Source organism: Nicotiana tabacum, chromosome 3, assembly GCF_000715075.1.
Source record: "Nicotiana tabacum cultivar K326 chromosome 3, ASM71507v2, whole genome shotgun sequence".
In the NCBI taxonomy this organism is placed as follows: domain Eukaryota; kingdom Viridiplantae; phylum Streptophyta; class Magnoliopsida; order Solanales; family Solanaceae; genus Nicotiana; species Nicotiana tabacum.
The window spans coordinates 126081784-126153501 of NC_134082.1; the positions used below are offsets into that span (position 1 = coordinate 126081784).

The window sequence follows — 71718 nt, forward strand, 5'->3', positions numbered from 1 at the left end:
GAATTGCATTAAATTGCAATGCGTGTTCTCTTTGTTAGAGGCTTAGGGCCACTTCATTTCTATTTTCTACTAACTGTAATATAATCTTGAATGAACAAATTTATGGGTGTGACTCATATTGAGGACAAGATGCGGGAAGCACGTCTTAGATGGTTTAGACATGTGAGGAGGAGAAGCACAGACGCTCAGGTAAGGAGGTGTGAGAGGTTGACATTGGAGAGCCTTAAGAGAGGTAGAGGTAGGCAGAAGAAGAGTTGGATATTTTTCCTTCTTACATGGGTTAATGACTTTGAATTGTCATCGTCTACCACGTACGTGTGACTCCATGACCACTTTTTTCTTCACATATCTTTTTCAGTTTAAGTGACACTTTTTTGCTTATGGGATTCAAATCTTTTAATTTTGACCGTTTATTTAGGCCTAGAATCTTTATGTTTTTCAGAATAAAAAAAATATTATAAGTTATAATAATTAAATTTAAAATATTTAAAAGGTGTATGAAAGAATTAGTGTCAAAGAATACTTCGTTTAAAATTCTAACACCATCACATAAGTTGGAACGGTCAAACTCATAACCCTATGATTTGAATTATATAGGGGCGGCTCAATAATATATGTGACCTAAAGCTAAACTTTTGTTATTGAACAAATTATTAATTATGTTATCTTTGTTGCTAGATGCTTTCCCTCGGGGATGACTTTGTGACTGACAGTGTTGAACTCTGAGTTTTCTTTATCTGCCGCGTAGTGGGCTGGCAATGGCCCTGCGGACACACTACTACTAGGATAGTACATTGTATAATGTAGATAAATTAAATCCAAAAGGTAAAGAGAAAAGTACACCATTTTGAAGAGGAAAATTGTTCAGGTTTAGCTGGAGGAATCTAGGAGGGGAACTTGGTGCGCGCGTTTGTGGTGCTTATATAGGCAATTGTTTTGACAATGCAGATATTACTCGGATAATTAGAAACTGATATACCCAACAAAAGAAATTTCCATAAATTTGATTGGATCGAATTCAAAAACGTACGTTGAATAGAAAGAAGGCAAAAAACAGTTTCTCCAGGGAGAAACCTAAGAAGAATTCAAACAAACATCCCCTAAAGAAATAGGGCAAGTTGCATCAAAAATGATGGTTTTAGTAGCCTTCGGGCTTGTAGGCGATGAAACTGATGCATTGCACTTGACACATGTTGTCGAATCCAATGATTCTGATCCAAGCTTGTGGGTAAGCCTTCTTTACCTCCTCTACCTCAGCAACACTAGTTAGAGTCACTGCATGAATTCTTCTATCTTCATTTTGAAATAAATAGTCATGTATATAAATTATTATCCAAAAGGGAAAATGAAAAGCACAAGACTCCTAGACGGAAAGAGTAGTTGGTAAAATTGACCGGATGTTGACTTATGCCAGAGAACATGTTTCAAATTAGTAAAGAAACAAATGATTATTATTAATTCTCATAAACTTGAGTGGAATTCAAAAATATACACCGAATAGAAAGAAGGAATTAAAACAAAGGAAAACCAAAACAGTTTTTCTGGGGAAAAACTCAAGGAGAATGCAAACAAACTTTCCCTGAATACATACAGTAAGTTGTCTTAAAAATGGAGATTTTAGTAGCCTTCGGGCTTGTAGGCGATGAAACTAATGCACTGCACTTGACGGACATTGTCGAATCCAATTATTCTGATCCAGGCTTGTGGGTAAGCCTTCTTTGCCTCCTCTACCTCAGCCAATACCTGAGTGGCATCAGTGCACCCGAACATGGGCAACTTCCACATGGTCCAGTATCTGCCATCATAGTACCCCGGTGATTTATTGTTCTCGCGGTAGACGAATCCGTGCTGCACATATCCACAAGATAAACAAAACATTAACACGATATAAATACCATTAATCAACTCGTTTGATCACAAATTAGTTAGGATTGATTAATCATGTTAGTTATGCTTGATAATAGTAGCAAGATTTAGAATAGATGTTGACCTCAGTCTCGAATTCCAAGCAAGGAACCCATCCATTTTTCAAAAGGTACTCAACTTCCCTAAGCAATTGCTCCTCGCTCAAATCAGGAAGGTATGAGAGTGTCTCGTACTTCTTCTTGTTAATTGGTGGCCACACCTACATATATCCCACATAAAAATTTTAAACAAGCTCCATAAACGTTACTCCACGTAGTAACATATACTGATAGTGTAAAAGTTCTTTATAGTACTATCAGTATATTGCAAGTTAAATCCATATACAAATTAAACCTGCATGCATTGAACTCTTCCACCATTGCTAGCAATGGAAGTAATGTCAAGGTTTTGTTTCCTGGAAACAGGGAAGGAGGTTGCGGACTTGAGACCAGTGAAGGGTGCAATCATGCTGGCTTGAGCAGCATTGGTGCCGGTCGCAACAGCAGCTGCTGAGGACATAATTAAGAAAGCCATTTCTGAAAATAACTGCTTAGCTTTCAGGAGGGTGAGTGCTCTGTAGCTCCCCTTATATATATAATGATAAGGCTTCATATAACTTCTCATCAACGGACACAAATCAAGCAAACCTCATCTTAGTCTAATGGTAACCATTGGATTATGTGGTTCTTGACATTTCAAAATTGATGGTCACATGAATTTTGGCCCCTGACATTACACTCAGTCCTTATCTCAAAGTTCCTAAAACTAATGAACGGGAGTTTTTTTTCAATTTATAATAACAATTGCTGCTATTCTTTAAAAAACGGACAAGTTTCATTTTTAAAAAATCAAGTTTTCAACCCTTGCTTCTTCTTTTTTACTATTTTTTATTTTAGAAATGTATATTTTTAGCTGCTCCTAAAAGTAAAATATGACAAAATGTATATCTTTTGTATATATGTGTATACATACATATAACATACATATTTATACACTAACTAGCAAATACAATTAACTTCTGCCGACGGGTCAATTTTTACTCTTATGTTATTCTCGTTTTGTTTGGGCAGCGGGCTGTGGCGACTCTTGCGGCATTTTAGCTGCTCACTCTTTATAACGTATAAACTTGGTAAGATTTTGGGCCCCAATGTTTACGAATCGCCTCACACTTCACCTTAACTTAGAGCTGGTTTGGCTAAGATTCGAAAATCGTTTTTTTTTTAGAAACTTTCATAAGCTATTATGTTTTAGTGCTTATTAGCTAGTTGTAGCTAGCATTTACTATATTACTTTATATAGTTATGTTTTCAGGGGTTTTAGAGTGTATTCGATGTATTTAAGCTACTGTATTCATGAATACAGTAGCATTTTTAGGCGTAAAACAGGGGATTACAACTAGACGAATTTTTGTATTCGATTGTATTCACGATATTTATTTGTGAATACAGTAACGTAAATAGCGCAATTAATGGTCTATTAAGCTGTTTTTTAAATGGAAAGTGAATCAATTAACATAATAGACTCCTAATATAACTCAAGAAACTCAATTATAACACACAAAATTTGTATTTCCAGTTATAAAAAAGATTCTCAACCGAAAAATACCCCAAAAATATCATCTTCAGATATGCTGAATATTTTTCTCAACCGATAAATACAACAAAAATAGAGCAATTTGAATACATATATACATCTGAATACATAAATTATATTAATTAAAAAAATATATGAATATATTCATGGAATACAACGAGACAGTGAATATAATGAAATATATAGAATACAACGAGATACATTGAAATACAATGAAAAAAATGACAATGAATACAATAAAATACATGGAAGTACAGCAAGAACCATTGAAATATATTAATAGAAAATTGAAATTGCTCAGCCCCAAACTCTGTCGTCTTTGTTCAAGAACAACCCTAATATCGTCTCAGCGGATGAAAATAACAATTCCCTCGGAATAGGAACCTCAATTTTCACTTTCTTCTTATCTACCACATCGTCCTCACCGCCAACGATTTTCCTCGGAACAGGAACCTGAATTTTCAGTTTGTTTCCATCTGTAATTAACGGTGCTGCCATCCAGAAATCCATTAGAATCCACCATTACCAAACAAATTATTAAGAAAGATTTTCATCTACTTAAGCCTGAAGAGAAGTCTTGGATTGATTCTTTCTCCAAAAATTAGGTTGAATAATATATGGTTTTCTTCAAATTGATGAGGTACAGACCAATCCTACCGCATACGTCAAGATACAACAGGAGCAGATTCGCTAACAGGAATTAGCTGGAGTTTTCATCATCATAAACTTCAAAACTTTGCCGTTCAAATCCATGGAAAGGAGATGAGATTCGAAACTATACAAACAAAATATCTTTGAGAAGCTCTGTAAAAGTAAGATGAATATGGAAGATGAGAGGGCGGGGGAGAATAGATATGAGGTAGGGGATACGAGAAATTTGAGGGGATAGGAGAAATTTGAGTGGAGAGAGAAAAATAATACAAAACTTATTTTATGGCTTAAGGGTAGGAGATGACCATAAATAGATATTTGGCTATAAAAAAAAGATAGCTATGGAATATAATTTTTTAAAAGGGTATTTATTAAGGTATCAACTTTGGCTATAGGAGGTAACTAATCCTTTTTTGGGGGATTTTTTCATTCATATACACTATTTGAAACTTTATTACCCTTAATGTCCATGTTTAGCTAATTACCCGGCATAAACAAGTTTTGTTTACAAAATATATACAGTCCACCTTAAAAGGTTCCTAAATTCATTATTTGTGCCTTCAATCAAGGGATTTAGTCACACCCTTTTTTTTCCCTTTTCTTCTCTTTTCTTATTTTTCTCCAATCATCTGCCGTGCCTTCGATCATCCACATTGATTTGGAACAAATTAAAAAGTAGCAGTTATCAGCAAGCACTAACAAAGTCAACCGAGAAAAGATACAAAAAAGAAATAAAAAATATGTGTTAAAATCAAAAGATAAATGGAAAAGTATGTTAAAAGTATCATGTGTTTTGGATGATTATTTCATACTTTTGCATTACTTAAAAACAACCAGATGATGTCAGTGACTATTTAAGTTTACGTAATTTCTTGTCAACTTTTCATGGACCTTATGTGCTTCAATTAGTTTGTGCTAGACTTAGGTTGGTGTTCTTTTTTATGACGTAGTAGCAACTGATTAGGGGTGGTAAACGGGTATGGGGGCTCGATAGTAGCAGTGGGGGATGCGGGTTTCAGAGGCTTATGTAATATTCTACTGATGTGTTCAACTGAACCCATAATTTTCGACGCTTAATAAAAATTTGCATGTAAAAATTCATTAAAATTACAAAAATAATAAATATGAACTCATAACTTTAAAAATATAATGAGTCATACAACTAATTATATATTATACAACTTATCTACACTTTCATACATTATTTCTACTCAGTTATATACAACTACAATAACATACAACTTAAATACAAATTTTATACAATATGTCTTTTATATATCTTGTATCTGATTTATACATAGTAAAAATAAATTTCATACAACTATATATTATACAATTTATCTACAATTTTCATACATTATTTCTACTCATTTATATACAACTACAATATCATACAACTTAAATACATATACATATATACACACACACACACACACACACACACAACAGGATACAATTTTTCTACAATTTTTTTTACAATTTTACTACAATTTCGTAAATATAATGTATATCATGTCTTCTCTTTCTTCTACTTTTTCTTCTTCTTCTTCTTCTTCTTCTTCTTCTTCTTCTTCTTCTTCTTCTTCTTCTTCTTTCAATCTGAAATTCAGCCAAAATTAAGTCTAATCTTCACCAAAACACCCTCAAAATTGATATATAAACTCCAAACCATATTCTCAATTATTTGCAACAACACCCAATCTAAACAAATAATGATTTTTGAAAATTCAAATTTGAATTCAAAGCTTCAAAGCTTTTTAATGGCTGTCAATGGTGGAATTGCTCCTCTCTTTTCTTTTACTTTACATTACTGAAATTAAGGATTGAGAGATAGAGAGATACGTCGAGAGAATTCTCAATTCTTTGCAACAACATCCAATTCAAACAAATAATGTTTTTTGAAAACCCAAATTCGAATTCAAAGCTTCAAAGCTTTTTAATGATTGTCAATAGTGGAATTGTTGCTCTCTTGTGCAAGATACGTGAGGGAGAGGGGGCGGGATGTGGAGAGAGAAACGTGGGAGGAGTAAAAAATATGTTATAGTGATTTAGGATGCTAATTATTATCATTAATTCTCTTAAAATGTACATAAATAATAACTGGGTAGATAAAATATAATTATAGTAAAACTTGAATAGAAAGGGTAATATAGTTTCATATAATATATAGGAATGTAAAAATTCCTTTTTGTTTTTTATCAAAAATCTTTCTAAAAAATGTATTTTGCAGTTGAGAAGGCTTTTGTTAGTATTAACGCAGCAGTTTCTGTTAGAACATCTTTTCAAAAAGTGCCTTTATTAAACGTCAAGTTACGAAAAGGACACATACATAGTCACTTTGCAGTTTATATTATTTAAGAAGGAGCAAAAGTTTTACTTATTTTTTGTTAGAGACTTTAATTAAGTTTGTAATTAAATAAAAACATTTCTTCCTTTGTTAGAGATTTGGTAGGATTTCGGGGAATAAAGAGTTCCGAAGACAGTGGATAAAAAGTCATGCTAAAAAAGGAGTGGAAACTACATAAACAGTCCATTTAGTTTGTACTCAACGATCAAATTGTGCCCTTACCATTTTAACATTTGATGTGACTATTAAGTGTGTCTTATAAACACCCGACCTAGTCCGTCCACTTCCTGTCTGATACACTTCCTGTTGGCATGTCAAATGACCCAATCAAATAACAACACATGTAATTTTAAACAAAAATATTGTCACATGTAATAAAAAATTTAGAATAAAAATAATTTTCCCCTTCCATGGAAAGTTCATCTTCTTCTATGGAAAAGAAAGTTCATCCTCTTCTCTGCTCCTATTCATAGTCTTCGTCCTGATAATCGAGCCACATTCCTTCTCTCAGTTTTTTCTTCTACATGTTCCCTTAAAGAGCTTTGCTTTTATCTTTAACATAAAGACTAAAAATTACCCGCGGGATTCTCCAAAAATTGTCACATGTGTTTTATCTCTAACGTTGGTTCTTAATAGAGTTGCTATAAGAAGAAAATTTTTTATCCAGGAATCGAATAAAAAGATAATGAATAAGCTTCAATAGCTTGAGAAAACTCCTAGACGATAACGACGAACTGGGTTAAAAATCACTTGTTTCGGAGGTGGTGGAGGACTATGACTTTGTTGGGGGTGGTGGTGGTGATGATAAAGGAGCAGCTGGCGATGGAGGTGGTGGTGGAGATTGCTGAGAGACGGTGGAGGAGGAGAAGGAGGTAGAGGACTTGATTAAACTGAAAGAATAAGGAAACAAAAGTGAAACCCCAAAGTTAAGATCAATAATGATGGTCCATATCCTTTCAAAGCTCTAACTCGGATCAACTAAATGGATCTTATATATCTATTTTGCTTCAGCTGAACCCGTTTCATTTGGATTAGTTCATCAATTAAGCAAAATCTTCTCCAACTTCAATAAAAATTAGTTTTAACAATTGGGTATGATGAACTCGGATAAAAATCATTTGTTTTTACAATAGTTATTATTGGTCAACTTTGGGCTTAGCTAAACAGTTATGATTGCCGGTACTAAAGGAAGATTTGTTGGCGGAGGTTAAATTTTTGGGGGAGAAGGTGGAAATAATTCGGAGGAAAAAAAAGAAAATTGTTGTGTGGGCCATGCATAAAAATAATTTAAACAGAAAAGAAAAGAAAAGTAATTGAAGTCCTTGAGCGCTTAATTTTTAACGAGACACAACTAATTTGCCATGTCAATGAGGTGTTTACAAGACACACTTAATAGACACTTGAAATGTTAAAATGGTAAATGAGTCAGTTAAGGTATTTCTCTGATTGTTAAAGACAACGTAAAAGAGATGTTTATGTATTTCGCCATTATTCTAACGGCCATTACAAAAAAAATAGTGTAATTGTGCCAGTTAATAAACGATTGTTTTAAGGAACCACCACAATAACATACGAAATATGGCCTTTTTCATATTTTACGGCACTTTGAACGAACCATACATTTATCTAAATGTTTATTTAAAAGTTTTCCCTCGTCTCCCACCCATATTAATTCCCTCGTTTGTTTTGGTATTTCCCATATTAATTCCACCGATTTAGGCGAGCCTTCGTCATTTTTTCCTCATCTCCCTTTCATCTCTCTATTCTCTTTTCTCTCTTATCTCTCTACTCTCTTTGCTAAATCATAATAATTAGGCCTCATCTCTCTACTCGCAGAAGGTAAATCAATCTCTATAAATCTTAAGAAATTATTTCTCTTTTGAAATTAAAAGAGTAGTTTTATAAATAAAAATTAGTGGGAAAGGTATAATTGTCTTGAATTTTTTTTTCCTTTTGCTTATTGTTTTAACAGAAAAAAATGCTTCCTGATGGATTTTCAATGTCTTAGCCTTATGTTTTGATGATCTAACAAACTTACTATCAAGAACCAGATAGGGAACCTAACACACTTGGTATACATTGCTAATCAACGGACTCCAGCTAGGACTAACTGCTGCAACTATAGAAGACAGAGAACCAACTCAAGGACCTAGTCCCTTGTATGTCCCTGACCGCAGTACGAAAGTCAACTGTGTACAGCTGAAAAGTGACTGCCACAGAAACTGTGCACACAATGCAACACAGTTCTGTAGTCACTTGTCTTTTGACCAACCAAGTGCTTACATCATTCAAGCGATGTCATCAAAGGTGTACTAACAAGAGTATTGCAATAAAACATCACTTGAACACTTTAGAATTCACTTCAAGCATTCAAGCCTTCAGAGACAACGATTTAATTCTCAAGTGCCTCAAGAACAAAGTTTAACACTACTACGGACCAGTTCCTAGATCTAGTATTTTGTTGTCCTTAGTTGAGTTGTTTGTAATTGTTCTTCATTGTAATTCCTAAATTGCTTAGCTAGAAGCGTTGCTTAGGAACCCTTTTGTAAAACCATGTCGTGACTAGAGTTAGTCATGAGTTGAAGTCTTTATAATAGGTGTATTGCAAAGTGGCTTGTAATAAGTGTATTACGAGTTAGTGAGGCATTAAGAGTTTAATTCCTATATTGCATAGGTTGTAATCTAAAAGTTGCTCATAGTGAAATTGAAATCCTACCAGTGTAGATCGTGGTTTTTTATCCCCTTGAGTAGGGATTTTTCTACGTAAAACTCCTTATTTTATTTACTTACTGTTCTATTAGTATTCTCAGTGGAAACTCATAGAGGACCTGGTACTCTATAGTTTGGTGGACTCATATAAACTATCGATTAGTATCAGAACGGGTTCCTCCTATTAGGCTAACACCTAGGAAGGATCCTTATGGCTGCTCCACCAAATTTTAAAGAAGGTCAATCTACGTATATATCACCCAGGTTCAATGGGCAATACTACGGGTGGTAGAAGACAAGAATGCATGATTTTATCATGGCTGAAGATTCTGAGTTGTGGGATGTCATATGTGATGGTCCTTATATCCCAATGAAAAACATTGGAGATCTTCCATTGACGATGCCAAAGACCAGAAAAGAATACACTAACACAGACAGAAAAGCTGTGGAGAAAAATTTTCGTGCCAAGAAAATTTTGGTGTGTGGAATAGGACCTGATGAATACAATAGAATCTCTGCTTGTGAAACTGCCTAGGAGATATGGGAAGCTTTGCAAATAGCACATGAGGGAACCACTCAAGTAAAGCAATCTAAGATTGATATGCTCACTACTGAGTATGAACTCTTTAGGATGAAGGACAATGAATCTATTCAAGATACGTACACAAGATTCACGTCCATCATAAATGAGTTATACTCACTTGGTGAAATCATTCCCAGGATCAAGCTAGTGAGGAAGATTCTTAGTATCCTGCCCAGTTCTTGGGAAAGCAAGGTGAATGCTATTACTGAAGCAAAGGACCTGCAGGAGCTGACCATAGACGAGCTGGTTGAAAATCTGAAGACCTACGAGATGAAGAGGAAGATAGACATTGAAAGAAGAGAACCAAAGAAAAAAAAGAACCTGGTACTCAAAGCTGAAAGCAATGACTCAAGTGAGGAGGACAATGACATTGCTTACTTAACCAAAAGGTTTCAGAAGATGGTTAGAAGAAATGGAGGAATACCAAAAAGGGGCAACTCCAGCAAACCAAAGAACTATGATTTCTGCCACAAGTGTGGAAAGCCAGGGCACTTCATCAAAGATTATCCTTTCCTGAACCAAGAACACTCCAAATACAACCTTGAGAAAGCAGCAAAGAGGAACCCGGTTCCTGACAAGCACTTCAAAAGGAAGAGATCTGCTGATAATATGGTGAAACGGGCTCTTGCATCATGGGGAGACTCCTCTAGTGAGTCTGAAGATGAAACTGATGCATGTGACAGTTCCATGATGGCAGTTGAAAGTGATGAAAATGAATATAATTCTATATTTGCTTTGATGGCCCAATCAGATGATGATGAGGATGATGACAACAGTGAGGTAAACTTCAGGGATGTTCAGAGAAATCTGAAATCCTATTCACCTAAGAAACTTATGTCTTTAGCTAGTGTATTGATTGATGTCTATCATAGTCTTGTGGAGGATAAAAATGTTTTGACCTTAGAGCTAGGAGAAGCTGAACAAACTAGAGATGATCTGGTAGTGTGTGTAGTTGATCTGAAGGAAACCATAAGTGATTTGGAGAAAGAAAAAATTATTTTAACTAAAAAAATTGCTAGAATAGAACATGAAAGAGATGACTTAGTGGTTGTAGTTGTTGACTATAAAGAAACCATTGAGAATTTCAGTAAAGAAAAAGAGGCCTTAGTAAAGAGAGTAACTGAAATTGAGTAGGAGAGAGATGATCTCTTGATAGTGATTGTAGACCTGAGGGAAACTATAGAGGGACTAAGAACTAAGTCTACACCTGGAAATTCTGGAAAAGGAAAAGAGGTATCCAGTGAGGCACACATTAGGCCTGAAAACGAGTTGAAAGCTTTGAAAACTAGCATGTGTGTTGAAACTGAGAAAAACAAGCATCTCCAAACTAAACTGGAAAGAGTAAAAAGTGATCTTGAAAAGTCCCTCAAATGGACCTGGTCCTCGGAAGCTATTACTGCCATGTATGTTAATAATGGTGGAAACAGGCAGAGAATAAGGTTCCAAAGGGAGAAAACCCCTTACAACCCCCATATCAAGTATGTTACTATACTGCATAACTGGCTATGTACCCACTGTGGGAACAATGGGCATTTCAAGGAAAATTGCCAAGCCATGGTCCAGTATATTCAGAAAAACAAAGTGTTTGCTAAAAATGTAACTACTAAAAAGGGACCAGGTGCCAACCATAAAAAATGCATATTACCTACATGGACTAAGAGAGCGCTTATTCATCCTCTTTCCTACTACAAGGGACCCAAACTTGTTTGGGTTCCTAAAACTAACTCTTGATTTCCTTGCGCAGGGAACAATGAAAGGAAGCAATCAGCAATGGTTCATGGATAGTGGATGTTCAAAGCACATGACTGGGAACACCATGGACTTTCTTTCAGTGAAAGCCCTGCAAGGAGGGAGTGTATCCTTTGGCAATGGAAAAAAGGGGTACATTCTCGGTGTTGGAAAAGTCGAGAAATCACTCAGTCACTCTATTAAGAATGTGTACTGTGTCAATGGTCTTAAGTACAGTTTCTTGAGTGTTTCTCAGATCTATGATAAAGGAAATAAGGTGGAGTTTTTGTCCAACATATGTACAGTTACTAATCTGTTAACTGGTGAAGTGGTACTTGTGGCCAAGAGATACAAGAACATCTATATTGCTGATTTCAAGTCTATACAAAGTGGTGATCTGAGTTGTCTAAAAGCTATTGATGATGATGTTGAACTCTGGCACAGAAGACAGGGGCATGCAAGCTTCTCTCTTCTGAATAAACTAATTTAGAAGGACCTGGTCCGTGGTCTGTCCATGTCAAAGTTCAAAGTACAGAAAGTGTGTAATGCATGTGCTAGAGGAAAGCATGTGAAGTCCTCTTTTAAGTCTAAAAAGGATGTCAACACCTCAAAGCCATTCGATCTTCTTCATATGGATTTGTGTAGCCCTATGAGAGTGTAAAGCAGGAGAGGAAAAAGATACATCTTTGTGATAGTGAATGACTACTCCAGATTCACATGGACTCTGTTTCTTAGAACAAAAGATGAAACCTTTGAGGTATTTGTGGCCTTTGTGAAGAAAATCCAGGTGAAGATGGGGTCTAGAGTAGCATGTATTAGATCAGATCATGGAATAAAATTTGACAATGCCAAATTTGATGAGTTCTGTAATGAAAATGGCATTACCCAGGACTTCTCAGCCCCAAGAACTCCCAGCAAAATGGAGTTGTGGAAAGGAAGAATCGAACTCTTGAAGAAATGGCAAGAACAATGCTGATCGACAGTGGGATTGCAAAGAACTTCTGGGTTGAAGCTGTCAACACTGCCTGCTACTTGGTAAACAGGTGCATGATCAGATCTCTCCTGAACAAAACCCCCTATGAGTTGCTGAATGGAAGGAAACCCAAGTTGACTCACCTAAGAACATTTGGGTACAAATTCTATGTTCTCAACAATGGAAAGGACCAGCTTGGTAAAGTTGATGCCAAGAGTGATGAAGGAATCTTTTTGGGGTATTCTTCTCAAAGCAAAGCCTACAAGATATACAACAAGTGGACTCAATGTGTTGAGGAAAGTGTTCATGTAATCTTTGACGAGTCATATCCCTCATGTAAGAAAAACAACAAGGATGATCAAGATGGGGAGCCCTTACTGGTTCCAGGTGAAGTCATCGACATGACAAATGGAAAGGTAAATATGATGAGCCAAATGGAGATAATGCTGACTCTTCCTCAAGGGAACCAGGTACCTCAATTACAACCACTAAAGTTGAAGAAAAAGTGGCTGATATATTGTAGTGTACTCCACAAGTACCTGAGAGAAGAACACAAGGGAACTAATTAGATATACGCATCTCCTCCACAAATGAGGCTCATATACCAAATCAGAAACACAAAAGCTCTCATCCTCTTGACAACATAATTACGCCTCTAGACTCTGGAGTGCAAACCAGATCAAAAGCCAAAAATTCACTTGCCTTCTCAGCCTTTCTTTCCCAAATAGAACCCAAAAATATCAAGGAAACCTTAAAGGATGCAGACTAGATTACAACCATGCAAGATGAGTTGCATCAGTTCGAAAGGAATAATGTATGGCACCTGGTACCCAGACCCTCAGATCGAACCATTATAGAAACCAGGTGGGTATTTAGGAATAAGCTTGACGAACATGGAAACACTACAAGGAACAATGCTAGGCTAGTGGTTCAAGGTTACAATGAGGAAGAAGGAATCGATTATGATGAGACATTTGTTGCGGTTGCTCGCATGGAAGCTATTAGAATCCTAATTACTTTTGCATCTCATATGGAATTCACTCTGTTCCAATTGGATGTCAAAAGTGCATTTCTGAATGGACTTCTTAAGGAAGAAGTCTATGTAAAGAAACCTCCAGGATTTGAATGCCATAAACATCCTAAATATGTGTTTAAACTGGACAAAGCATTGTATGAGTTGAAGCAGGTTCCTCGAGCTTGTTGGTATGAAAGGTTGTCAAAGTTCCTCTTAGAAAACGGTTTTACAAGAGGGGAAATTGACAACACCTTGTTCATGAAGAAAAGGGGAAGGAACCTGCTCATTGTTCAGTTCTATGTCGATGATATCATTTTTGGGGAAATAGCTGATTCACTGTGTGAGAATTTGCAAAACTCATGGGAAGTGAGTTTGGAATGAGCATGATGGGGGAGCTGAATTTCTTTTTGGGTCTTTAAATGAAGCAGTCCACAAAGGGTACATTCATTTGTCAGTAAAAGTACATCAAGGAGCTACTGAAGAGGTTTGATATGGAAGCATCAAAAGTGATAAACACTCACATTGCAACGGCCACTCGACTGGATATGGATGAGGTTGGATCTCCTGTGAATCAAACTATGTATAAAGGCATTGTTGGGTCTCTTCTCTATCTCCCTGCCAGTAGACCTGATATTGTCTTCAGTGTAGGGCTATGTGAAGGTTTCAGTCAAATTCCAAAGAATCTCATCTGAAGGCTGGCAAAAGAATTTTGAGATATCTTAAGGGAACACGAGACCTAGTCCTGTATTACCCTTCAGGTGATAGTTTTAATTTTATTAGGTATGTTGATGCTGATTATGCAGGTTATCTTGTGGACAGGAAAAGTACTTCTGGAATGACTCACTTTCTAGGATCATGTCTCAACTCTTGGGGAACAAGGAAGCAAAATTCAGTGGCTCTTTCAACAGCTGAAGCAGAATATGTAGCTGCAGCCTCCTGATGTGCTCAGCTCCTATGGATTAAACAGCAATTAGAGGATTTTGGGGTATTTACTAATTGTGTGCCTCTTCTATGTAATAACACCAATGCACTCAACATGTCCAAGAATCCAATTCAACACAAAAGAACCAAGCACATTGATGTGAGACATCACTTTCTAAGGGACAATATGGAGAAAGGGCTTATATATATGAAGTTCTACAATACAGAAGACCAAATTGCAGATATCTTCACCAAAGCATTGAGTATGGAACATTTTATTGAGTAGGGAACATTTTGAAAGAAATAAGGTGAAGTTGGGGTTATTGAAGCCTAATTGAGAACCCGATTCTCATCAGTCGGCTATGAAAATCACCTTCAGGTAAAGTTAGCTAAAGTGTTTTCTGGCCAAGTCTAACTCACTTCAATACCGTTACAGGTAAACACGCATGATGATTATAGAAGCTGTAGATGCATTGTATGGATAATGAAAGAGGATTGAAATTTTCAAAGACAGATCAAGAACCTGGTTCTTGTACTAAAGATTAGTAGTCCTGTGCATTCTTTAATACACGTCTTGAAAAGGTACAAATAAAAACTACCATGTCATCCACCTTTTCAGACTCTACTTTCACATCTTTTCATTTCAAATCCTTTTCATCTCCCTCTGAAACATTGCATCTCCCCAAGCACTATCGCCATTTCAGAACCGGTTCCTATCTCTCTCTTCATAATTATCTTCTTCCTCATTAAAACCCTCTCTTCTCTTCACTAACCATATTCCCTCATTAGAACTTCTCCAGAGAATTTTGTACTATATGTCACGTCCTTAGTTGTTAACTAAGTACACGTGCGGCACTTGACAATTCGCTCACGATCTTGCACAACTTGCTCACGTTCTTGCTATGTCAAGTCAGCCTTACTACACTCAAGATCTCTAAGAGAATGGAAGAAAGAACACAAGAGAATTGTTAAAGGAAGCTTTGTATTAGAGAGAACTTGAATTGTTTGCTTGATGAATTACAAATGAATGACCCCCTTTATATACTAGTCTCCTAGGGGCTAGTGTGTAAATATTAATTATTACACAAGTTCTTGATATTTACAAGATAAGGGCTTTTTCTAGAATTCTCTACAAGCCTAGAAGATTCCAAGGACTTTTCCAACAAATCCATAAGGATCTATGTTCTTCCTAAGGAAATGTCCATACCTCTCTAGAATCTTCTCACAAATGCTAGCCTTCTTCTTATGTAAGCTTCCACATGGCATTAATATATTCCAAATGGCACCTATGTGGCATGATGACATGGCGGGTCATCACACTCTTCCCCACCTAATATTGTGATAACCACAGCGTAATGCTGCTGCATAAACTCTCGAATCTTATCTTTGAATTGCCACAAGTCTTCATATCGTTCCCACGTGGCCTCCTTCGGTGATTTACCTTTCTAATGGACGAGGAACATAGTGGTGGCTTTTTGCCCTTGTTTTCGCCTGGCCTGGTAATCTATGATAGCCTCAATCTCCCAATCATGCGACCTGGTGATAGTCATTGGTGCCCGACTTGATTGGCCCTTACTCGGATCATCCTTATCTTCATGATATAGCTTAGGCATGCTAGCATGGAAGACATGGTAGATCTTGAGATATGATGGCATGTCAAGCTTGTATGATATCTTGCCTACCTTGGCGACGATCTTAAATGGCCCCTCATACTTGCGAATCAGATTCTGATGCATGCCCCGTAGTGCCTTGAACTGTGTTGGGTTAAACGTCACCATGACCATATCCCCGACTCTATAGTATGTGGGATGCTTCTTATGGTCCACAAACTTCTTCATCTTCTTAGCTGCTTTATCCAAGTAGGATTTAGCAGTGTCGAGCTGCTTCTCCCATCCTTTGTCCATATGATAAGCCCCCAAACTCTTTCCCTCGAACGCGGCTGGTAATGAATGTGGAGTTTGTGGTTGTTGGCCTGTGGCTAGCTCAAATGATGTTCACCTAGTGGACTCACTCCACTGCAAGTTATAAGAGAATTGGGCGATGTCTAGGAGCTTTGCCCAATCTTTCTGATGCGCGCTTGCATAATTCCTCAAGTAGCATTCTAGTAAGGCATTAACTCGTTCCGTTTGTCTATCCGTCTGTGGGTGGAAACTAGTAGAAAAGTGCAGCTCCGTACCAAGTATGTCAAACAACTCTCTCCAAAAGTTTCAAGTAAAGCGGCGGTCTCGATCATTGATTATATGCCTTGGTAAGCCCCAATACTTCACCACGTTCTTAAAGAACAGCTTGGAGGCTTCCTTGGTTGTGCAACCTAGTGAGGCGTGCATAAAGGTGGCATATTTGGAAAATCTATCTACGACCACCATAATAGTACCATAACCGTCGGACTTCGGTAGGCAATTAATAAAGTCCATAGTTACGCTCTCCCGTGGACGCTCTACAACTGGTAGTGGCTCCAAAAGTCCTCTGGGTTGTTGTTGTTCAACCTTATCCTGGTGACAAACAAGACAAGTCTACACATAGCACTCTATGTCATCATGCATACGTGGTCAATAGTAGACTAACTCAACCAGGGCCCTAGTGCAACGTTGACCTAGATGACCAGCCCATATTGTGTCATGACTCTCCCTTATGATCTATTGTCTAATGTCTCCAAATTTAGGCACATAGACCCGCCGACCTGTGGTAAGTAGTAGGCCGTCTTCTATCCAAAACCGTCTCGTCTTGCCTTTGTTGGCTAACTTGATAAGTTGTTTAGCTGGTAGATCATGCAGCATGCCTTCTTTTATAGCCTCCCTAATGTCCCATCTCGCTGAAGTAATTGCAGCAAGCTCGGCTTTCCGGCTCAAGGCATCGGCTACAACATTACCTTTTTCCGGCTTATACTCCGGCGCATAATCAAACTCGGCCAAGAAATCCTGCCACCTAGCCTGCTTTGGTGTGAGCCTCTTCTGTGTCTGAAAGTAGCTAGTAGCCACATTATCAGTCTTGACCACGAACCTCGACCCGAGCAGATAATGTCTCCATGTACAAAGGCAATGCACAATGGCAGTCATTTCCTTCTCTTGTACCCTGTAACGCCACTCCGTCTTATTTAAATTGCGGTTCTCAAATGCGATGGGATGCTTATCCTGCATCAGGACACCCCCAATGGCGAAGTCTGAGGCATCTGTGTGCACCTCAAACGTCTTGGCAAAGTCAGGTAATGCCAAGATTGGCTCCTCTATTACAGCTGTCTTAAGGCATTCAAATGCCTTTTGACAATGCTTTGTCCAAACCCATGGCTTGTTCTTCTTTAACAACTCAGTCAATGGTGCGGCCTTTTCTGAGTATACACTGATGAACCGATGATAGTAGTTAACAAGGCCAAGGAAAGATCTCAACTCAATTACCTTTATAGGTGCCTCCCACTCCTGGATAGCATGTACGTTAGCCTCATCCATGTGTAGCTCTCCATTTATAATGACATGGCCCAAGAAGTGCACCTTTGATTGTGCGATCTCACATTTCTCCCTCTTGATGTATATCTCGTTCTCTCGCAAGACTTGGAAAACCTTCCTTAAGTTCCATGTGCTCCTCCAAGTTGTTGCTGTAGATGACTATGTCGTCTAGGTAGACTACCACGAACTGATCAAGGTAGGGATGGAAGATCTTGTTCATAAGGGTGCAAAATGTGGTCGGTGCATTGGTTAAGCCGAAGGGCATCACCAACCACTCAAAGGCTCCATAACTCGTCACACATGCTATCTTTGACTCATCCCCTTCCGCAATGCGAACCTGGTAGTAGCCCTTTCGAAGATCCACCTTGGTAAAGTACTTGGCTTGCCCAAGTCTATCGAACAAGTCAGCAATGAGCGGGATCGGGTACTTATTCTTTACGATGACCTTATTAAGTGCTCCGTAGTCTATGCACAAATGCAACAATCCATCCTTCTTCTTCTGGAACAATACTGGTGCGTCTAAAGGTGCCTTTGATAGGCGAATATGACCAGCATCTAGCAGCTCCTTCAATTGTTTCCTAAGCTCCTCTAGCTCGGGTCGTGCCATACAATATGGGGCAAATGCGGGTGGCTTAGCCCTTAGCTCCAACTCAATCTTGTGATCCACCTCTCGCCTAGGTGGTCGGTGCTTAAGCAACTCCTCGGGCATGACATCTTTGTTTTCCTCAAGCAACTTCTCTATGCAAGGCAGCACTGTCTCTTGAAAATTCGTGTCTTCCTCTAGACTTGCAATGGTTGCCACAAACGTCGGCTCCCCCTTCTTGATCCCCTTGACAACCTGCATAGCTGAGAGTTGTGCTTGGCTCTGTCCGTGTGGCATAGTCGTTGTAGGTACCATGCAAGCTCCTTCTCGCTCCATAACCAAGAGACATTGGAGGTAGGGGTCGATTAAAGTATGACCATGTCTAAAGAACTCTTGCCCCAGTATGATGTGAAAGATATCCATAGAGGTTACGGTAAAGTTTGTCATACCTTTCCAAGTTCCTAATTTGACACCAACTCTATTAGCTACCCCATGAGCATTCTATATCTCGGCATTCACGATCTTGATGCGAGAGTTGGTTGGAGCAAGCTTCAATTCCAGTCTCTTTGTGGCAGCCTCAGTCACGAAATTATGAGCTGCTCTAGTATCCACCATTGCACGAGCGGGCTTGTTGTTGATAGTGAGATCCACGTACTGATTGCCATTCTCGGTAGGTTGGATAGCTTGCTTCGTGACAGCACCACATAATCCGATCATACCCAACTGTGCGGTTCCCGGACTCTCTCCTTGTGGCTGCTCCTTCCGCTCACGTTCTATGGAACTAAGGCTCTTGAGGACAGGACAATTCTTGAAGCCATGTGGCCCTCCGCATATATAGCATCCCTTCTTCTCGACCTGCACCTTCTTCTCGGTGTAGCCCTGATGACCACTCGACTTTTTGAAGTCTTGAGTCTTGGAGTAGTGTTGTTGTATCTCCTTGACTTTGCCACGGTCTCCCCCACCTTTGACATTGTTAACCTTTGACTCCTTGCCATTGCCTTTGTTGTGTTTGTCATGCCTAAAATCCATCAATGATTCGGCCTCCACTATGGCTTGGTCTATATCAGTGACGTGTCGGCGTTGCAACTCCTGCTTAGCCCAATTTTGTAACCCGTCCATGAAGTGGAACAACAAGTCATCATTGGTCAGGTTAGGGATTTGAAGCATAAGGGTAGTGAACTCCTTGACATAATTACATATGCTCCATGTTTGCTTTAATTCCCTAAACTTGCGCCTTGCCTCGTACAAGACATTGTTTGGAAAGAACTGTCGCTTGAACTCTACTTTGAATTGATCCTATGTGCTAATAGTACATAGACCTTTATCCACGTCGGCCATCTTCCTTCTCCACCATAGCATGGTAGTCTCTGAGAGGTACAATACCGCAGTGTTGATCTTGGCCTCGTCGTCCCTTACTTTGTCGTGCCTGAAGTAGTTCTCCAAGTGCCAAAGGAAGTTTTCCACTTCTTGTGCATCACGAACACCTTTGAACACCGGGGGTTCGGGAGCCTCGATCTTGGCCTCCCTTGTCACCACAACATTGTTGGCTACCTCGGTCATGCCAGCATTGACATGCTCCTCGAGTGACTCTATCTTTGCCTTCACAGCATCGATAGTACTCAAAGCCTCCATGAGTCTGCACTCTAAGGCAATGATGGTTTACCTTAGTTCCATCTAAGTCTGTGTACGTCCCTCCAAGTCATTTCGGATACTCTCAATCTCTTCAAGAGTGTGCCCCTCAAGAACGTTAAGGGTGCCTTCCACCTTCCCCAAGCGTTGGCCAAAGATCTCCACGGCGTCCATCCCCGCGTTCATCTTCATCACCCACTCTTTACCGAGCGAGACGTCAGTGGCAGATGGTTCTTGGGATGTAAGCCCTTCGTTTGACATAACCTCAGGTGGCGTCTCCTAGCTCTTGTTGGTGGCATTCCTCTTTTTGCTACGGCCGCTCTTGCCAGCAGCATCCTGGATGATGTTGGCTTGGGTGTTGGCAGCGTTAACTTCTCCGTCGTTCGCCATTCCCTTAGTTGAAAGCTTCGATCTGATACCATGTTGTCACGTCCTTAGTTGTTAACTAAGTACACGTGCGGCACTTGACAACTCGCTCACGATCTTGCACAACTTGCTCACGTTCTTGCTATGTCAAGTCAGCCTTACTACACTCAAGATCGCTAAGAGAATAAAAGAAAGAACAGAAGAGAATTGTTAAAGGAAGCTTTGTATTAGAGAGAACTTGAATTGTTTACTTGATGAATTACAAATGAATGACCCCCTTTATATACTAGTCTCCTAGGGGCTAGTGTGTAAATATTAATTATTACAGAAGTCCTTGATATTTACAAGATAAGGGTTTTTTCTAGAATTGTCTAAAAGCCTAGAAGATTCCAAGGACTTTCCTAGCAAATCCATAAGGATCTAGGTTCTTCCTAAGGAAATGTCCATACCTCTCTAGAATCTTCTCACAAATGCTAGCCTTCTCCTTATGTAAGCTTCCACATGACATTAATATATGCCAAATGGCACCTATGTGGCATGATGACATGGCGGGTCATCACATATATCTCTTTAATGGCTGACAAAAACTCCAAAATCCCTACCTTAGTCGTCACTAACCCAGAAAAAACCCTTGAGTCCTCCGTCCCCCATGAATCATCTGTCACCATCCCTGTCCTAACCATTGAAATCACCCCTAACCTAGATTTCTCTTCACCCTCAAATTCTAAGGCAACTATCTCGGAACCCCCAAAAGGTATTGATCTTTCATCTCTATCTTCTGAGATTCTCATTAACCAAGGGTAAAGTGGAGAACAAGGTAAAAGTCCTAAGGTTGTAGAGGTTTCTTCCATTGTTGCTTCTGAGTCTGTGGTGGCCATGGAGTCTATCGAGGATGATACTATCGCGACTATCTTTGTTGTGTCTGCAGATAGAGTTTTGCATGAGATAATTTCTGGTGTACCCAAGTCTCAGAGGAATGAGACACAGGGATTCGTGGGAGAAGGAGCCATGGTGCTTGTTGAAGGCTCTGCACCAGCAGAAATTACTGGGCCCTCTTGTGAGGGACCTGACCCCTCTTCGGAGGAAACAGGTCAAGGTTCCCACTCCCATGCCAGTTCTGCTCCTGCACCTCCTCCATACTTTGTTGTTGAGCCTTTGGACATTATAGTCCCTGAGATGAGGTCTAGCGATGAGGAAGATCAAGACAACGTTGCTCTTGATGCGTTCATAGTCAAGCGAATTGCAGTAATCACCCCTGAGTCTTCTACTAAGCGACCTACTACTAGGTTTCAAGCAAAGGTAGCTTATGACTCTACCCTTTAAAAGAGAAGTAAGAAGAAAATGAGGAGACTGGTGAAAAATAATGAAGTAGTGTATAATAAGGATGTCCGTGTGGTGGAAGTTGAGGAGGAAATAACAGAGGAACCTAGTTCCTTGGTGAGAAGGTCCCAGAAGAAGAAGCAATCTACTTCAGTAGAGAATGTTACAACCCCCAGTTCAAAATTGAAAGATGTTGTGAGTGAACCCTCAGTTTCTAATGAGGATGTGTTGGTCAAGTCTAAAGGAAAAGCAAAATCAAGTAGTGTGAAGTCTGGCAAGAGAAAGTTGGAACCTGTTAAGGAACCTATTTCCCCTAAAAAGGTGAGAGGGAAGCTAGTTCTTCTTCAGAAAGATTAAGGCACCAAAAGGTCCTGTTGGGTCGCACTTTTGAGCCAGCAATTTCTGATATGGCTGGTATGAGACAAGTCATTGCAATGGTTGAGTTTCAACGGTGGGGGAATCTATTCCAAATGGATGCACCCAAGGTATATGAGGATGAGGCTCAAAGCTTCTATGCCGGCCTCTTTCCTGTTGATATCAACCACATTTGTGCCTTAGTGAATGTGGTGCATATAGTGTTTGATGTGAGTCTGCTTGGGGATATTCTTAAAGTCCCTACGGTTGGTGTGTCTACTGTGAAAGATGCGTGTGGGTCAAACATTTGAAATGCTGTGGTGAAGGATAATGCAAACCAGAAGGGGGACCAGGTTCACAAGAAGGCCTTACTCCCTATTTATCAGTTTCTCTTCGAGTTGGTAAACAAGGTTCTGTTACCCCGTGTTGAGAGGAGGTCCATGACTTCCAAGTCTGATCTGTATCTAATGGAGCAACTGGATAGATTTACACCTGTGAACTTGCCTGCCATCATGATCGAACATATGCAGAAGGTAGCAACTTTCAAGGATGGCAATCATGGTCTTCCATATGGGTTCCTTCTTATGCCAGTGTTTAAGTTTTTCAAAGTGCCACTGGACAAGGTAAAATAGGGACCAAGAAGCAGACATTCTCTCAAACAACTTTGGAAGAATGTGAGTGCATCGAGAAGCATGGGTGGTTAGGCAGTACATCAACAATCTCTCAGCTCATCAATGCTCAAAATAGTGTAACTGAAGAGATTTGAAGGTTGAAGGTGAGGAACGTTATCCTGGAAGGTCACAGGCCCAAGGGGCCCCTGAGTCAAATGAGGAGGTGGTTGGTTTGACAAAAGAAAATGTTGATCTCAGGGCACAAGTGGAGAACCTAAAAGCAGAACTGCTCAACGAGAAAAAATCGGCGAATTCCCAAATAGACCTAGTTCTCCAAACCCTTGTTGCAACTTTCAAGCCCTGTACTCCTAGTGCCCCCTAAGCAACCCTTTCATTGACCAGTTTCTGGATTGTCTATTTTTGTTTTCATGACTTGGCAGATATTTTTGTTTCTTTTGTTTTGATGTGGATTGGAAATGTATCAATACTGCTCCCAATTTCAACAGTCCAATCTTGCCTTTGCTTTATAAACAAAGGCATATATTTTATATATAAAAACTGTCCTCTTTTGCTATCTAATTGCTTGTGTTCTCTGTTTCTCTTTTCTATCATATTGTGTGCACATATGTGGCATGAGTTAGCTAGGCTAGACTTCTTTATGTTGATTGCCTGCTTGTGTATTTTTAATGATGCCAAAAGGGGGAAGTATAATTGAAACAGGGATCTAATTAAGGGAGAAGCATAAAGTCAGGGGGAACTTGTGAAGTTCCTATTGCTTCATCTGGTTATTTCTGCTCTAAACATATGTTATCAATGTGTAAGTTTGTCATCATCAAAAAGGGAAAAATTGATCGGTTTTCAATGTCTTAGCCTTATATTTTGATGATCTAACAAACTTACTGTCAAGAACTAGATAGGGAACCTGACACACTTGGTATACATTGCTAATCAACGGACTCCAGCTAGGACTCCAGCTAATGTGAATTGCTGCAACTGTAAAAGATAGAGAACCAACTCAGGGACCTGGTCCCTTGTGTGTCCTTGTCGGCAGTACGAAAGTCAATTGTGTATAGCTGGAAAGTGACTGCCACAGAAACTATGCACACAGTGCAGCACAGTTCTGCAGTCACTTGTCTTTTGACCAACCAAGTGCTTACATCATTCAACTGATGTCATCAAAGGTGTATTAACAAGAGTATTATAATAAAACATCACTTGAACACTTGAGAATTCAATTCAAGCATTCAGTTCTTCAGAGACAACGATTTTAATTCTCAAGTGCCTCAAGAACAAAGTTTAACGCTACTATGGACTAGTTCCTAAATTTAGTATTTTGTTGTCCTTAGTTGAGTTGTAACTTTGTAATTGTTCTTCATTGTAATTCCTAAATTGCTTAGCTAGAAGAGTTGCTTAGGAACCCCTTTGTAAAACCATAAACCCTTCGTGTTTGTGTCGTGACTAGAGTTAGTCATGAGTTGAAGTCTTTGTAATAGGTGTATTGCAAAGTGGCTTGTAATAGGTGTATTATGAGTTAGTGATGCATTAAGAGTTTAATTCCTAGATTGCATAGCTTGTAATGTAAAAGTTACTCATAGTGAAGTTGAATTCCTACCAGTGTAGGTCGTGGTTTTTATCCCCTTGAGCATTTATTTTTCCACAGAAAACTCTCTGTCTTATTTACTTACTATTCTATTAGTATTCTCAGTGAAAACTCATACAGGACCTGGTACTCTATAGTTTGGTGGACTCATATAAACTATCACTTCTAACTCCCCAAAAGCTCTATCAAAGGGAAGCAACAAAATTTTAAGTAATTTATCTTTTTTTACCTAATCAAGTAATAAATTATACAACTACCAACCAAATTCACGTGGGAGATGGTCCCCGCTTCCCACTTCATACCAAAGTTCCCCACTTTCCAACTCACACAGCAACAATTCAGCCAAATCCAACCCCCTTAGGTCCCAATCAGATTCCACAAAATCAATTAATAACCCAAACCCAGGGAGATCTGAACCATGGGCCACGGATCTGCAGCAGAAAGGTGCAAAAAGGGATGACCTGTTAGTCTCAGAACAGATCCAAACGGGAGTTCCCTCCACTTTTAGTGCTTCTCAATTAGTAGCTCAACAAGAAAACTCATATGTAGATGCACTTCGAAACCGACCTTCAGAGACTCGAAGTCAAATACGACTCATACTAAGGCCATATGAGCTGGTTCAAGGAAAACTAGTTGTAGTATTCACAGAGGAAGAGGACGAGCTTCTCGCTGCTACCTGCAAATGGACCATTGTTGGTAAGTTCCTCAGAACAAGACCTTTAATTGAATTCATTAAGGATGAGTTTGCAAGGATCTTTCTTGGAAGAGGAAAAATTTGTATTGGAGCTAAAGATATGCAACACGTGTTCATTGATTTTGACAACAAGGATGATCATATGGATGTATATGTCATACCTTTCTTGCAATTTGGGGATCATGTAATGAAAATTCAGAAATGGACTAAGAGGTTTAAAGTGGGTGCTGAAACAACCTTGGCCCCTATCTGGATTAACCTTCCAGATTTACCTTGGCATTACTATGAATGGGCTGCTTTGTGCAGGATTTTAGAACCAGCGGGAATGCCTCTAAGCATGGATAAGGCCACCCTCTCAAAGACAAGGCCTACTAATGCAAAAGTAAGGGTTGAGATTGACCTAGCTAAGCCTATGATTAACGAGGTTTTATTGAAATGTGGAAGAAGGATGGTATCTTGGAAACGATTGTGCAGAAAGTGGAGTATGAGACCTTTTCTGCTTATTGCTTTCATTGCAAAGTTCAGGGTCATAGTGATGACAGATGCAGGGTCCAACATCCTTAATTAAGGAAGGGAGAAGCAACCTTATATAAGCCTAAAGAAAGAGACGGGATCCTATTTAGGGATTCCGGGTATTACCAGCAAATCCAACAAAAAACGGAGCATACACCTATGCAGGTAGATACGCCAAAAAGCCAATTAGTGCCTCCAACTGTACCTGGGAACCCAATCGATCAGGAGATTCGAGCTGCCAGCATAGGAGAAGCCAGTGGAAGGTTACTGGGTATGAAGCTTGGCAGGAAGTTGCAAGAAGAAAGGGAAAAGACTTAAACAATAGAAGGAATGAAGCCTCCAATAATAGTGCAAAAGAATCTAAATTGATCCAAAATTCTCAATCGAATGGAGGGTCTCGATATTTCAGAAGGAAAAATGGTCAAAATGTCATTACTGTCAATCACAATGATAGTGGGCAGCAAATTAGCATGGATGTTACAATCAATGGGAGCATGGTAACTGGACAAAAGCCTTCACAACCACGAAAGACAACCAGATTAGACAAAGAAAGGCCCTCTAAGAAAAAGGCAGTGAAGCCTTTTTTTTCAAGGAGATTCAGAGACCTGTCGGGAAGGTGAAGCAAAGGAAGGAGACTGTTCTACCTATCGCAGAAGACCATTATCAAATTATGCAAGAATCTATGCTTCAAGTCAACCAGGAAGAGATGAGTGCGATTAGAAAAAAGAAGAAACATTTTGTCACCACTATAAGCATCCCAGATGAGGTTAGATTGAGGGAGGAGGAGGAAACTAACTACGAGATGGTAAGCCTAGGTAAAATGTTTGGCTTGGATCCTGAGCTTTCAGCTAGGATTGCTGCAAGGAAGGCTAAAGAGAAGGAGAAGTAAGCCTTAGATGGTGAACCAACATTTCATGATGCTCCTAATATTTAATGTTTGGTTAACTCTCAAAATGATGACTATGAGCAGCTCACTCAAAATGGTGAACATGCAGATCCTAGAGGGGGCATCACTTATATCACTAATCCTTGTTCCAACAATGGTGAGGAAGATATCCGAGCTAACTATCTAAACGAGAACTTTAATGATGTTGATATGGAGGCTCTCTCACCAGAACCGGAGACCTCCAAATCAGATGATGAACAACAAAGGCGGGGCAAAGAAATACTTGAAGATGGTAGTAATTGTGCCAGGCAAGTACACCAAAGTGTTACCTATTTCAAATGTCTCCTAGAGGGGTAATGAGCTCAAATATTGGGAGAGTTGTAATGTTCCTGAAGGGAGACAAAAGAAACAACAAATTGGAGACAAATTGCCTAATATGTGATGTTTCTCATGATTAGTACAATTTCATGGAATATTAGAGGTATAGGCTCTCAAGGAGATTGTGAAAGACTCAAAATTCTCATACAACAATACAAATTACCGTTTGTAATTCTACAAGAGCCAATGGTGAATGCCAGGAAGATTGACAAATATAAAAGGATACTGGGATATCAATCTTGTTTTTCAAGTTGAGCCAACAAGATTTGGATATTTTGGTCCTCTGACTATGTGATAGATATTCTTGAGGATAGAGAACAACATGTTCTCTTGCGGATTTCTAACTCTATAGGTACTCAACCCTTTTACATTTCTGCTATCTATGCAAAGTGTGATGAGACTTCGAGATGTGTCTTATGGAAGGATCTTAAAGATTTAGCCAGTTGGGTTAATGATCCATGGGGGGTGGTGGGTGACTTTAATGTTGTTTCATGTGAGGAGGAGAAGAAAAGAGGAAGACCTTTCAGAGTTAAAGATAGTAGGATTTTTTGGCTTGTTTATCTGACTGTGGACTTCAGGATGCTGGATATTGTGGCTCTCAGTTCACCTGGAGTGACAACAGGGATCCCCCCAATACTATTTGGGAGAGGTTGGACAGGCTGGTCTACAATGCAGAATGGTTTGATGCATTTGGGAGCACAATCGTCACCCACCTATCTAGGTCTTGCTCTAACCATGCTCCATTACTGATATCTGCGGCCAGCACTGACTATGATTTTGTAAAGTATTCTAAATTTCTCAATATATAGGTAGAACATGAGGAGTACTTGGGGAAAATTCAAAAAGCCTGGTCAGAAAAAGTTTTTGGCAATCCTTTGTACTTTTTTCATCAGAAGCTTAAGAAAGTGTGTCCTACTCTTAGTGCTTGGTCCAGACAAGCTTTTGGTGATATATATGAAGAACCAAAGAGGCTTGAAGCTCTCATAATAAGTTTGGAAGAGGCAAAGATCTCTGATCCATCTCCTGAATGCAGAATGAACTTATCTAAAGCAAGAGCGGAATTTACCAGATTTTTGAAGCTGTATGACTCAATTCTGAGGCAGAAGGCAAGAGTTAAATGGTTGACAGAGGGTGATGATAACACAGCTTTCTTTCATGCTGCAATCAAGGATAGAAGGAAGAAATTAAACATCTGAAGGATCAGAGATGATAATGAAAACCTTATGGAAGGTACGGCAGAGGTGGCAGGAGCAGTAGTCAGATTCTTTTAACAACTATTTGGTGCTAAAATAACCATTGAAGATCTTACTGTGCTGGATGTGGTGAAGAGAACTGTTACTGAAGAGGATAATGCTTTCCTTACTGAAATACCAACCATGGAGGAGGTTAAAAATGTGTTTTCATGTTGGATACTGATAGTGCACCTAGACCTAATGGTCTTACTGGCAGGTTCTACCAAAGTGCCTGGTCTATTATTGCTGAAACTGTGTTTAATGCTGTAGTGACCTTTTTTTATGGAGTTCAGTTACCAAGATTTTTCACTCACACATGTCTAGTAATGCTTCCAAAGGTGGAATCCCCTCAAACATTCTCAGACGTTAGGCCTATTAGTTTGTGCAATGTGTCTAGCAAGATTATTGCTAAGCTCTTAAATGCTAGATTAAGTACTATGTTGCCTAGAATCATTTCACATAATTATTGATACCCAATTTTTCCCTGGGTACTTTTTATATACTCAAATACTTTCAAAATGGCATGTGTATGCATATATGAGCATGCCCAAGAGTTTTGGCATTTTTCCATAATTTTTAAGATTTTAAAATTAGTTTATTGTCTATTTCAACAGTACAAAATCTAGTAATTGCTCTCAAAATTATCATTTTTTGTGAATAATTTATTTCTATTCTCATATTTATACCAAAATATAATTAAGGTGATTTTTGCATATTTTTACAAATTTATTGGGTATTTTTAAGGCTAAATTGCATATAATTGCAATTATAACCTATTTTACGATTAGCAATATTTTATAATTATAAAATCATTTTCAGTATTTTTATATTAATATTTATATATTATTAATTAGTTCAGTGCTTTTAATTTGTTTTTAAAATTATTTTAACTATTTTATATAAAATAAAAAGGGAAATTGGCTATTTAACACATAGCCCATTATTATTTCAATTTTAGCCCCAATTTAACCTCACCCCCATAAAATTTAATTTAACCCAAGACCCAACCAAATTCGCCCCAGCCCAACTCTAAACTAACCCAGCCCAACTCCGAACTAATCTGAGCTGTTGATCAAATAAGATCAGCGGCTCAGGTCCCTTTTCCTTAATTAAACTCTCACCTGCCCCCCATGACCCCTCACTTTTCGAAACCGGTCTCTCTATCTATCCGTCTCTTCCTCTCCTCTTTTTCTCTAGAACCTTCTGGTTCTTCTTCTCCGATGGCCTTCACCATCTCTCTGGCCACCTCCAGCCTCGCCTCTTTTAACAACCAGCCGCCTTGAAGCCTTACCTCATCGGTTCCTTTCATTCATGAGACTCTGTGGGTCTTCACCATGCAAGACGGTCATTGAAGCCTTGCCTGGGTTTGTTTTCAGCCTTTCTCCGATGGGTTTTTGTTCGATGGTGTTGTAAACACCATTGTTCCTAAGTTTCACAGCCAGGTTTCTCTCACTTCTCCCTATGGTTTCTTATAAAACCCTAATCTCGACCCAAACCTCTTAAATCTCTCTATTCTTTAACGATTTTCAACTCATACCTTTATGATTTGCACTATTCTTTACTCGATCTTTGCGATTATTCAAGTTTTAAACGTTTTTGTTCCCTTTGGAAACTAGGGTTTCTTAACCCCTTTTCGAAAATACTTTATCTTCCGATTTTGAGTACTAAGTCATGATTCTCAGCACTATTTCTAAATATTTTGCTTAAGTTTGATGAAACCCTAGCTTTAAGGTTTATATTTGTATTATTGTCGTGTTTGCTTGTTTGTGTGTTCTTCTGGATTCTTCTCTGAGTTCCGTGCTCTTTGCTTTTATTTTGCCGCTAGTGTTTCATTCCCCTACCCTTCTGTGTTCTTTGCTTAAGATTTCTCTGATTGTTTACGTGGTGATTTTATACTGATTCTTACAAGCTCCCTTTAAGACTGTGATACTTGCCTTAAAAATTGTGATTTTGCGTATTTTCCTTATAGTTTGGTACTGATTTCGAATTGCTTCCTTAATTTATGGGATACCTTCCTCAATTAATACTGATCTCCTAGGTTTTCAATCTCGTTCATTATTTTTGAGACTATTTTCCAGAATTAAGGTAGTATTCGGCCCTATATGTGTGCACAAATATGTTGATTGATTTGTCTGACATATTTCCCTAATTAAGTATCATGTACCTAGTCTTTATTGTATACCTTATGCTATTCTATTTCCTTATGTGATCATACTATGCTTTATGATTTTTTTTCTTTTAAACAACTGCTTATTACCGTTTGACTTTGATTCCTTAATTAAAGAGGAGTCCTTATACTGATTTGATTATGATTGATACCCAGTTCCTTAAATATGGATTTCTACCTTGTTTGTTTACTCGTCTTCAGTACTATAAGTACCCCCATTCTCTTTTGCATGAGACTCACTAACACATTGCATATCACAAACTCACACAGCAATACACATTGCTCTCTCTCTTTCTTGTGCTACTTCTCTCTCTTGCTCTGTTGTTGTTCCCTACTCCTGACTATTATTAGCCGGCTGGAAAGCCAAGGCTAACATTGTGCTCATATTTGGCTCTTGCATTCTGCTGTGCTCTCTTATTACTGGTATGTCCTGATTAGTTTCAAAGTTCCAAACCAATGTGGTTATTACTACTTTAGTGTGTTATATTCCTAATTGTTTTCTATCTATGCTTCTGTTGTGCAACATGTAATTGACCCCTTGATTGTCTGTTGATACTTGCATGCTCATGACCACTGTTTGCTCCTAATCTTGCCTGTTATGACTATATTCTGTTACTACTTACTATTATGCCTAAATTCGACCATTTCTAGGTCCTTTAAAACTCTTTGATTTTGTGTACTCATGCTACTGAATTTGCAAAAGTCTCTGCATCTCTTGGTGACATTATGTGATCTATTTGTCCCCTTTGCCCATTATCCTTGTGTGCAACTCTCCAATTTTTGGAAAAACTCTTTGAACTACGAATTTTCCTCTCCTTCCTGCACTTCACACTACTCCTAGAAATTAGGTCCTACCCCCTTCGTGTGAGTATTGCTTTGAGTACCCCTGAGTACTCACTGAACTTTGACACACAAGGATGGTAATTCCACACTGCACATGTCCAACATTCTGGTAAGTGTTTGGGTGCTGGTATTGGCCAGGGACCCAATGGGGGCCCTAGGGAGCTTTGCCATACCTTGACCATGCCAAGGCTGTGAAACTTGAAAGGAGTGAGGTTGGAAGAATGGGCCTGATTGAAGGCTCCCTATAGAATAACTTCTTATTTTATTCTTTATTACTGTAATTCGGCTAGCATTGGTTTGTAATAATTTGTAAACGAATGATTGGGGTTGAATAGTGAATATGGGAGGGGGTTATGCATGCTTAGTTTAAGTAATGGGTAGAAAACATGCTTATAGGACTCTATTTATTTATCTGCGCAATAGATAACCTGTATAGGACATGCATCTCACACATTAGAAATCATGTTCTAGGTTCTTTACTTTTAGCCTGTTGTTATATTCATTTCGTAACTATGATCAGTTAATAATAGGCAAAAAACTGTTAATGGCTACTGCTGCATTCTCATAATCATTAGCATTTAGAAATCATGTTTTAGGAACTCCTATGTGCATTAGACATCCTGTCGTTTATGGTTTTATACTTGTTTGAGTTGCAATTGTTAAACACCTCATTAGTATGCTTAATCTAATAATACAAGTATGGTTAACTGTTTGTTTATCCCTCTTACAGCTAAAAATCGATATGCATGTTCACCCTTTAAGATAATTAGGCAATGCATACGACGCCTAGACAAACTTTAGGCCTAATAAGAATCGATTAATCATGTTTTATCGGTTTAAGACCAATCAGCCTCTTATAATTTTGAACTCTGCTGCTCTCATTCTTGCTGAAGTTCACTCCGGTTTATTTTTTTTAAAAAACTCCCGCTCTATCTGGAAACAAAATCTTGAAATTGTGCATCTATTTACTTTCACTGATTTTCTTATTCTTGTTCTATTATGTTTTCAAACTACTGGGTTACCATTTTCTGCCCAGAATCGTGCTATTTTGAATACTTGTCCAGCACCTCGTTAAGCTACTGTCACTACTTGATTTTCAAAAACCATGCTTTAACGATTTTTTTTATCTGTCGCTAAACTCAACTGCTGTTATCTATTCCTGTTTTCTGAAAACTCCCATCTTTGAGACCTTAAATGCGTTTGAGACGTGCTGATTACATGTTCACTTGTGGAGGGATCTGTGAGCCTTTATTTGTCTTTGTATGCTCCCTTATGTGCGGTCCTATTTGTTATGTATGTCGCTTAGCATTTTATCCTTTAAACCTGAGGGTTCAGCCTACTCCTTACCCTGTAGGATTAGTAGTCTCAATGCCTCCGAGACTGATAGGATTGGGGCGGGTAATAGCATGCAATAAGTAACGATACCATTCCGCGCTTTAATACCTTAACGGGGTGGGAAGGGTAGAATATGGATATGATGACCGGTGCGCTAATATCACGTGTGACCCCTCTTTTGAGGAGTGATTGCTGGATATTGCATTGAAGTGATCCATATTAATCATAAACCTAGGACCCCCTTCCCTTTATTTGCTTTCATCTCTTCTTGTAAAACTATTCAAATCCTTTTTCATAAATTTCTGCCCTCTCTACTTGCCTTCAAAAGTTTTCAACCTAATTGCAATGTTATATGCGAGTCCTTATTTGAGCCTTGATTGTTTACTTGTAAAGTCACAATTGTAACATGGCCGGGACCACACTAGTGGATCTTGAGGGATGCCTAACACCTTCCCCTCGAGATAATTTCTAGCCCTTACCCGAACTCTGGTTTTCCAACTCAAACCTTTCTTAAAAGTGTCCTAATGCACTATAATCATTAGGTGGCGACTCTTCAACATTCTAAGACCCAATTCTCGAAAGGGAATAGAGTTGTCCTCCCAAATGTCGTATACCCGATTTCGACCCACGTATAGAAAAAGGGGGCGTCGACAATAATCAGAGTGGATTTGTTAAAGGTAGAGCCATAGCTGAAAATAATTTGTTGGCTCAAGAGATTGTGAATGATATTGGAAAACCTGTTGAGGGGAGCAATGTGGTTATGAAATTAGACATGGCAAAAGCATATGATAGAATATCATGGTCCTTTCTCTGCCTCATGCTGAGAAAAATGGGTTTTGCCGAGAGCTGGATTGACATTATTCATAGATATATTTCAAACAATTGGTACACAATAATTATGAATGGAAGTAGGCATGGATTGTTTAAATCTGGGAGAGGGCTCTGGCAAGGTGATCCCCACTCACCTTCTCTTTTTGTTTTGAGTGCTGAATTGTTATCTCAATTATTGAATGAACTCCAGAAGCACATAGGGTACAAAGGTTTCTACATGAGTAGTCATGGTCCACAAATCAACAATCTCGCCTTTGCAGATGATACTATTTTATTTTGCAATGGCGGGAAAGCTACTCTTCAGCTGATCCAAACTGCATTAACAACATATGAACAAGTTTCTGGGCAGAAGATCAATAAATCTAAATGTAGTTTCTCATTGGCTTCTTCTGCAACACAAAGATCCATTCGCAAGATTGAGTAAATAACATAGATGAGACATGAACCCCTTCTTATCAAATACCTCAGTTGTCCTATATATTCTGGTAGAAAAAAGTTGTCTACCTTTGCAGGGATGGTTAGTGTTAGGGCCTGACTTTTTGTCATCGGGCGTGGCACGGCTGTGGCAAGGATTTGGGCGTGATGGCCTTGTCATTGGCCTATGTGCGGGCAAAACGATCATGCGGAAGACGGACAAGACATTGTCATTGAGGGCTGTTGTAGGCAAGTATGGGCCAAGACCTTGGGACAGGCAAGGTGCGCTTGGCAAAGGCTTGACAAAGCTGTGTGGGCAATGTTAGGGCGGCATGGCACGGCATGCGCGCCAAAGTCAGGGGCATGGCACTTTGGGTTGTGGCAGCTAAGTGCGGGCTAAGCTAAGACAAGACGGAAATGCGGGATGATGGAAAAGGCTTTCAATAGCTAAGGCAAAGCTATGTGAAGGAAAATACAAGCAATGGCACGAGGGAAATGAAGGTTGACATGAGCAAGGCAGATTTGGACCAAGACAGTGTGCGGGCGGCAGCGGCGTCGGGCATGTGCGGCAAAATCACAGGCAGCGGATGCGGGCAAGGCATTGGCGCGGAAGCAATGTCAAGATGTGCCAAGGCTGGGCGCAATGCCAGCCTTGGGCACGAATCAGCTGGCCAAGTGAAGAATGGCACATGCAATGCACATGGAAAGTAGTTGGCGGTTACCTTGTCATAACCTCTTTGTCCCATGATCTGATCATGCTTGTATAATGTTCCCATTTCGTGTATAATGTGTCCTAAGTAGTTGGGGATGTCAACTACATGTTAGGAGCAGAATTAGTCTTAGTCCGACAAGTGGCAAAAGCTGTAGACAACAAGTGTCATGTGCTGCCAAGTCTAAGGGCTGCCTATATTCTATAAATAGGGCCTTTGTGACTTAGGCAGAAGAAAGGAGTGAATGTGGGGAATTTCGTGAGAAATTCTAAGTGGGAAACAAGAGTGAAACGTGAGGGTTTCAGTTGTTTCAAAAAGGGGCTAAGGTTTGGCATGGGCAGATCTTAGTGTTGACAAGAACGACTTGTGTTCTATGTCAAAAAGTGGGCTGTGAGCGGACTGTGTTCATAGCAAAGTGAGGGTCCTTTGTATATTTTCCACATTAATGCAAAGGTTGGGATTTTCCCGTATATGTGTGTGTTCTTATTTGAATTGCTGTCTAAATCTTGTTTAGGCCAAAGGTGCGCGAAAATTGGCTAAGTATTTGGGAAAGGCTGAGTCAAGTGTACGACTTGATTGCCGCGCGGGTGTGAGTTTTGACTGACTAAAATCACCCCCGTGACAACTGGTATCAGAGCCAGGTTAGTTCGTGGCAGTGGTAAAACGATCGGTGACAGAATTCGTGATCTTATTGGAGAACATGGCTGGTGGCACAAGTACTGAAATCCGCCAAAGAGGGGATCAGTGAGAAGCACTTATGGGGCAGGCTCTTGCGGAAGGTAACCGATTCTTCTATTCTTTCTAGAAACGAAGAGATGCAGGGGAAGGGTTCAACTTCGAATGGCATTATTGAAAATTGCCCTTAGAAGCGGTGAACGTCCTAGAGTATTGGTTCCGGAGCCAAGGTCCTATAGAGATGCGAGAAGTGCCAAAAAGCAGGAAAAATTGCCATTGTGGCAGATGTTGAAGAAGCTGGTGGGGCAGTGTTTGTCAACAACCCCTTGGAGCTTTTCATTAAGACGGCTCGACGAGGACGTCGATTTCAAAAGGTGCGGGTGGTTTGTTAGGGCCTGACTTTTTGTCATCGGGCGTGGCATGGCTGTGGCAAGGATTTGGGCGTGATGGCCTTGTCATTGGCCTATGTGCGGGCAAAACGATCATGCGGAAGACGGACAAGACATTGTCATTGAGGGCCGTTGTAGGCAAGTATGGGCCAAGACCTTGGGACAGGCAAGGTGCGCTTGGCAAAGGCTTGACAAAGCTGTGTGGGCAATGTTAGGGCGGCATGGCACGGCATGCACGCCAAAGTCAGGGGCATGGCACTTTGGGTTGTGGCAGCTAAGTGCGGGCTAAGCTAAGACAAGACGGAAATGCGGGATGATGGAAAAGGCTTTCAATAGCTAAGGCAAAGCTATGTGAAGGAAAATACAAGCAATGGCACGAGGGAAATGAAGGTTGACATGAGCAAGGCAGATTTGGACCAAGACAGTGTGCGGGCGGCAGCGGCGTCGGGCATGTGCGGCAAAATCACAGGCAGCGGATGCGGGCAAGGCATTGGCGCGGAAGCAATGTCAAGATGTGCCAAGGCTGGGCGCAATGCCAGCCTTGGGCACGAATCAGCTGGCCAAGTGAAGAATGGCACATGCAATGCACATGGAAAGTAGTTGGCAGTTACCTTGTCATAACCTCTTTGTCCCATGATCTGATCATGCTTGTATAATGTTCCCATTTCGTGTATAATGTGTCCTAAGTAGTTGGGGATGTCAACTACATGTTAGGAGCAGAATTAGTCTTAGTCCGACAAGTGGCAAAAGCTGTAGACAACAAGTGTCATGTGCTGCCAAGTCTAAGGGCTGCCTATATTCTATAAATAGGGCCTTTGTGACTTAGGTAGAAGAAAGGAGTGAATGTGGGGAATTTCGTGAGAAATTCTAAGTGGGAAACAAGAGTGAAACGTGAGGGTTTCAGTTGTTTCAAAAAGGGGCTAAGGTTTGGCATGGGCAGATCTTAGTGTTGACAAGAACGACTTGTGTTCTATGTCAAAAAGTGGGCTGTGAGCGGACTGTGTTCATAGCAAAGTGAGGGTCCTCTGTATATTTTCCACATTAATGCAAAGGTTGGGATTTTCCCGTATATGTGTGTGTTCTTATTTGAATTGCTGTCTAAATCTCGTTTAGGCCAAAGGTGCGCGAAAATTGGCTAAGTATTTGGGAAAGGCTGAGTCAAGTGTACGACTTGATTGCCGCGCGGGTGTGAGTTTTGACTGACTAAAATCACCCCCGTGACAGTTAGCAAGGTGATTAACAGGATCAAAGGATGGTATTTAAAGCTACTGTCTTCTGGAGGCAGCGCAGTTCTTATCAGGCATGTTCTATTGGCCCTGAATGTCCATACATTGGCTGCAGTCCATCCAACCAAGGGTACTATCGCTACAATTGAGAGGTACCTAGCTAGATTCTTCTGGTCTGGGCAAGAGACTAGTGACAGATACCATTGGTCGGCATGGTCCAAACTTTGTTTTCCATATGAAGAGGGAGGGGCTAATTTTAGGAAGTTGGAGGATGTCTGCAAAGCCTTCACAGCAAAGCAATGGTGGAGGTTCAGAACAACAAACTCCTTATGGTCCCAATTTGTCAAAGCCAAATATTGTAGAATCTATCATCCACTGATTAGTCAATGGACTGCTGGCAAATCCCATAATTGGCAAGCTATGTGCAAATTAAAATATGAAGTAGAGCAGAACATCTTATGGAGAGTTGGGAGAGGTAATAGCAGTTTTTGGTATGAAAATTGGACCAATTTTGGTCCTTTGTCTTCCAACTTAGGCGAAGATGTTGGGTATGACAATACCAAGGTTAATGAAGTATATAAGGATGGAGTATGGGACTGGTCTTGCTTACATACTCAGCCTCCTGAAGCTGTTAAGACTTGGGTAGCCTCTGTTCACATCACAATTGGCCAAGAAGAGGATGATACTCCAATCTCGACAATTACTACTTCAGGAAAATTCAGTGTGGCCTCTGCTTGGAATGCATTAAGACGAAGAAAGGATCTTGCTCCTTTTGACTCTAAGTTATGGCATAAAGATGTCCCATTTAAGATGTCTTTCTTGGCTTGGAGAGCTATCCATGGAAAAATCGCAACAGATGAAAGGATCACGAGGTTTGGGATTTCCTTAGCCTCTAAATGTTGTTGCTGCCCTTCTCCCGGAATGATCCCAGACGAGGAAATGTGTGAACACTTATTTTGTCAGGGACATTTTGCACAACAAGTGTGGGCAATTTTTGCTGGAATGGTTGGAATAGCTCACATTAACATCCCCTTAAGAACTCTGTTTGCTAACTGTTGGAATCATAAGTCCAAAAACTCTGTTGCTGCTTTTGTTTTCCAGATTATGCCTCCTATTGTTGTATGGGAGCTGTGGAGGTCAAGGTGTTGTAGCAAATATGAAATGGAGAGGCTATCAGTGGCAAGATCCAAATGCCTTATCACTTTTAACATTGCCCAATTAGTTAACTCTCATTTTGGGAAGCTAACTGTTAACAATAATTGGGAAGATATATGTAAATTCTTTGACTACTCTCTGGTTGAAAGGTGCATAACTGAGGTCAAGTGGCTTAAACCACACTTGTTAAACAGTGATGGTAGTTGTGTTAATGGGAATTATGGATGTGGCGGGGTGGTTAGAGACAATGGTGGTAAAATGCTTATGGCTTATGCTATACCAATGGGTCAAGGAACAAGTAACTTAGCAGAAGTAGAGGCCCTTCTTTTTGGCCTAAAATGGTACGTTCAACAAGGATATGGACTGATTATTGGCGAAACTGATTCCTTGCTACTTCACAACTGCATTCAAGGCATATGGTCCAAACCATGGAGAATCAACAGTGTTGTTATGGAGGTAAAAATGCTGGTTGAACAAAAGGGTCTAATCATTAGACATTGTTTTAGAGAAGCAAATCAAGTTGTGGACAAGATGGCTTCTCTAAGTCATCAATTAGAGGAAGTGTATATTTTCACTTATTTTGATACATTGCCGCGGCAAGTCAAAGGGTTACTAAATGTAGATAGATGGCAAATTCCAGCATTCCGAGTCAAGAAGAGAAGACCAAGTACCATAGTGTATGAACCACCATGAGTTCTCAACTTTATTACCAATTGGCATGTTGGTGCGGAGATAATCCCACCAATTCTGTACTTATTGTATGAATTTATTGTGTCAAATTCTCAATATATATAGAAGGCCAGGCTATACCCTCCTTCTTCAAATTGTATCTTTTGCATTGCAATGGTAATAAAATCGTAACTTGGAGTTAAAAAAAAAAAAAAAAACAGGATGTGTTGAACTTTTGCTTTGCCTAAGCACGCAGTCTTTGCAATTTCTGTGTTTTATGACAGTTGTTTGAAATTTAGGTAACTGATAGGTTGTTCAAATAACAGATCTGTCCAATTGAAAAGACTTGGACATGATCCTTAATTTTGCAGGCAATAGCATTGAGAATGCAGATACTACTCAGATAATTAGGACCGATGTACACCACAAAGCAAATTACGAAAGAAACAAATGACATTATTAGTTTTCATAAACTTGATTAAAGTTCAAAAATATACAATGAGTAGAAAGAAGGAAAAAGAAAGAAAAACCAAAACAGTTTCTCCAGGGTAAAATCTGATCAGGAGAATTCAAACAAACTTCCCCCGAAGACATGGGGTAAGTTGTCTTAAAAATGGAGATTTTAGTAGCCTTCGGGCTTGTAGGCGATGAAACTGATGCATTGCACTTGACGGACGTTGTCGAATCCAATGATTCTGATCCAGGCTTGTGGGTAAGCCTTCTTTGCCTCCTCTACCTCAGCCAAGACCTGAGTGGCATCAGTGCACCCGAACATGGGCAACTTCCACATGGTCCAGTATCTACCATCGTAGTACCCTGGTGACTTGTTGTTCTCACGGTAGACGAATCCGTGCTGCACATATCCACAAGATAAACAAAACATTAACATAAGATAATACTCCTCTTTCACTTAATCAACTATATCTGTATAATCCCAAACTAGTTAGGATTGAGTAATTCATGTTAGATATGCTTGATTATAGTAGCAAGATTTAGAATAGATGTTGACCTCAGTCTCGAATTCCAAGCAAGGAACCCATCCATTTTTCAAAAGGTACTCAACTTCCCTAAGCAATTGCTCCTCGCTCAAATCAGGAAGGTATGAGAGTGTCTCGTACTTCTTCTTGTTAATTGGTGGCCACACCTATATAAAGAATTTAAAGAAAAAGTGGGATTGTTAGTAACATGAAAAATAAATCAAATTAACAGGTTAAAATATATCAATATATAGCGTAAAATTTCTTTACACTATCAATTTATATAAAAAATAATATATGATACAAACCTGCATGCATTGGACTCTTCCACCATTGCTAGCAATGGAAGTAATGTCAAGGTTTTGTTTTCTGGTAACAGGGAAGGAGGAGGCGGACTTGAGGCCAGTGAAAGGTGCAACCATACTGGCTTGAGCAGCATTAGCGCCAGTGGCAACGGCAACAGCTGAGGAAATCACAGAGGAAGCCATTATATTGTTGAAAGTAATTGTTTAGCTTAAAGCTATTGCTTCCCTTGACCTTTGCTTTCAAGGGTGTGAATGCTATATATAGTGATAAGGTTTCACATCCTTTTCCCATCTAACGAGCACACGCAAGCAATAACCTCATCTTAGCGGAATCGTAACCGTTACAAAATTGATGGGCACATGAATTTGAACCCCTGACATAATTTGTGAATGGGAAATATTTTCTAAAAATAACAATTTGTTACTATTCTTACTAATTAAAGACGGACAGGTTTTTCATTTTTAAAAAATATACTCCCTCCATTTCATATTAAATGACGTACTTTCCTTTTTAGTCTGTTCCAAAACAAATAAAACATTTCTAAATTTAGAAATAATTTAACTTTAAACTCTTCATTTTACCCATTTACCCTTAATGAGAAGTTTTTATAGCCACACAAATGTCATGGCCCCACAAACCTTTTACCTTTTAAGCTTTTAATACCACAAGTTTTAAAAGTCTTCTTCTTTTTTCTTAAACTCTGTGCTGAGTCAAACTAGCTCATTCAATATAAAATGGAGGGAGTAAAACGTATTAATATCAGAACTTTTGAGGAAAATCAAAGTTTTAAACCCCTACATTATTCTTTTTTCGGTTTGGTTTTTGCCGTAAAGAATTTCGAGGGCAAATTTTGCAACCTTAACTTAGTAGGTATCAACAAAGGTAGCAACAAAAATGTTAAGTCGTCTATCTTATTTGAAAAAGGGGCCACACATGTGAACACCATGAGGCCATTGTGATTTGGTTGAAATAATCATCTAAAGCCAATTCCGGCTTATCCCAAATAATTATCAAAACACTTTATAGTTATACCTACAGGAACTAAGATTTTAATTGACAACGTAGTGTTGATCGCTTTACAGCTTGTTTGGATGGTTGTTACTCATTGTATCGTATTGTATTATTATTCCAAAATAATAATTATTTCGATTGTTTCATTAAAATTGGTTGTATTGTATTGTTAAATTCATTGTTTCGGAACAATAAAAGGTCCCATTTTTGAAATAACTGATTTGATATGGTGGGATTGTTTCCTATTTTTCTTTCCAATTATACCCTAACGTATTACTTCATAATTCTTTTTTTATCCTTTTTTATTTTAACTCCAAATCTCCCACCTATAACCTACTTTGTTTTCATCCCTTTTTTTCCCAAACTACTGCTTCCAACTCCAACGTAAAATTGCTAATTTTGTTAGAATTTGCATGTTTAATTGATTAATCTTTTTATATGACATATTTGGTGATAAATTAGTAGAAAGGGGCTTTCTTAAATTATTTTTATACGTAATTCTTGATAAATTTAATATTTACACAATTGAGGGTATTTTAGTAAATTTATCCGTTACAATACATTATGATACAGTCAAATCAAATAATAAAATGTTATTTAACAATAGCTAACAATACAATTCATCCAAACGTCGCATTCATAAAACAATACAATACAACACAATACAATACATTATAAAACGATGGGTAACAACCATCCAAACAAGCTGTTATTAGTCGCCACCCAAAGCAAGAGCCGAGTTGCCATAATAAGTGATGGTTTCAGCGCAAACTATATGTCACCATTTTAGTAGCGACCTAACTTCAATGTATTTTGTGATGCATTTATTTACTTTTCATGACGATCTCGGTCACCACAAAAGATAATAAATAAAACAAATTAGTTGTTATGGCGACAAAGCTTGCAGTAAAAGTAAACAAATGTGCTATAATTAAATTCAAGGTAGGTCGCTCGTCAAAATAGTAACATATAGTTTGTGGCGACTCACCACTTATTTTGGTGGCGATTGAAAACCTTATTTCTTGTCTTGACTCCTTATTGGTAATTTACTTGTTCAATTAAATACATCGTACAAAACTTCAAACACACATTTGGTGTGATAAAGGAAGATAGAAATTTCGTTATTGGGCTACTTTTTTTATAAATAAAGTTACCAGACATAGTCTGAATGGCGTAATATTTCTTAACGGGATTTTTTCCTTCCTATATCAGTAATAAAACTTTATTACTAAATATGTGCATATTTTGTAAATACCCGACCTTTGCACTGTTTTTCTATAATTTTTATACCATTCATTAATTAGTAATTAATAGTAGCTGAATCTTCCTAATATGGCGTGTTAAAAATCAGGAAAAGAATATCCTAATTGATTTAGCGACCTTCAGTTCAAATTTGAACGCAAATCCTTTATCTGATCTCTCCCGAATTTTTTTCGTAATTCAAAAAAAAAAGACGAAAAGCTTCAACAAACTGAAATCAAATTGTAGAAATCAGTTCGGCGAGTTTCTTTCTCAATCCAGACATCAAAAAGATGACCAGTTATTCAACAAAATCAAGTCAAATTGTAGAAACCAATATTGCCGATACTCTGTTCTTCATCTTTTTTTTTTCTCAATCCACAAATCAAAAAACAATAAAATATAGAACAATACCTCAGCAACAACACTCAATCATGTCCAAAATCCCAATCATACTACAATTAAATGGGAAAAATATGATTATAAAAAATCGGTCTCATCTCTGTATTTTTTGAGAAGAAGAAGGAATGGAGAAGAGGAAGAAAAGGGAGGGAAAACGGCGTTGGTCTTACGAATTAGAGGGAGCTGATTAAAATTTTTATGTTATAAATTCTATCAAAGTCTGATTTTATGTTAATATCTACAAAATTCCTACATTTATGTACAAATCAGTTTAAGTATGTATAAAACATTATTGTTTTTAAGGGTATCTATAAAATTACTACATTTATACTACAATTAAACTACGATCTATGTTGAAAAAAAATATTGACTACAAAATTTTCTCTTCATCTACAAAATTTCTACAAAAAAACTACAAATAAACTAAAATCAGTTTTAGTATTGTATAAAGCTGTATTGTTTTTAAGGGTATCTACAAAATTACTACATTTATACTACAATTAAACTACAATCTATGTTGAAAAAAAAATTGACTACAAAATTTTCTCTTCACCTACAAAATTTCTACAAAAAAAAAACTACAAAACAATTTAAGGTTTCAGGGTGAAGCTTAGTCTTTAAAAGTTGAATCTTTGAATCAAAGTCAGAAGAAGGGGTAGGGGATTGATTGGTTTCAGGGGTGATTTGAAGGTAAATATTGTATAGAATTTTGAGATGGATATCAATATTTGACACGCCTAAGGCTGGGCTTATGCTTCTCTTCTCCAACGGAAAAATTGAGAGGGATTGATTTTATAGTAAAACCATAATCCTATAATAGTTAGTATTTTGAATCCGAGAAGAAGTAGGAAAACTATGAAAGCATGTGCCCTAGATTGCTTTTGCTTACATACCAAAAAGGCAGTAGCTCTATATCGTAAAACCATAAGAATATGATTTTGAATCCGAAAAGAAATATGAAAGCGTGGACCCTACTATTTCGTACGTAACAAAATTGCAATTTCCATCTCTGTATTTTTTGAGAAGAAGAAGGAATGGAGAAGAGGAAGAAAGAGGAGGGGGAAAACGGCGCAGGTCTTAGGAATTAGGGGATAGAGAAACGTGGGATATATGGACACCTTTAATTAAGGAGTAAAAACTGCCCATTAATTAGACCCTTAATTAAGTATGGTATAGAATTAGTAATTTGGTATACTAAGTATAATTAAATCAAACCTTAAACATTGAGGGTAATAAGGTTTCTTCTGTGGCATAGGAAGGTAAAAATCCTTTTCAAAAAAGAACAGTGAGGGGGGCTTATTAAGTGACCTCGAAAGAATACAATAATATATACGACATTGTTATTACGATACTGATTATATTGTTGGACTCGGAGACTATTTGTCTTCTGGGCCTCGGCAGAAATAGGCCCAAGTTTGTATAAGTTTATTTATATAGCCTTTTACTAGTTTAGTCCACTTAGCATTCCGGGTTTTGACCCAATGTATATATAGCTTATTTTGTATATATTTTAATACTTTTTTCATTCTGAAATAATGAAACAATTGAGAAGCTTCTCCTCTTTTCTTTGTGTTCTCTTCACAAACCCTAGTTAATCTCCCTTGACGATTTCATGATTTTTCAAAGTTTTCATGGTATCAGAGCGAGGATTCATGTAGATCCTGTCCTCCGCATTCGTCCGATACTACCCTCATAAAGTTTGGTTGAGTTTTTCTTCTCGTTTGAATTTCGTCAGTTTCATCGAATTTTTCTCATTTTGTGGTGATTTATGGTTGAGTGTATCATGCCCCTTTTTTCTCGCAAAATTGGGTTTCGACTCGTGACAACTCTTTTAAGGAAGGTGTTAAAAGAGAGAGTCGTCACCTAACGGGTTTGAGGTGCGTTAGGACACCTATTTGCAAATAACTCTAATTTAACCAGTTTGTGTCACCAAAGATCAGGTAAGGGCTCAAATTACCTCGAAGAGAAGGTGTTAGGCACTCCTCGAGGTCCACAACTATGGGTCCCAATCAAACTCGAATTATATGAATTGGTTAGACAAACAAAGACAAAGAAAGGAAAAAGTTTGGAAAAATTCATTGTTAAAAGACTTTGAATAGACAAAAATAATTGATTTAAATATAAGATGGGGGATCCTAAGTTTTTTAGCCTAAAGGATCACCCGTGCAACATAAATAATACTTCATAACTCCCTCTGAAAGGGTGTTACTCATATTATTCAGCGGGCACAGACTATCATCTCTTGCTACCCGATTACTATCTTCAAGTTGTTATGACGGATATAAATTATTCATGTAATTTCATATGTAAAAATAAGTTTTTAAAATAAAATATGAATAATAATATCCTATCCTTGTATATTTTCTAACGAATCTTGTAGGAAAAAGAAATTATGATGTGACGACCCAAAGGGTCATCACCGTAATTCTTCCTTGTTCCGTGCTTCCGAGGCCTTGAAAACCTCGCTGTTAGTTGCCTCGATTTACGTGTGCAGTCCGGGTGCGTAGCCGGAAAGCTTTTATGTTGAAATATGCGAATTATGTGAAAAATTTGATGAATTTTGATATTAATATGCATAATATTGACTTTGGTTAACATTTTGGGTAAACGGACCTGGACCTGTGATTCGACGGTCCCAGAGGGTTTGTAGAAAAATATGGGACTTGGGAGTGAGCCCGGAATCAAATTCCGAGGTCCCAAACCCGAGAAATGAATTTTTGTGTGAAATTGTTTTCTGAAATTAATTAAGGAAAAGGAAGAAGAAAATTGATCAGAAAACTGTGGTATCGGGCTCGTATTTTGGCTCCGACGCCCGGTACGAGTCTTAAATATGTTTTAAGCACTATCTGTAAAGTTTGGCTAAAAACGGACGTCATATGACGTGTTTCGGACTTAAAATGGAGAATTTGAGTTTTATGAAAGTTGAAAGAAAATCATGTGTTTCGAGGCTTGATCCTATGTATATGAAGTCGTTTTGGCGATTTGATCACACGAGTAAGTCCGTAAGGTGTTTTCGAGATCATATGAATGTTTGGTTTGGAGCCCCGAGGGCTCGAGTGAGTTTTGAATGGGGCCCGGGAGGTCTTAGGCTTAAAAATGCATGTTCAGATGTTGCAGGCCCCAGTGCGGCCGCGATCATTTTCGCGCGGTCCACGCTGGCAGCCACGCGGCCGCGGTGCTTTTCTGTGCGGTCCGCGTGGTGGAGTTCATAGGGTCGACCAGCACGGCCGCGCACCAAATCAGTGCGGTCCGAGCTGGGTGGGTTCAGAAAAAGCCCACTTCTTCCCTCCCTCGGTGCGACCGCGGTGCATTTCTGTGCGGTCCGCGCTAGCCCCCAGCAAAAGTATATATATTCGGGACTTCAGTCATTTTTTCCACTTTTCAAAAACCCAAAACCTAAGAGGCGATTTTCCAAATAACTTTTCTTCTCCAAAACCATTGGTAAGTGATTTCTAACTTAATTTCTTCACTTCTTAACATCTTTTAACATGATTTCAACTTCAAATCAAAGATTTTCATGGGGAAATTGGGTGTTTTGGGTAGAACCTAGGTTTTCTACAAATTGAGAAGTTGGACCTCAATTTGGGGTCCGATTTCAAAACAAAACATATATTTGGATTCGTGGGAGAATGGGTAACCGGGTTTTGGTTCGAACCTCGAGTTTCGACCACGTGGGTCCGGGGGTATTTTTGACCTTTTTGGGAAAAACCTTGTAAAAACTATTTTTATGCATTGGGGTTAGTTCCAATAGTAATTATTAATGCATTCAAGCAATTTGTGACTAGATCTGAGCGGTTGGGTGGTGAATTCGAGGGGTAAAGCTATTCTAGAAGCGTGAGTTGAGTTTGGAGCATTCGAGGTAAGTGGCTTGTCTAACCTTGTGTGGGCGACTTTTCCTCTTAGGATGTGCTATATTTGATAATTGAAATGCCCTGTACGTGAGGTGACGAGCGCGTACTTGAGCTAATTGTTGAACATCCGGTTTTTCCTTAAGTATTTCAATTGAGTTCTTTTCTTGTTTTATTCTACTTGTGAATTTAGCATGTTGCTAGTCTAGAAAGGCATGTTTAGTTGACTTAATTGTCTATTTGCTTAAATTGCCTGAATTGCATTACGTGAAGCATGTTAGGCTAGAAGTAAATGTTTACTTGGTACGAAATTAGCATTTAATTTAATATTCTTGTGTTGCTGCTCTGTATTTTAAATTGGGACTACGGGTTAGATTCCGGGGAGATTTCCCCTGCACATTTACTTTGGGACTACGGGTTAGATTCCCGGGAGATTCCCCCTGCACATTTACTTTGGGACTACGGGTTAGATTCCTGGGAGATCCCCGACACATATATTGAGGATACCGAGAGATCCTCGGGATACCAAGATATCCCTAGTACATATTGAGGATACCAAGAGATCCCTGGCTTATATTGAGGATACCGAGAGATCTTTGGGATACCAAGAGATCCCTAGTACATGTCGAGGATACTAAGAGATCCTCGAGATACTTAGAGATCCCCAGTTATTTTCCTTATGGTTTGCTTTCATCATTGTTTCCGTTATTGTACTCTTATTATCCTGCATAGATTCTTACTGTAGGTTCTCAATTGCACTACTTATCTTATCCTGACATCTTTATATTTTATATAACCTCAGTAGGGCCCTGACCTTCCTCGTCACTACCCAACCGAGGTTAGGCTTGGCACTTACTGAGTACCATTGTGGTGTACTCATGCCTCTTCTACGCATGTTTTCATGTGCAGATCCAGGTACCTCTACTCAGGTGCACTATCAGTGAGGCAGGAGGACTACAGAGACTTCGAGGTAGATCTGCTGCGTCCGCAGACCGACGAGTTTCCCTCTTTATTCTATCTTTAGTACTTAGTTCTCTTTCCTTCCGTTTGTTAGATATTCTGGAGTTTGGAGCCTCACTATACATTTCTGTAGCCTGTGTTTTCCCGTGAGTTTCCGGGTTTTGGGATTGTTCTAGTCTTGAGATATTGAGTCGTATATGCCGAGCAGTATTCAGTACAATTTCCTTTTTAGATAATTAAAATATGGTATTCTATTTTTCCACAATTATTATGTTTCCGCAAGTGTTAGGCTTACCTGGTCACAGAGACTAGGTGTCATCATGACATGTTCACGGTTGGTGAACTAGGGTCGTGACAAGTTTGTATCAGAGCTTTAGGTTCATAGGAGTCATGGAACACAGGCCAGTTTATTAGAGTCTTGCAGATCGGTACGGAGACGTCTATACTTATCTACGAGAGGCTATGTAACTATTTAGGAAAAATTCTTCACTTCATTATCTCCTTGTCGTGCGATATTTTTGACATCAATTCTAACCTTCTGTCTTCTATTCTCTCACAGATGGTGAGGACAGGTGCTACTCGAGACGATCAGGCACCCGCACCCCCTCCTGCAGCCGTCAGAGGTAGGGATCGGGGCAGAGGCCGTGGACGCGCATGGGGTGCAGCCAGAGCACCTGCACGAGCTACCGCTGAGGTACTGCCAGCAGATCCAGCCGGAGTTCAGGCACCCGACACGCTTACAACCACTACTACTCTAGCCCTTCAAGAGACATTGGCCAGTTTATGAGTATGTACACCACGCTGGCTCAGGTAGGGTTGCTTCCCCTTGCTGCAGCCACATCCCAGGTCAGGGGAGGGGCACAGACTCCTGCCGACCGCACTCCTGAGCAGCGAGTGCAGGTTGAGAAGGTCCCAGAGATCTTTTCTGTATAGACTGCAGTTCCAGTTCAGCCCGAGGATGGGACAGCTGCTTCTGAGGATGAGCAGCGGAGACTCGAGAGGTTCAAGAAGTATGATCCTCCGATTTTTAGTGGACTAGCGACAGATGATGCCTTGGGATTTCTGGAGGATTTCTACCGTATTCTTCGTACTATGGGTATTACCGGATCGAGCGGGGTTTCTTTCACTGCTTTCCAACTTCGGGGAGCCGCCTATGAGTGGTGGCGCACCTATGAGTTAGACAGTCCATACAAGGCTGCTTCACTGACTTGGACCCAGTTCTCAGACAGGTTTTTGAGAGAGTTCGTCCCTTAAAGCCTCAGGGACGCATGGCGTGCAGAGTTTGAGCATTTGCGCCAGGGTGCTATGACTATTTCAGAGTATGCTATCCGTTACACCAGATTGGCTAGGCGCACCAGCCTTGGTTGCTACTGTCCGCGAGAGGGTTCGCCGGTTTATTGAGAGGCTTATTCCTCCCATCAAATCTAGCATGGCTCGTGAGTTGGAGATGGATATTTCTTATCAGCAGGTAGTGAGCATTGCTAGGAAGGTTGAGGGTATGCATGCTAGGGAGAGAGAGGAGAGGGAGGCCAAGAGGTCTCGTGAGTCGGGCCATTTTTCTGGTGCCCGTGCCCCAGCTGCAGGTCATCATGGTAGGGGCTATATGAGTTGCCCCATTCATTCAGCTCTTCCAGCAGCCAGCAATGCTCCAGCTCCTTCCGGATCTCAGGAGCCATATTATGCACCTCCAGTTTCTAGCGCGCCTCCTGCGCGGGGTGCTTTCAGAGGTCAGCCTAGCAGACCTGGCCCTAGCCAGTCACAGCCACCACGTCCTCCCAGAGGTTGTTTCGAGTGTGGTGACACATGCCACGTGGTGAAGGATTTCCCTAGACTTGGGAGGGGCGCACCTCTACACACTTCTCAGCCACAGCGTGCCCCGTAGAGTTCTCAGGCTATGGTTACAGCTCCAGCTGCTACCCCACCTGCTCAGCCAACTAGAGGTGGAGGTCGGGGAGGTAAAGGTCGCCCTAGAGGGGGAGGCCAGGCCAGATACTATGCCCTTCCTGCCCGTATCGAGGTTGTTGCCTCCGATTCTATCATCACAAGTATTATACAGGTTTGTCGCAGAGATACATTGGTTTTATTCGATCCAGGCTCCACTTATTCTTATGTGTCTTCTTATTTTGCTCCACATTTGGGAATAGCCCGAGATTCGTTGAGTTCTCCTGTTTATGTATCTATTCCTGTGGGAGATTCTATTGTTGTGGATCACGTTTATCGGTCGTGTTTGGTCACTATTCGTGGTTTTGATACCAGAGCAAACCTATTGTTGCTCAACATGGTTGATTTTGATATTATTCTGGGCATGGACTGGTTGTCCCCCATTATGCTACTCTTGATTGTCACGCCAAGACCGTGATGCTGGCTATGCCAGGTATTCCGCATGTTGAGTGGAGTGGTACTTTAGATCACACTCCTAGTAGAGTTATCTCTTTTCTTAAAGCTCAGCGTATGGTTGAAAAGGGGTGTGCCGCGTACTTAGATTATGTGAGAGACGTCAGTATTGATACTCCTTCAGTTGATTCAGTTCCAGTAGTACGATATTTTCCCGATGTGTTTCCAGTTGATCTTCCAGGCATGCCGCCTGATAGAGATATTGATTTTGGCATTGATCTATTGCCGGTCACTCAGCCCATTTCTATTCCCCCATATCGTATGGCTCCTCCTGAGTTGAAGGAGTTGAAGGATTAGTTGCAAGAATTGCTTGATAAGGGTTTTATTCGGCCCAGTCTATCGCCTTGGTGTGCTCCTATCTTGTTTGTAAAGAAAAAGGATGGTTCTATGCGTATGTATATTGATTATCTCCAGTTGAACAAAGTTACAGTTAAGAACCGTTATCCTTTGCCTCGTATCGATGATCTGTTTGACTAGCTTCAGGGTGCACGAGTGTTTTCTAAGATTGATTTGCGCTCAGGTTACCATCAGTTGAAGATTCGAGAACTAGATATCCCGAAGACTGCTTTCAGGACTCGGTATGGCCATTACGAGTTCCTTGTTATGTCATTTGGGCTGACCAATGCCCCAACAGCCTTTATGCATTTGATGCACAGTGTGTTCCGGCCATATCTTGACTCGTTCGTCATTGTCTTTATTGATGATATTCTAGTGTATTCCCGGAGTCGGGAAGATCATGAGCAGCACTTGGGAACTGTGCTTCAGACTCTGAGAGAGAAGAAGTTATATGCTAAGTTCTCAAAATGTGAGTTTTGGTTGGATTCAGTGGCATTCTTAGGCCACGTGATTTCGAGTGAAGGTATTCAGGTGGATCCGAAGAAGGTAGAGGCCGTGCAGAGTTGGCCCAGACCATCCTCAGCTACCGAGATCTGTAGTTTCCTTGGTTTGGCTGGCTACTACCGTCGTTTTGTGGAGGGTTTTTCATCAATCGCAGCCCCTATGACCAGGTTGACCCAGAAGGGTGCTCCATTTCAGTGGACAGAGGAGTGTGAGGCGAGCTTTCAGAAGCTCAAGACAGCCTTGACCACAACCCCAATTTTGATAGTGCCTACAGGTTCGGGGCCTTATACAGTCTATTGTGATGCCTCGAGGGTTGGCCTCGGAGCGGTGTTGATGCAGGATGGTAGGGTGATTGCCTACGTGTCTAGACAGTTGAAGATACATGAGAAGAACTACCCTGTTCACGAACTTGAGTTAGCCGCCATTGTTCACGCCCTAAAGATTTGGCGCCATTACTTATATGGTGTGACGTGTGAGGTGTTCACGGATCATAAGAGTCTTCAGTATTTGTTCAAGCAAAAGGAGTTGAATTTGAGGCAGATGAGGTGGTTGGAATTGTTGAAAGATTATGACATCACTATCTTATATCACCCGGGAAAGGCCAATGTAGTGGCCGATGCCTTGAGTAGGAAGTCAGCCAGTATGGGCAGTCTTGCTTATATCCCGGTCGGTGAGAGACCGCTTGCTTTGGACGTTCAGGCTTTGGCAAATCAGTTTGTGAGGTTGGAAATTTCTGAGCCTACTCGAGTATTAGCTTGCACGATTGCTCGTTCTTCGTTATTGGAGCATATCCGTGATCGGCAGTTCGATGATCCCCATTTGTGTGACTTGAGAGACACGGTACAGCGTGGAGGTGCCAAGAAAGTGACCTTGGGAGATGATGGTGTATTGAGATTGCAGGGTCGAGTTTGTGTGCCTAACGTGGATGGGCTTCGGGAATTGATTTTAGAAGAGGCCCATAGCTCCCGGTACTCTATTCATCCGGGCGCTGCAAAGATGTATCAGGATTTACGGCAGCATTATTGGTGGCGTAGAATGAAGAAAGATATTGTGGTATATGTGGCACGGTGTTTGAATTGTCAGCATGTTAAGTATGAGCATCAGAGACCTGTTGGGTTGTTTCAGAGGATTGAGCTTCCCGAGTGGAAGTGGGAGCAAATCACTATGGACTTCGTTACTGGACTTCCGTTGACTCGGAAGAAGTTTGACGCGGTTTGGGTTATTGTTGATAGGCTGACCAAGTCAGCGCATTTTATTCCCGTTGCAGCCACCTATTCATCCGAGAGATTAGCTGAGATTTACATCAGGGAGATCGTCCGCCTTCATGGGGTGCCCATATCTATCATTTCGGACTGGGGTCCGCAGTTTACCTCACATTTTTGGAGGAGCAGTTCAGCGAGAGTTAGGCACCCAGGTGCAGTTGAGCACAACATTTCATCCCCAGACGGACGGTCAGTCCGAGAGGACTATTCAAATTTTTGAAGATATGCTCCGAGCCTGTGTTATTGATTTTGGAGGCTCGTGGGACCAGTTTTTGCCTTTAGCAAAGTTTGCCTACAACAACAGCTACCAGTCCAGCATCCAGATGGCTCCGTATGAGGCGTTGTATGGTAGGCGATGTCGGTCTCCAGTTGGATGGTTTGAGCCGGGAGAGGCTCGATTATTGGGTACTGATTTGGTTCAGGAGGCCTTGGATAAAGTCCGGATTATTCAGGATAGACTTCGTATAGCTCAGTCCGGACAAAAGAGTTATGCAGACCGCAAGGTCAGAGATGTTGCTTTCATGGTTGGTGAGCGGGTATTGCTCTGTGTATCGCCTATGAAGGGCGTGATGAGATTTGGGAAGAAGGGCAAGCTCAGCCCTAGGTTCATCGGTCCATTTGAGATTTTTGATCGTGTGGGAGAGGTGGCTTATAGACTTGCCTTCCCACCTAGCTTGTCAGTTGTGCATCCCATGTTTCATGTATCTATGCTCCGGAAGTATCACGGTGATCCATCGCACGTGTTGGATTCAGCACTGTCCAATTGGACAAGGATCTGTCATATGAGGAGGAGCCGGTGGCTATTCTAGATCAGTAGGTTCGACAGTTGAGGTCGAAGAGTTTTCCTTCAGTGCGTGTTCAGTGGAGAGTTCAGCCTCCTGAGGCATCGACCTGGGAGTTCGAGTTTGATATGCGGAGCCGTTATCCTCATTTATTTCCCGACTCAGGTACTTCTTTCTTTTGCCCGTTCGAGGACGAACGTTGTTTTAGAGGTGGAGAATGTGACGACCCAAAGGGTCATCACCGTAATTCTTCCTTGTTCCGTGCTTCCGAGGCCTTGAAAACCTCGCTATTAGTTGCCTCAATTTGCGTGCGCAGTCCGGGCATGTAGTCGGAAAGCTTTTATTTTGAAATATGCGAATTATGTGAAAAATTTGATGAATTTTGATATTAATATGCATAATATTAACTTCGGTCAACATTTTGGCTAAACGGACTCGGACCTGTGATTCGACGGTCCCGGAGGGTCCGTAGAAAAATATGGGACTTGGGAGTGTGACCGGAATCAAATTCCGAGGTCCCAAGCCTGAGAAATGAATTTTTGTGTGAAATTGTTTTCTGAAATTAATTAAGGAAAAGGAAGAAGAAAATTGATTAGAAAACTGTGGTATCGAGCTCGTATTTTGGTTCTGACGCCCGGTACGAGTCTTAAATATGTTTTAAGCACTATTTGTAAAGTTTGGCTAAAAACGGACGTCATATGACGTGTTTCGGACTTAAAATGGAGAATTTGAGTTTTATGAAAGTTGAAAGAAAATCATGTGTTTCGAGGCTTGATCCTATGTATATGAAGTCGTTTTGGCGATTTGATCACACGAGTAAGTCCGTAAGGTGTTTTCGAGATCATATGAATGTTTGGTTTGGAGCCCCGAGGGCTCGAGTGAGTTTTGAATGGGGCCCCGGAGGTCTTAGGCTTAAAAATGCAGGTTCAGATGTTGCAGGCCCCAGTGCGGCGGCGGTCATTTCCGCGCGGTCCGCGCTGGCAGCCACGCGGCCGCGGTGCTTTTCCGTGCGGTCCGCGTGGTGGAGTTCAGAGGGTCGACCAGCACGGCCCCGCACCAAATCAGTGTGGTCCGCGCTGGGTGGGTTCAGAGAAAGCCCACTTCTTCCCTCCCTCGGCGCGATCGAGGTGCATTTCTGCGCGGTTCGCGCCAGCCCCCAGCAAAAGTATATATATTCGGGACTTCAGTCATTTTTTCCACTTTTCAAAAACCCAAAACCTAAGAGGCGATTTTCCAAACAACTTTTCTTCTCCAAAACCATTGGTAAGTGATTTCTAACTTAATTTCTTCACTTCTTAACATCTTTTAACATGATTTCAACTTCAAATCATAGATTTTCATGGGGAAATTTGGTGTTTTGGGTAGAACCTAAGTTTTCTACAAATTGAGAAGTTGGACCTCAATTTGGGGTCCGATTTCAAAATAAAACATATATCTGGATTCATGGGAGAATGGGTAACCGGGTTTTGGTCCGAACCTCAAGTTTCGACCACGTGGATCCGGGGGTATTTTTGACCTTTTTGGGAAAAACCTTGTAAAAACTATTTTTATGCATTGGGGTTAGTTCCAATAGTAATTATTGTAAGCACGTGATTTTTGCCTTACGAGCAATCGCTCCAAAAGAAAATAAAAATAGTGACAAATGATTTTGCGGTACAATTTTTCGAGTTTTCCGTGACATGTGTTGTTAGTCATTTATGGGTCTGTCCGTTTTGCATCTAGGCATTATCAAACAAAAATACAAAAAATGCCTGTCGTTAAAAGAAAATTCAAAAAATGTGTATGTGTGCATCGTTCGTTCTCAGCTGTGAGCTAACCATTTTTATTTTTATTTTTTATTTTTTCATTTATGTGCGTTTATCTTTGTGGGTATCACTCAATATGTGTGTAGGTTTATTTTAATTTTTACATTGTTTTAGGAATTTTTGTTTAATTTGAAAAAAAAAAGAGAAGGGAAAAGGAAAATCTGATTTGGGCCCCGAAACAAGGCCTAAAACCAAAGTACTGATCCAGTCCAAGACGAGCCTGCCCAAACACGGACTCAAACGACGCCGTATCGGCGTCCCTACCAAAGCCGTTGATCTGATTCAAACGAACGGTCCAGATCAGGCTGTTCAACTCGCCTCAACGACGTCGTTTCAGGCAAGATGATCTAAGCCGTCCAACCCCATTGATCCAACGGATCCAGGCCCTCCTCTAAACCCGTCAACATGACCCGATCCATGCCCTTTACCCGGTCTCACCCACCATCACGCCCAAACGACACCGTCTTTCCTAAGTGGATGGATCCTGGCCATAGATCTCACTTGATCCAACGGCCAGGATCTAAACCCTCAATACATATATAAGCTCTCCATTACACCCCACGCCCCCAAACCAAACCCCACCTTCCCCACTGTACACCCTCGTCCCAAACACAACCCCTTCTCATCCTCGAACCCTAGCAGCCGCCCAGTATCCCTCGCCATTAAAGCCGGCGGCATGAACGCCGATGACCGCCTCCTGAACACCCTAGGACCACCTCACTGTCCTGAACACGAATCCACTAACCACGAGCCTCGAATCACTTTCGTTCGTCTCGAATCTTCATTTGAAGATTTGAGTCGAACCCGGATCTATGCCAAACCACCCCATCTTCATACCAGACACTCCCCTGACCTTCCTCGTGACCAAACCAAGCTTGGTTTGGTCCGAATCTACCCACAACTCCCTAAAAATCAGATCTGGAAATCCAGACTTTAGAACACATGCACCTGGGGAATCTGGCCGGTTTGGACATGGGTTTGAGGTCTAATAGACCTTAATCAAGGTGTTCTCATGTGAGAACACCCTGATTAAAGTTTGTTCGGCCTCAAAAGTTCGAAGATGAATCAGATTTGGGTCTGTTTGATTTAAACATTTTCGGTACGTTTTCCTTTCTTTTGTGTTAGTTTTAATTAAGTGGTCAGCATGTTTCGTTGGGTTTGTTTGTTATTTTTGTTATTTTTCATTCGGATTTCTTTCATCTCTTTAAAGACCTTTTTCTTTGGTCGGTTGATTTTCTATGTGTGTATTCTGAATGTACTCTGTGATAAACATGATCGTCGATTAGTTTAATCGTCAGATAAGTTAACTCATATAGGCCCCAGTAATTGAACAAAAATTGTCTGATGCCCTTTAGGTCCCTAAACATATTGTTTATGTGAGCGATTGATTATTACCTGTTATAATTAGTATAGTCGACTCGATAAATATCGTCGATTAGCTTTCTATAACTAATAAATCGAATGAGCTAATAATGTCGCATGACTAATTGAGCTTTGTCACTGACTGTATGCCCCAGCATTGTTTGAAATGGTTTGTTTGCACTATAAAACTGACTGAAAAGGTTCAGCCCAGGCAGTCTTGAGTTCGAACTTTCATCAGTTCAAAAAATGCCCTGATGCTGCAATAGGCAGGGGCAGTAATAATCAAGGTTGACAGGAGTATTCTGGGGTGTTAAAAAGAACAGAAGTAATTAGTTTAAGTGAGCTGACAAATGGCTTACTAAATTAGGATTAAACTAATGTCAATGGGGGGACAAGACACAAGAGTATGGGTTTAAAAGGAATACTAAAATAAGCCCATAATCCTTGATTAAAGAATAAACCAGGCGTGGGGAACAAGAGGGGCTGGCATCAAGAGATGCTCAAGCATGGGTTTAACAGGGTAGGGGCAGGCTGCAAGTTGCAGCATGGGGGCAGCTTAGCTGCACTTGGTCACTTTGGCTTATAAATAGGCCATTTGAGAACTGAAAAAGGGCTGGACTTTTTAGTCTTCAGAAAAAGAGAAAACAAAAGGCGGGAATTTTTAGTCTAAAAGCTGAAACTTTTAGTCTGAAAGAAGGTTTACTGAGTTTAAAGAAAGCTGAAAAACATAAGTTAGTTTCCAAATAGATTATAACCAAACACCATCTGAAAGTTGAATAAGAATTCATATTGGTCAAGCTGCCTTGGCCAAGTTCTGTCAGCTGCACTGACTGAGCTGTTTGTTGGTTGCTGAACTGTTGTCATTTGCTGCATCGAACTTCTTTTACTTCTGGTGTTCATTACTCTTCGTCTGGAATTATTGGTTTGGCACTCGACTACTTGCTGGTTTCATTTATTCTGGGAATCATTGTTGGTTGTTCGTGGACTGTGGAAAACAATCTTGGTTGTTGGTTTGTTGCTGTGTTGTTGCTGTGTATCTGTTGATGCTGTGATTACTGCACACTACTCAACTGATCATTCTCCTTCTTCCTTTCCTTTCCTTACCAGGTACACAATTGATACCACCAATGTAACTGAGAGTTTGAGCATGAATGCAAAAGAGAGGACCTGCATATTGTTTTATGTATACATGAACTGTTACATTAAATGTCATAAAATAGTTACATTTTCGTTTGTATGATAGAAGTAGCCTACATGCTCAGTATATCAATGTAGGTTAATGAATGATAGTCATGTATGTATGTTGTTAGGTGAAAAACATTCCCAGGGTAATAGGTTGTATTTTAGACTTAGTCTGATGGTGTAGTACATTCTATAATGTAGGCCAAAATAGGTAAACTACCCACATGAATTAAAGTTCTTTCCCCTTTTGCTAGTTTGTCACATATAAATTGATAAAGAACAAAGAATCAGTTCTAGGCCTCAACCTCAGGTAGGCCGAGCCCAAATCGAAAAATCAGTTAGGCCTGTATCGGAAAAATAGGGCCCGAGTCTGGCCATCTCGCACGAGCTAGGTTTGGGCCCATAATTTGCGGCTAGTTGTCCATAAGCGCAGTCACGTTTTATTATTCTGTAAAAGCACTTTAAATCCGGTTTTATAATCAATTAAGGCTATTTACCGCTTTCAATAGATAGAGACAAACACGACAAGAAACGTAGTTGCTATAGGATATCCTTAAAAAAATAACAACGAGACGAGCCTCGATAAAAAATAAACAAAACGCAGATGCGTGGCCCTTGTTAAATGTGTATTAGTAAAGCATTTAGCTTCCAGGACGGGTTGATTAGCAAATCTCACAACCCTCCTAAAATAACAATACGCTAGACTCTTTAGGACGCGCCTTAATAAATCTTACCTTCGTAAACTCGGGTGCACATTGATGTGACCCAAATCCAAATCCCAACGGAATCGAAATGTGTTTCTAATCACGGGTACATTGATTGTGACGTGGTTCGAGATGCGTGTCCATGACGTTGCAAATTCATTTTAAAAAAAATAGAATGAGATGAGCCTCGCCAAATAAAAATACAAATCGCGGGGCCCTCAGTAAATATTTGCTTTAAAAATTATTTGGACTTCGGGATGGACCGTTTAGTAAAATTCCACGGTCTTACCCAAAATAAATACGCTAGTCGCTTTAGGCGCGTCTTAATAATTTATTTTTCTTAATTCGGGTGCACATTTATGTGACCCAAATCCAAATCTCAACCGAGTCGAGATATGTCAATAACCACGGGTGCATTGATGTAACGTGGTTCGAGACATGTTTTCACGACGTTGCAAGTCCTATAAAAATAACAGTGAATGATAAAAGCGGTTAAAAGATAAAATTGGCACATAAGTTCACGTTTGTATAAAATCAGATAATCAAGCCAAATATAACAGTTGAGCGACCGTGCTAGAACCACGGAACTCGGGAATGCCTAACACCTTCTCCCGGGTTAACAGAATTCCTTATCTAGATTTCTGGTACGCAGACTGTAATATAGAGTCATTCTTTTCCTCGATTCGGGATTAAAATTGGTGACTTGGGACACCCTAAATCTCCCAAGTGGCGACTCTGAAATAATTAAACCAATCCCGTTTCGATTGTCCTTTAATTGGAAAAAACTCCCCCTGCGCCCCTCGGGCGCGGAAAAAGGAGGTGTGACAGCTCTGGCGACTCTGCTGGGGATCTAACCCAGAACCACTGGTTCAGGGTTAAGAATTCGAGCTTAGAATAATTGTTATTATTTGGCTTTATTTATTATCTGATTTTATTATTTGTTTTAGCCTAAATGTGCAAAATGCTACTTTTACCGCTTTGATATTATTTGAACTGTATATAAACTGTGCCGAAACCCTTCTCTTCTTACCTCTGGGGATGTGCTTACTGGTTGAGACTCCCTATTCTGTTAGTGTCGTACCCTAAATAAAAGAGGCTCGGAAAGTTTCTAAGCCGGCTGGCCTTTTGGTTCCCGGAAAGGAGCTCCTTCCTCAACTCGAGTTGTCCGCTCGGGTACACTGTCTAGAACACCGACCCAGGTTTTGAACATAGAATAATGTGAATTCATGCCGGATCCCTAGTAGGAACGCTTATTTGCATCATGTTGCATATGACTTAGGGGACTCAACACAGGGGTTGGGTCCGTCTAGGACTAGCAACCTGATATGAAAAGACCATTCTGATGCATCCTATTGTTGTCCGTGCATTTATTTGTCTCATGCCCGCATGCTGACCGGTGTTTGAATATTTGGAATATTGTGAAAAAAAGAGTGAAATAACGGTTAGGAATTGATTGTTTATTGTTGAAAAAAAAAGAAAAAAAAACAAATACTGTCAAAACTCTGCCAAAATTTTGAAAAAAAAGTCGTTGTTCTGTTTTTCAAAAAAAAAAAAAAAATATCAATAGAAATATAGAGTTTGTCTTGTTTTTAAAATGGTTTTTTATGAAAATAATAATAAAAAGAGTCTTGTGTTGTCTTTACTTTTATTATTTGTTGCAAATATATGTATATATATATATATATATATATATATATATATATATATATATGAAAAATTCAAAAGTTTTGCTTTACTTCAAAATGTATATATATCTTTATTTGTGGCAAAAGTATTTGTCTTGCTAAAGGTCTAGAAAAGTCCTTTCAGGCTCCCAGTTTTCGAAACAAAAATCCAAAATATTTTCCGTTATTGACTTCTTTAGAAAGTTTTTATATATATATACGAAAATTCAAAATTCACAAAAAATTGCATATATTTTTGTTAAAATCTTATTAATAAATGTGCAGAATGAGCACGATTCCGAATGAACCCTTTTCAATCATGAATAAAATCCCCCTCCAATTGCGGCTCTGGTGGAATGATTTGGGCAAAGAAGGGCATGACGAAATCAGGAAGTATCTGAAAGGCCTCACGAGTTTGTTGGATATCAGGCCACGAGGAGATATCATAAGGGCACTAGTCCCCCACTGGGATCCTGCGCACAATGTCTTCCGTTTCTCAGATTTTGAACTTACCCCAACTTTAGAAGAAATAGCAGGGTATATCGGCAACGCTGAGACTCCTTTGAGGCACAAATATCTGATTGCTCCAAGAGCTGTAGCAATACACCGGTTCCTGGACTCTTTAAAGATAGTCAGAACAATTCATAACCCTGACTTGGCAAAAGGTTTTTGTAGCATGAGTTTCGTATATCAAAGATATGGTCACATAGGAGGATTCGACAAGCCAGAAAACCAGTTGTGCAGCAAAGGTAATCGCCAAAAGTGGGAAGAACATAGACGGATTGCTTTCATGATAACTTTTCTAGGACTACTAGTATTCCCAAGAAAAGATGGGAATATTGACATAAAGATAGCAGGGGTCGTCAGTACGTTGCTCACACAGAGTGATAGTACGTTGGCACCCATGATAGTATCTGATATATTCCGGGCACTCACTTCTTGCAAAGCCAGAGGAAGCTTTTTCGAGGGTTGCAATTTGTTGTTGCAAATGTGGATGACCGAACACCTATGTCACCGAGCCCAGTTTCTGAGCCATGGATCCGCTGGAAAGACCTGCATAGAGGAGTTCTATACCAGAGTTGATGAAACCTACCTACCAGAAGGGGTCACAGCATGGACCTCATATTTTCATACCCTCAACGCTAGTCAAATACAGTGGGCGCTAGGGTGGTTACCGATCGACGAAGTCATATACATGCCAGCAGCCAGGCCCCATTTTCTCTTAATGGGACTTAAAAGTATTCAACCATACGCGCCGCATCGGGTTTTAAGGCAACTTGGGAGGTATCAGATAGTGCCGAAAGACGAGGATCTGAGCATCTAGGTAATCGAGATCAGTCCCGACGGCCAGTTTCCTGAAGCAAGGGTTCGTCAAATTTGGAGCCAATGTCAATACTTAGAAGCAAATACTTGTGTAATGAATCGGGCAAAAGGGGAAGTTTCACCCGGGTATCAGGCCTGGTACAAAGGGGAGACATCATCTGGAAGACCGACCAAAAGACCTCACCTGCAAGAATTTGCCAAATCTTCACAAGAACAGTGGGGCTGGTTGGCCAAAGAGCAGGAATATCTTGTCAAAGCAGGCAAACTGAAGCAACAAGTTCAGGATATGAGATTTGAGTGCCAATTACAGTCTGCCGCCCACGAGGGAGAAAAGAGCAGGTTAATCAGAGAAGGCGAGATCCTCAAAGCTCAGATCCGGAGAATGAAAAAAGAGGCTAACAGCCAGCTGAGAAGCCGGGCAGATAAAAGATTGATAGCAGGGTTAAAGGATCAGATTGCGGAATGCCGGGAAGATTTGGAAAAAGCCAAGGCCAGCACAGCAAGATTGCGGACCAAGTGGGCAAAGGGTGCGATAGCTCGGAGGCAGCGCCTGCAACGAGTCATAAGGGATTATGAACTGAGCATCGGGACATTAAGGGAAATGAATGCCTCTCTTCAAGAGAGGATCTTCAAGCAAACACGAGATGCCCAAGCCGACAGAAGGCAATGTTACGAGGCAATGACCAGAATGGAAAGGCAGATGGAGATGTTCCAAGACCGGCTTGCCAGCAATGCACAAACACTAGGATTGAAGAACCGACAGATAAGGCAGTTGTTCGCGGAAAGGGACAACATTCGGCGAAAGATCGACGAGATCGGGCATTACATCTACATGAGATGCCTGGCATGCGAGCAAAAGCCTCGAAAGACCCTCCTTGTTTCCATCATGGGTTGCGTCCACCGAATCATGAATGAGCTGAAAAACCTGCAGAGGGGCCTCACACCTAGGGCCGCGGAAAGGCCGAATGATGCCTCGCGGGTCCCTAAGTTGGAAAATTAATCTTTGGTTGAGTCCTGTTTATTTGGCTTTGTCGCTTTTCCATATGTTGTTTTCCTTTCTTTTAGTCAAAACGGGTTAAGAACTGTGGAGTCTGTACTATTGCTATCCCTTGCTTGAAGTAATTTGTAATAGCAAAATTTTGGGAATGAATTTAATGATTTCACAAGAATTGTGCATTTCTTTACTTTAAGGCAGAACTACGCCTGGTCTGATTCACGCGGGGACGTGATACGTAGGCAATCCCCATAAGATTCGACCGCTTTTAATAAATAAATAAAAGAAAATGTAAATAAAATAAAACGTAGAGTTTCGCAAAATACTTTAAAGAGACGAATGAACAAGCCGGAATGACGCATGTGGTTTGAAGCAAAGCATGTAGAAACGGTTAACTGCCTAGGTGCATTGCATCCTCTATGTGTTACGATCAAATCTGTTAAGCTCTAACACTAACAAAGTTTGTTGTTGTTTGATACCAGACAGTTAGTTGTTAAAGAATTCTGGCAACACATTCATACCAAACCAGATCCAAAGGACCGGTAGCAACAAGCATGACTACTTCAGAGAATAGTAATGAGGAAGAAAGGCCGATGAGCCAGTTGCTAAAAGAGGCAATGGAAAAGATTGAAAGGATGGGACTAGAGATGCATGCAATGCAGCTAGCCCTGGCTAAAACGCAAAAGAGCCCTGAGACACTGGGACACATGCCGGAGTACCCTCACTCTGGCCCTTCCACAAGCCGCCCAAATCCCCTCTATCATCAAGAAAGAAGCCCTCATGATTCCCAAGCTCCACCACCCCATCAACCTCTCCCAACACCCAATATTCCCATTTTTGTGGGACCTGCATCAGCCCCTTTGCAGTGAACGGCCAGTGAGCCATTGTTTCAGGCTCACGATACACAATACTATCCCCCTGAGCCTACATTCCACGCACCGGAACCACAAGCTTACAATCCCCATTTGGAAGTACCGGCAGAGGTTGAGAAGCCGGTTAAGGCCCCTGAACAGGATGAAGTGTTAAGAAAGTTCAAAAGCCTGGAGCAATCCTTCAGGAACTTGCACGGGCTGGGCAATCAAGTCAGCGTGGCATACAAAGATCTGTGCCCTTTCCCAGATGTCCAACTCCCGGCTGGGTTCAAGATGCCCAAGTTTGATTTATATGAAGGGAACGGTGATCCCATGGCACATTTGCGGGGATTCTGTAGCAAAATGAGAGGGGCAGGAGGCAAGGATGAGCTTTTGATAGCTTATTTCGGCCAAAGTCTGAGTGGATCTGCACTGGAATGGTATACCAGGCAAGATTTCAGCAGGTGGTACACGTGGGATGATCTGGCGCAGGCTTTTACAGGTCATTTCCAGTACAACCTGGAGATAGTCCCTGACCGTCTCACGTTATTGAGAACTGGGAAGAAACCCGGGGAAAGTTTTCGCGAGTTCGGGTTCCGCTGGAGAGAACAAGCAGCTAGGGTCGATCCTCCCATGAGAGAGGGAGAGATGGTAGACTACTTTTTGCAGACATTGGATCCAACCTACTTTGGTCACTTGGTGACAACGGTTGGAAAATCTTTCAACGAGGTGGTCAAAATAGGGGTCATGATAGAAGAAGGTTTGAGGTCGGACAAGATCTTAAACTATTCGGCACTTAAGGCCACAACCCAGGCTATTCAAAGCGGCACGGGAGGTGCGCTAAGAAGAAAGAAAGAAGAGGTTGCCACGATCGAGGCAAGCAGTTGATCCAGGGCTGGCAGGCCGCACTACAACCAACCCAGGCCTCACAGGTCAAACTACCCATACAACCCACCACAAAATTTCTATCCACCTCGAGAACCACATTGTTCCGTACACCAAGCCCAGGTATACACTCAGCCTCCGGTTCGCCCACAATGGCGCGCACCGGCTCCCCAGAACATATATGCACCACCACAAAACACTTACCCTCCACCAAGGGCATATAGAAATCCTTCAGGGGCAGGTTTCCGGGGAAATCCAGATGCCAGAAATGACAGGTTGCGGAAGCAAAGAACCTTCACCGAACTGGGAGAAACCTACACCGCTGTGTTCCACAAGCTGCGGCAATTGGGTTTGGTTAGTCCTGTCCATACTCGGGAACCAAATCCCCCGCCTCAGAATTTGGATCGTTCAATCAGTTGTGAATACTGTTCAGGGATGCTCGGGCACGATACCGAGAAGTGCTGGAAGTTAAGGCATGCCATACAGGATCTTATTGACACCAATAAGATCGAGGTCCAGACACCGGAGGCTCCTAACATCAACCAAAACCCACTGCCAGCGCACCACGAAACTCACATGATTGAGTTGGTTTGTGAGGGAGGAGAATTAAGAAAACCCTCACAAACAGTGATGATGATCCAAGCTGCCCCAAAAGAAGTCTTAACCAGTGGAGCAACGAGTATACAGCCGCAGGGTGAAAGCGTCAAGCCGGTAGTGATATTGGGGAAGAGCCCGTCCATCATAGCAAGCAAACCCGAGCCAAGCAAGTTGGTAATACCAGGGATCCTGCCCACACCGGCAGTCATGTTGAAAGGGGTATGTAGAGAACGGGTGACCATAAAGCCGGTGGTCCAACTGCCGATGATTGACAGCAGGGCTGTGCCCTGGAAGTATGAAAAGGCAGTGGTGACGTATCAAGGAAAACAGGTGGAAGAAGTCAGTTGTGAAGCGCAAGGGCTGACTCGATCAGGTCGATGTTTTGCTCCGGTGGAGCTAAGAAAAACCAACCCAGTAGCAACCAAGAAGCCAGTGTCAGAAGAAGAGGCTGAAGAATTCCTGAGGAAGATGAAAGTACAAGACTATTCTGTGGTTGAGCAGCTGAGAAAAACACCTGCCCAGATCTCACTATTGTCATTACTCCTCCATTCCGAGGAACATCGTCGGGCCCTGTTAAAGATATTGAACGAGGCCCATGTACCCAGTGAGATTTCTGTAAACCACCTGGAAACCATCGCCAGCAAGATTTTCGAGGTGAACAGGGTAACATTCTCAGATGATGACCTGCCGGTGGAAGGTACGGAGCATAACAAAGCTCTATACCTAGCTGTCAAATGTGAAGACTCGGTGGTAACTCGAGTATTGGTGGATAACGGCTCAAGCGCCAATATTTGTCCGTTATCCACCCTGGACCAGTTAAAGATTGACCGTGGAAGAATCCGGGAGAATAGCATCTGTGTCCGGGGGTTTGACGGAAACGGAACCGCCACTGTGGGGGATGTTGTACTTGAATTAACCATTGGTCCGGTCCTATTTACCATGGAATTCCAGGTGTTGGACGCCACGGTATCTTACAACTTGCTGTTAGGACGACCTTGGATTCATGCAGCTAAAGCGGTGCCTTCCACCCTACATCAGACAGTGAAGTTCGAGTGGGAAAGACAAGAGGTCGTGTTGCACGGCGAGGATACAACATGCACCATGGGCGGAACCATTGTGCCTTTCATAGAGACCACTGATGACAAGGGTCCCTGGGTCTACCAGATTCTCGATACAGGGTCGGCCAACAAAATTTCTGAAGGAGAAATCATCCCGCACCCTAGGGTGACTGCCGCAACAGTCATGATGGTATCAGAAATGCTGGGTAATGGGTTTGTGCCGGGAAAAGGCCTGGGAGTTGAACTTCAAGGGATAGTCCAACCTGTCTCCCTTCCTAAGAATCTGGAAACTTTCGGGTTGGGGTTCAAACCAACCACAGCAGACAGGAAGCAAGCGCGAAAAATGAAGAAGAGGGTCTGGTCTCTGCCTAAACCAGTGCCACGCCTCTCAAGGTCTTTTGTTAAAGCTAGTGCCAAGGGGTCAGCGATCCCAAAGATTCGAGGACCTTTGATCGGCATAAGTGAAGACCTGAATCAGAGTTTTGAGAGACTATTCGCGGATGTCAGTATGGTGGAAGCTGGAGAGGGTTCCAGCAGAGCAGAGATACAATTCGTGGGGCCTGAGGCCAAGACCAACAATTGGACGGTTACTCCTCTTCCTGTCCGAGGGGAGTCTTGGTAGTAGGCTTTGATTAATGTTTTGTTTGTTTGTTTGTTTGTTTGATCGGATTATTCAAGGGTGTAATCCCAATTTTACTTTCGTTTTGTAAAAGTGTGAACCCTTTTTATCCTGCAAATTTAATAAAGTTCTTTTCTTTTGTCCCATTTTAATTTCTTGTTTTGTTCTTTTTCTTTCTGAACAGTTCTCTTTTTACTGGTCCTAATGACATGGCATGCACAGCGGATCTTCGACCTAGTCTAATAAATCAATCTGAATCTGACTCAATGATGCAAGAGGTCGTTTGTGATAATGAATCCGAATGTGACGAAGGGGAAGCCTTCGAAGAAATAAACCGAGAACTGTGCCAATTTAAAGAGAAACCCAAGCCTAACCTAAATGACACTGAGGCTGTGAACCTAGGAGACGCTGATAACATCCAAGAGACCAAAATTAGCATCCACATTGAGCCGAATGTCAAAGCAGAATTGATCGAAACTCTTAGGGAATTCAAAGATGTTTTTGCATGGTCATATGATGATATGCCTGGATTGAGCACCGATTTAGTGGTTCACAAACTACCCACTAACCCGGCATACCCTCCGGTCAAGCAAAAACTAAGGAAATTTAAAACAGAAATGAGTGTGAAAATCAAAGAAGAAGTGATCAAGCAGTTGCAATCAAAGGTCATTCGGGTCACTCGATATCCCGAGTGGTTGGCCAATGTGGTACCAGTCCCAAAGAAGGATGGAAAAATCAGGGTGTGCGTTGATTACCGCAACCTCAACAAAGCAAGTCCCAAGGACAATTTTCCGCTGCCCAACATTCATATCTTAATCGACAATTGCGCAGGGCGCGAGATCGGATCCTTTGTGGATTGTTATGCGGGTTATCATCAGATCCTAATGGATGAGGAGGATGCTGAGAAGACAGCGTTTATTACGCCATGGGGCACCTACTGCTATCGGGTAATGCCGTTCGGGTTAAAGAACGCTGGGGCAACATACATGCGAGCAATGACTGCAGTGTTTCATGACATGATACACAAGGAGATTGAGGTGTACGTCGATGATGTGATCATCAAATCTTGGCGTCAGGAGGACCATGTAGCAGACCTAAGGAGATTTTTCCAAAGACTCCGGAGGTATGATATCAAGCTTAACCCGGCCAAATGCGCATTAGGGGTTCCATCAGGAAAGTTGCTAGGATTCATCGTCAGTCGACGGGGGATTGAGTTAGACCCATCCAAAATTGAATCCATCCGAGATTTGCCACCGCCAAGGAACAAAACAGAGGTAATGAGTTTGCTGGGCAGACTCAATTACATCAGCAGGTTCATCGCTCAACTCACAGCAACTTGCGAGCCCATATTTCGGTTGCTGAGAAAGGATGCTGCGGTAGGTTGGACAGCAGAGTGTCAGGAGGCCTTCAACCAAATCAAAGGGTATCTGTCTAATCCACCCGTATTGGTCCCGCCTAAGCCCGGGAAACCCCTAATCCTTTACCTGACGGTCTTGGAAAATTCATTTGGTTGTGTACTGGGGCAACATGATGACACAGGAAGGAAGGAGCAGGCCATCTACTATCTCAGTAAGAAATTTACAGTGCATGAGGTCAAGTACACTCAACTCGAGAAAACATGCTGCGCCCTAACTTGGGTAGCTCAGAAATTGAAGCACTACCTGTCTTCATATACTACGTATCTCATATCCCGTTTGGACCCATTGAAATATATATTTCAGAAACCTATGCCCACGGGAAGGTTGGCAAAATGGCAAATTCTGCTCACCGAGTTTGATATCGTCTATGTGACGAGGACAGCCATGAAAGCCCAGGCACTGGCAGACCATTTGGCAGAGAATCTCGTTGATGAAAAATACGAGCCCTTAAGAACGTATTTTCCTGACGAAGAGGTGATGCATACGAATGAGTTGGAATTACCCGAGGAACCGGGTTGGAAGCTTTTCTTCGATGGAGCTGCAAACGCAAAGGGGGTTGGAATAGGAGCAGTACTCATTTCTGAAACAGGACGGCATTATCCTGTTACGGCTCAACTACGCTTCTATTGCACCAACAATATGGCCGAGTATGAGGCTTGCATTCTGGGTCTGCGCCTGGCTGCTGACATGGATGCCCAAGACGTCTTGGTCTTGGGAGACTCGGACCTCTTGATACATCAAATTCAGGGAGAATGGGAAACACGAGATCTAAAACTCGTACCATACCGACAATGCTTGCATGATCTGAGCAAGCAATTTCGATCGGTAAAGTTCAAACACATCCCGAGAGTTCACAATGAGGTTGCGGATGCCTTAGCCACCTTAGCATCAATGCTGCACCACCCTGACAAAATGTATGTTGATCCTCTGCACATCCAAGTCCGTGATCAGCACGCCTACTGCAATGCCATAGAAGAAGAAGCGGATGGCGAACCCTGGTTTCATGATATCAAGGAATACCTCAGGATGGGGATATATCCAGAACATGCCTCTGGAGACCAAAAAAGAGCCCTTCGGCGTTTGTCGAATGGTTTCTTCCTCAGTGGGGGAATATTGTACAAAAGAACCCCGGATCTGGGATTGTTGAGATGCATAGATGCCAGGCAGGCAACAACGGTTATGGCAGAAGTACATGCTGGAGTTTGTGGGCCACACATGAGTGGATATGTATTGGCAAGAAAAATCCTTCGAACAGGGTGTTATTGGCTCACCATGGAACACGACTGTATCACTTTCGTGAGGAAATGCCATCAGTGCCAGATACATGGAGACTTGATTCACTCTCCGCCAACAGAGTTACATACGATGTCAGCACCCTGGCCGTTTGTAGCATGGGGCATGGATGTCATTGGGCCCATCGAGCCAGCAGCGTCCAACGGTCATAGGTTCATTCTAGTGACCATTGATTACTTCACCAAATGGGTTGAGGCTAAAACCTTCAAATCAGTAACCAAGAAGGCAGTGGTGGACTTTGTTCACTCCCATATCATCTGCAGATTTGGGATCCCAAAAGTGATCATCACGGATAACGGTGCGAATCTTAATAGCAGCTTGATGAGAGAGGTATGCCAACAATTCAAGATTACACACCGCAATTCCACCCCATATCGTCCTAAGGCAAATGGAGCAGTCGAAGCAGCCAATAAGAATATCAAGAAGATACTGCGAAAAATGGTGGAAGGGTCCAGACAATGGCACGAGAAATTACCCTTTGCCTTGTTGGGTTACCGCACTACCGTCCGGACTTCCATAGGCACAACTCCTTATTTGTTGGTGTATGGAACTGAGGCCGTGATACCAGCGGAGGTCGAAATTCCGTCCCTCCGAATTGTCGCTGAAGCCGGGATTGATGATGATGAATGGGTCAAAGCTCGATTGGAACAGTTGAGCCTGATAGATGAGAAAAGATTGGCAGCAGTGTGCCATGGTCAGTTGTACCAGAAGAGAATGGCAAGAGCGTATAATAAGAAGGTGCGCCCCAGGAAGTTTGATGTAGGGCAGCTGGTATTAAAGAAGATCCTCCCACATCAGGTCGAGGCAAAAGGCAAATTCGCCCCAAATTGGCAAGGGCCTTATATCGTGACCCGAGTATTGTCCAACGGTGCTTTGTGTTTGACAGATGTCGAAGGTAGATGTGTCGACATGGCTATCAATTCAGATGCAGTCAAGAGATATTATGCGTAACTTCTTCAATTATGGCAATTTTGGTTTATTTGTTTGTATTTGGCATTTATTGAATAATGAGATGACGGAGGAAATTCTTTCTTCTATCCAAACACTTTTAACCCTCGCTTCCCCCTTTGAGCCTTAAGCAAATTCTTTCAATACCCCTCTTTTGGAATCACTAATGGGAAAGATACGAAAAAAAAAAGAAAAGAAAGGAAAAGAAAAGAAAAAGAAAGAAAAGGAAAAGAAAATGAAAAGAAAGAAAAGAAAAATCAAGGAGTATAAAACTGTGGGAACTACGTTTGACCTGATTCCTCAAAGAGGATACGTAGGCGCCTCACGGCTCGGTCATAGTATGCATCATAGCGAATATAGGATGCATAATGTACATAGTGTGCATAATAGGCACAATGTGCGTAATGCACATAGCTCAACATAAGCATAAAAAATAAATTCCCCAAGCAAGAAAACTGGGGCAGAGGTTATGTTTTAAGTTCCAACAAAGGTTTGATTCCAAAAGTTGTAGCACATCACCCTTCAAATTGTTTTCATTTTTGTAGCCTTTCTTCAATCCCACACCAAAACCAACATCAACATCCAAAAGACCTCCCGATCAGTGTTCGAGAGATGCCAAATCCGGCAAATAAGGCCGAGAATAATACACCAATCCCCAGCAAAGAAGAGGATCGTAAGACTGGAAATGAATTGATAGTCGAAGGAATCTCCAGAAGAGAGGGTCGTATCTACAACGCCCCGATTCCTCGAAAGAAATAAAATGAGAGAGTCTTATCGGTGAAAACCTTCACAGGCACCGAGAGACGATGTAAGATGAGGGATATGAAATGAGAGAGTCTTATTGGTGAAAACCTTCACAGGCACCATAAGGCGCCGGGAGATGAGAGAAAAGAGAGAGTCTCATTAGTGAAAACCCCTCGAAGGGCACTATGAGGCGACAAGACGAATCAACAAAAGCTACCACATTTGCAGCAGCATGGACAGTCATTTATCATCCCCAGCAAGTCAGACCATCCGGCAAATCGATTGATACAAATAGACTGGGTCGGGAATCTATGGTGCATGTCATGATCACGGGGACCAGTCATATCCTCCAGATAAGTTCTTTTGATTGTCTCCTCCCACAAAAATATTGGTTCAGAAAGATTTTCTCCTTTCCGTATCTTTTATTTCTTTCCTTAAAATATGTCTTGAAAGGATTTTTCAAAGCTTACTACCAGAAACCAAAGGGGAATTCATCCAATGCAGGATAATACAAACAGTCTTAAAGGCCGGTCCCAGGCAATGCAGGGATTGTGCCCGGAAATTTTGGAAGAAGTAAGCTCCAAAGGGGAATGGTTTCGGGAGTTAGAAGCAGACTCCCACATCATGTGTTTAAAGAGAAAGCAGAAAAGGGGATAAATTGAAAACCAATCCACAGCAGGCTAGAGACCCCCAACAGGCAACTTTGCCCGCCAACCAATTATGGGGACAAAGAGCAAGAAAAGAGGAAGAGAGAAAAATTGCTCGCCAGAAAGGCACCCTCTACCACCACGATTAAAACTGACCAAATCCTTTTGTCTGTTGCAGGGGAACAGAGGATTGATGAGGGCAGCAAGATGCAACGCCATGGAAGTCACCAAAAACCGGGGCAGAAAATTTTCTGCCGATTGTCGAAAATTTTCTCGGAAGAACGGGGAAACAATGCGGGAATACATTTAAGTTCTAGGTCGCCCACCAGTATAATGCGGGAATACTTTTAAGTTCTAGGTCGCCCACCAGTATAATGCGGGAATACATTTAAGTTCTAGGTCGCCCACCAGTATAATGCGGGAATATTTTTAAGTTCTAGGTCGCCCACCAGTATAATGCGGGAATACTTTTAAGTTCTAGGTCGCCCACCAGTATAATGCGGGAATACTTTTAAGTTCTAGGTCGCCCACCAGTATAATGCGGGAATACTTTTAAGTTCTAGGTCGCCCACCAGTATAATGCGGGAATACTTTTAAGTTCTAGGTCGCCCACCAGTATAATGCGGGAATACTTTTAAGTTCTAGGTCGCCCACCAGTATAATGCGGGAATACTTTTAAGTTCTAGGTCGCCCACTAGTATAATGCGGGAATACATTTAAGTTCTAGGTCGCCCACCAGTATAATGCGGGAATACTTTTAAGTTCTAGGTCGCCCACCAGTATAATGCGGGAATACTTTTAAGTTCTAGGTCGCCCACCAGTATAATGCGGGAATACTTTTAAGTTCTAGGTCGCCCACCAGTATAATGCGGGAATACTTTTAAGTTCTAGGTCGCCCACCAGTATAATGCGGGAATACTTTTAAGTTCTAGGTCGCCCACCAGTATAATGCGGGAATACTTTTAAGTTCTAGGTCGCCCACCAGTATAATGCGGGAATACATTTAAGTTCTAGGTCGCCCACCAGTATAATGCGGGAATACATTTAAGTTCTAGGTCGCCCACCAGTATAATGCGGGAATACATTTAAGTTCTAGGTCGCCCACCAGTATAATGCGGGAATACATTCAAGTTCTAGGTCGCCCACCAGTATAATGCG

At 41.0% G+C, this 71718-nt stretch overlaps 4 protein-coding genes across 4 annotated transcripts; 2 read left to right on the forward strand and 2 right to left on the reverse strand.

The window, feature by feature from the left end:
• Window positions 1-1429: 1429 nt before the first annotated feature.
• Window positions 1430-2486, reverse strand: LOC107774399 (ribulose bisphosphate carboxylase small subunit, chloroplastic 2). The gene is made up of 3 exons (XM_016593919.2): window positions 2260-2486; window positions 1991-2125; window positions 1430-1848 (listed from the first exon to the last, which is right to left on the reverse strand). The coding sequence occupies exons 1-3, from the start codon at window positions 2437-2439 to the stop codon at window positions 1618-1620; spliced, it is 546 nt and encodes a 181-aa protein (XP_016449405.1). The 5' UTR covers window positions 2440-2486; the 3' UTR covers window positions 1430-1617.
• Window positions 2487-9506: 7020 nt separating this feature from the next.
• LOC142177338 (uncharacterized) lies at window positions 9507-14711 on the forward strand. Its single transcript, XM_075245814.1, has 11 exons — window positions 9507-9683; window positions 9741-10034; window positions 10185-10727; window positions 10923-11406; window positions 11533-11561; window positions 11773-11943; window positions 12678-12959; window positions 13676-13870; window positions 13966-14164; window positions 14308-14396; window positions 14472-14711. The coding sequence occupies exons 1-11, from the start codon at window positions 9507-9509 to the stop codon at window positions 14709-14711; spliced, it is 2703 nt and encodes a 900-aa protein (XP_075101915.1).
• A 21068-nt stretch (window positions 14712-35779) lies between these two features.
• Window positions 35780-38469, forward strand: LOC142177353 (uncharacterized). Its single transcript, XM_075245830.1, has 2 exons — window positions 35780-35991; window positions 36681-38469. The coding sequence occupies exons 1-2, from the start codon at window positions 35780-35782 to the stop codon at window positions 38467-38469; spliced, it is 2001 nt and encodes a 666-aa protein (XP_075101931.1).
• Window positions 38470-38880: 411 nt separating this feature from the next.
• On the reverse strand, window positions 38881-39969 carry LOC107785040 (ribulose bisphosphate carboxylase small subunit, chloroplastic 2). Its single transcript, XM_016606260.2, has 3 exons — window positions 39731-39969; window positions 39455-39589; window positions 38881-39298 (listed from the first exon to the last, which is right to left on the reverse strand). The coding sequence occupies exons 1-3, from the start codon at window positions 39908-39910 to the stop codon at window positions 39068-39070; spliced, it is 546 nt and encodes a 181-aa protein (XP_016461746.1). The 5' UTR covers window positions 39911-39969; the 3' UTR covers window positions 38881-39067.
• Between the last annotated feature and the right edge of the window lie 31749 nt (window positions 39970-71718).

Coding starts and splice junctions, on each gene's coding strand:
- LOC142177353 (XM_075245830.1), top strand. CDS start 35,780: ATGAAGGTTGACATGAGCAAGGCAGATTTGGACCAAGACAGTGTGCGG. Junction 35,992..36,680: donor ACATGCAATGCACATGGAAA/GTAGTTGGCAGT, acceptor TTCTGGAGGCAG/CGCAGTTCTTATCAGGCATG.
- LOC107785040 (XM_016606260.2), bottom strand. CDS start 39,910: ATGGCTTCCTCTGTGATTTCCTCAGCTGTTGCCGTTGCCACTGGCGCT. Junction 39,590..39,730: donor GAAGAGTCCAATGCATGCAG/GTTTGTATCATA, acceptor TTCTTTATATAG/GTGTGGCCACCAATTAACAA. Junction 39,299..39,454: donor GCTTGGAATTCGAGACTGAG/GTCAACATCTAT, acceptor GGATATGTGCAG/CACGGATTCGTCTACCGTGA.
- LOC142177338 (XM_075245814.1), top strand. CDS start 9,507: ATGCATGATTTTATCATGGCTGAAGATTCTGAGTTGTGGGATGTCATA. Junction 10,035..10,184: donor AGCTGACCATAGACGAGCTG/GTTGAAAATCTG, acceptor AAAAGGTTTCAG/AAGATGGTTAGAAGAAATGG. Junction 14,165..14,307: donor CAGTGTAGGGCTATGTGAAG/GTTTCAGTCAAA, acceptor CTGATTATGCAG/GTTATCTTGTGGACAGGAAA.
- LOC107774399 (XM_016593919.2), bottom strand. CDS start 2,439: ATGGCTTTCTTAATTATGTCCTCAGCAGCTGCTGTTGCGACCGGCACC. Junction 2,126..2,259: donor GAAGAGTTCAATGCATGCAG/GTTTAATTTGTA, acceptor GGATATATGTAG/GTGTGGCCACCAATTAACAA. Junction 1,849..1,990: donor GCTTGGAATTCGAGACTGAG/GTCAACATCTAT, acceptor GGATATGTGCAG/CACGGATTCGTCTACCGCGA.